Genomic DNA, 60,948 nt, shown 5'->3' with positions numbered 1-60,948 from the left:
ATTTAAGTTGCTTTTTTATCATATATTCAAACAGCAGTGGAAAGGCGGTGAAAAAGAAGACAAGTGAGTGATGGTGATGGTCATTAAAAATTTATCTTAAAGGGTGGTGTTATCTATTTTCCTGGCACATAGTGCCATTTTATAGCATAATCAAATAACTATCAAACTTTTTATGAAAATGTTGTATATATAAAACCTTAAAATAAATTGAATGCCTTGAAATCGGTCTCTCTGTCTTTTCAACACTGAAACTTCATCGCAACAATGCTTCTCCATTATTTTAAGAGCGGGTACATGCATACCAGTAGCTGCTAACATAATCAATCCGTCTGCAGCATCACCAGGAGTAAGGAGGGTACTCCTCTCTCTTTTCATTAGAGGCTATTTATGTAGAAGTCTGAAGTGTTTTAAAATGCTGGCTCATGAACTGTAACCAATAACATACCAGGTAAAAGACACAGAAGTAGTATACTTGAAGTAGTATGAATGAATACCCCAGCAACATGTTTTTATATTTCGTCATTCAACGCCCAAAAACATGAAAATGAATGATGATGAAATGATGTTTTGTTTTAATATTTTTATACAAATTAAAATATGGGAAACCCCCTTTTAGTCCGATATCCCTAAATAAAATGGAAGAAATTGTGGTTACTTAATTAGTAAATAAAGCCCATGTGTGTGTGTGTGTGTGTGCATTTAATCTCTGTATAAATTCATATTACAAAATGTTTGATTATGTAAAATAAGTCTCCCGGGTGACTGATAAGCCATCAGTGCTAATTTCTAATGTCACACAACTGTTAGTGAGTTTTAGCAGAAACAAATCACACTTCAAGTCCAATAGAACTTTTAATTGGGCTTTCTGCTGAATTAACTGCTGCCTCTGTGGAGAAAAGATAAATATTAAAGAACCTGCAGAATAATTAACAGACTCTGTGTTTTCAGTCCATTTTCTCTGATACAGACCTTCCTGCCTGAAAGGTCAAGCCTAACACACACAGTGGTTAATATATTTCTGACACCGTCTCCTCTCCTTGCCGTTTGTCCTCGTCCCCATCCGGTGGTATGTTTTATTTTAATCATCCTCTCTAAAAAGACCATTAGCAGCTGCTCTTTGTTGGAGCTGAAACGAAACTGAATGTGTCAGACTGAGAGGAGCATGAATTAAACATCAGTGAGGGATGGGGAGTCATGAACACCGCCCGGTCTAATAAGGCTGAGCATTAAGAGCACAGTATCTCTGTGCTGACGTGCAGACGTCTATCTCATTCCCTGAGGCAGGTGTGAGAATGAAAACAAGGGGGAAAAAATGATAAAGCTGTCGGACTGATCCCGAGTCTGGTTATTCTTTCTTTCCGATGGAAATTAAAGCTTCAAATGGTCAATGAGACACGCTGGTGGCTGCCCCAGGTGAAATATCCATGTTAAATATCACTTTTCGTCCACTTTTCTCCTTTAAATTATCTTTGATATACAGCCGAGAGAAAAAGAAAGTCTACCCTCATTCAATATTTGTGGGTTTAGCATAACAGGGAAAAATACAATTATCTGCTACCCACCAGGTTCTAAAACGATTTCTTTCTAACCTCAAGTGAACAAACACACACCAAATATCAATGAGGCCAAAATGTTAAAGTTGAAAATAAAAGCATGCTCATACAATCACCAGTTTCTAATCCCATATCTTCAGTGCTTGTATTAATCAGTTCGGGAGCTTCAGCTGTCACAAGGTTAGACTTAGAATAATTTGGAATACAGAGCAGTTGACTGGTTGACTTTAAAGCCCTCAGGTCTTATAATTAGCCATCTAACTTCACAGTTTACAAATGCAAAGAGGTGTTAATATGCCAATATTTTCCAAACTTGGTGTTCAGCGGGTAGACATCTACACATTGGTCTAGGTAGGACTTCCTAATAGAAACCTTGAAGCTTATTCAGATAATTCGAATCTACTTTAGGAACTGGATACCCTGTTAATTTTTTTTTTTTTTTTGAGCCTCTCCATTTTGTTTTATTGTTGTCTGAAGGCATGGTGTCATAACAAATTGTACGCATTTAACACTGTAGCATACACGGTTTCTTCACCACATAAACCAGCCTGCAAACGATTGCCCCAGCTCTCACACATCTTATATACAGCACAAGCACCACTGCTACAAATTCCTCACAGTTTCGACTGAAATGTCACAGCTTTGATCCAATAATAACATTGCTTAATCTCACATTACACTCTGCAGACACTTTACTCACTCGGGGACGTGGGATAGTTCAAACTTAAAGTGACACATGTGCAATCCCCCTGCTGTCAGACTAATTTGGCTGATAATTATCTTGACACTTAGGGGATTTATTAAGCATTGAAATCTTCTTCTTAGATCATCAGTTGATACTTTAAAATAAAGAAAATGAAATAAGCCAAGCAGGTGGTGAGGTCATGACAAAGTATCGAGTCGTGACTCATCTCGAGTGTTTGTAGACGATCCACCTTGGTAGCATCTCAGATAGGATGTAGATCAACTATAAGACATGACTTGATATCGCACAAAATACCTTCATTTTATCCCATGTGAAAAATGTGGTACATTTTTAAAAATGTACAGTGTCCATTTTTAAAAAGGACACTGTACATGGCAAGATAAAAAAACAGTAAAATTGGCATATTTGCTTTACATAGAAGAGGCTTTTTCTTTCAAACATTGCAAATTAGATATTTTCCCGTCATTTTCTAATTGTCCTAAGATCAACCTAAATATTTAACAAGCTACCTGGGACTTGCAGGGTCTAAGATGGGGCTCTATGGCTTTTTTTTTGTAGTTTCTCTGAGCGTAGCAGACTCTGTCCTTGGGGTGAATTTACTGTAACAGCCACTCATCAGAAGATTGGCAGCTATCTCTCATGTTTTCCACTTAGTAATATTTCTCCTACTGTACTATAAATGGTTTGGGAATGGCCTTTTTAACTTGGATGCACATCAGTTGTTGGTTTTCTAAGGTCATGGTTGTTTTCTTTCTAACTTGGTGTTGTGTTATCGTAGACTGACATGCAGCAAAAACTACCAAAACTTCTTTTATAGTGGTGCTCACATTCTGATGATGATCAGGCAGTCATTGCATTTGACTAGCAGTAGCTGACTGCTATTTTTCTGTTTCACTTTACCTTATTTCATTAAATAAATGACAGTGTAGATATTAGGTTAGATGAAAAATATATTTAGAACCTGGTAAACCCCAGATGATATTTTAATATGCTTTAATAAACAAAAATCTGCAACTTTTTTTGACTCATAATAAATAGAACAAAGAAGAAAATGCTTTTGAATGAATACAAAATATGCAAGAAATCTTTTTCAGAGATGGTTTGTCAGAACAGCTTGGTTACTGTTAAGATTTATCCAGCATCATAAGGGTTTCCTGAAGTTGGCAGCCATCTGGGAAATCCTTCAGACATTCATCATCTGCAGCTCATTGCCTAAGCTGAAAACAGACATCATCACTGAGGAGTTTCTGAAATATTCCAAGCTGTGAAAGCTACGAGATGAGCATGTGATCTGAGACTGGATGGTTTTATGATGTGGCTAAAATATGAATAAACTCTCCAATTCTGGCTTGTTTACTTTTGCTCATCATCAAAAACCATAAAAATTGTGTAAATTTACCTGGGATTAGCATTTCATTTCAGTGCTTCGATTAGTGTTCTCCTAATGTTTGCTTTGAGAAAGACAAAGATCTTCTCCATAACAAACTCTGATTCCACATATTAGCAACCGCCTTGTTGACAATGGACTCCGGCTCAAATGTTGACATATCTCAGGTGATGCACTTTGTTTTTTCTGCCATGTTTTTTGTTTGTCTTATACTTTTGTTGCATGTCACATCACTTCCTTCTTCTTCCTTCTTCAAACAGCTGTGACTCTTTTGGGATGAAAAGTAGATAATGCAGTTCAAATGGGAGCCCAATGCACATCCTATGCTGTTTAGTGTTAAATAAATTCAAAATATTCAAACAGATGTGTTTTGTAAGTTTTATATGCTCAAATATCATGCCAGACAAGGCAAATAAATAGCTTGTACTCACTGATCTGCAAGGTAATATGGTAAAACATTATGAGAAAGGGACCTTCGGTGTAGGCATATATATGTTTTTCTATTATTTCAAGGTTTTTCCGTATACTGTTGAAAATCAATGAACGGAGTGAAATCTCATTATTGCATAATTTGCCTCCAATGGCATCCAAGCAACTAAAACTCACAAAACACATTTAATTGGGTACTTTATGCTTTTATTGCACCGTGATACTGTATAAGTTATATTCATTTCTGTTTAAACTGTGTAGGGTCTAGTTACCCTCAAAATGTGACGTGGGAGCTATTCACTGACTAAGCATCCTTTAATCCATCACTTGTCCTCTGTGTTTCCTTGTTCTGATGTCTGGAGTTTCTGTTTTGTTTTACAAGCTGTTTTTACCCAGAATTTAGCTGCTATGTGTTCATTTGCTTTACTTCCTGATCTCAAATCACACCGACTCTTTATTTGCTAAACCACTTCCAGCCAAATGCAAATTTTTACAACCAGGTTTCCTTTGTTTCTTGAGAGATATATATTATTTGAACAGCTTGTTTCCCCTCATGTAAAAAACCTGTTTCCTGCTTTCTCGCTTCAAAGTTTTAGATTTAAAGGATTTCTGCTCTGCACCTTGTTTGCTTGTAGCTTTTTGAGCAAAGCAAAAAAACTATATATTTGCCTCCTGTTTTGTTGGCAACTGCCTGTGACCCTGAACACTTTTAATTACCTTTTATATTCACCTCTAAAAGTAATACAATTAATCTGCTGAAGAAGCTGGAATAGAAATGTAATAAAAGCTATCTGCCACTTTGTCTTGGTCTGTCAGATAAAGTAAAGAAAAATGAATTGCAGTTTGTGCTTTTAAAGTGAGTAACACTGTCGACTTGTACTGTAAATGTCAGATATAAGTGATCACACATGAGGTTCATCTAAATATCCTCCCAACGTTTCTATGATTTGTGTAATCCCGTCATGCATGGATGTGCGTAACAGCATTTAAATTTAACGCATACTTTATTTTGTCCAACAGAAGCAGCAGAAAAAAAATATATATATATATAAAATATATATATATCTATATATATATATATATATATATATCTATATATATATATATATATATATATATATATATATATATATATATATATATATATATATATATATATATATATATATATATATATCACTGTGGAGGAGGACATTCCTCTTCACCTGCTCCAAGATCTTCAGGTTCAGGTGTATTTATACCTGTGGGTTTAAACGATGGACAGGAAGCTTCTCTTACATGTGAGTTTCAGTAACTGTGTCGTCATTACGATCATAACCCCTGTAAATATGCGTCTTCCAACCAAAGTCTCACTCAGACTGCCCAGATGAATTATGGATGCTGTCCCAGCCTCTTCGTCATCCTCCTCCTCTTTTACGCTACCGTTTGTTGAAGAGTCCGGCTGCCTTTCCTCGTACAGATGAATCACGGTGCTTCGCTGCCACCAAGTGGCTGCAGATTGTTTGTTTCTGCACCTTTAAGCAGGTAACTAAGCTTCACATCAGACCTTCAGGTCAGATTTATGCAATATTATTCAGTGGGTGACACTTATATACATAGTGAAAAGGCAAAATAGAAGACGGAAGTTGGTTTTAATGTTATATCTTAAACAATGACACTTTGGGATTTTCAGAAACATTTTCTGCCCCCTCTCATTTTATTGTCAACCATAAATTGGCTGGTCTGCAGAAGCAGTGAAGATTAACATATTCTCACATATTCATAGACATATGTATTTATATGACATAGTAGAGCAGTAGCTTTAATACAGGTTATGGATACAGACTAAATGCATCATGTTTTTTTTCACATTTTTGTACCAGTGAAATAAGATCAACAGGTATGTTTTTCCTGTAACTTAAAGCCATACAATAGGCTTTTCTGTAAAACCAACTTTATTTATAGATCATCACCTATAGAACAACATGTTGTGATGTATTATTTTGTTGTTATTCTATTGTGAAATGTGTTTTAATCATGATATAATCCACCCTCCTCCAAACAGTATCCCATTCCCTCATGCTCTGGTGATATCAGAAAAACAGTATAAGTGATCATCGTTCTTTTGAGTTCATCAGTTTGTGATTGTTTTTTTCTACTTTATACAGATTTAATCAAATGTTCAGATTTGAGACAAAAAAAAAAAAAAACAATTCTCTCTCAAGGTTTGTTGACATGTATTCCATTTATTCAAGGCAGAATTGGTGTTTCAGTTTTGTGTCTCTTGCAATCTCATAGATATAAAGTTGAACTAGAATTTGTTTTGCTTCAGTGTACTTTTGAAAGTCTCTGTATTTAATGGAATTCTGTGCACATTGAATCAAAAATAGCCCCGTACATTCAGCCACTTTCTTTGTTGCAATCTAACTTTAATAAACAACGTAATGTCAGCAGACCAGACGCGCAGCCTTCCAGCTACTAACATCGATGTGTGGGGTTAAGACGATGTGATGCAAGCACGCAGTTTCTACTGTCAGTGTGTTGTTATTACTGCAAAAACGATATGCTAGATCACTGGATAATGTATTTAAAAGTAAAGCAGATACATTAAAATTTGGAACTTACATTTGTATGTGCTACCAGCTTTGTCACCTTTGCTGTTTGTTAAAAGCGATATGGAAATCCTGCCGCTGATCACTTAGGGATGCTGTATAGTTTTGCTTAATTTAACAAGATCTTTACATTACTGGGTTATGAAGCAAAATATTAGCTTGACTTGGACTGCAATGGTTGCAGACCATGTTCCTATAGGATCCCAATAGACTTCCAGGAAATAGATATTCCCTTCAGTGATCTTTGGTTCTGCAATTATACCTACCAGTGTAACATGTGGAAAGTCTTGAAAGGACGGCATCCTGCTGATGGAGCAGCAGCTCTAATATCAGAGCTCTTCACTTTATGTTTTAAGGCAGAGCCCTGCAACCTTACAGCGGAAACACTTTTTAGCTGCTTGCTCTTTGACTCATGATCCATGTCTGATCGCAGTATGTGAGGGTTACAAACAGATGGAACAAAAAATGAAAAGCTCCTCCTTACGGCTAAGCTCCCCGTTGCCCATGACCGGAGCTATGTGAGTGATGGTAGGATGGATGAGGGACCAAGATGGCATAAAGGAGAGCAGTCCAACAAGCCACAGTGGGGCAAAAATAATCAACTCACAGCATTCAGATTTGTTCCGTTTCTGTGAGAATGCAGATTTATTTTACTTATTGCAGAATACTCTTTATGTTTGATTTCAATTAATTCATCCAAAAATAGACTAAAGACATGGAAACATAAGTAGCAAATAGTGAGTAGTAATTATAGCATGACATACTGTGATTATTATGAAACCTTTATAAGTTGTAAGATTTAAATTCGACTCTGTGGATGTTTTGTGATTCTCAATATTCTCAGAGGGAAGCTGAGAACTTATCCTTATATTTTCTTTGGATTTCCTGTAATAACTATGTGCTTATTGCAAATTTAGGAAGCATAGAAAATTCTATTTTTCTTAATATGGATTTAAGACCAGAAGGGGGCAGTGTAGTCCAACCTTGCAGGAACAAACGTGCTTCTCAAAGACATAAGGCCCCGAAACACCGCTGGTGTTTTCTGATGTATTTTTATGATTTTTTGAGGTTCCTATTTCAAAGTCTTCTCCTTAGCTTCCATTTTTCTCTTCGTCATCTGTCTCTGCGCCTCTGCGGCTGCTGACAGGACATTAGAATATGATTTCAGGCTACTTCATTTGTTTTTATATTTATTTTCCTCCTCCTGCGCAGCTGTAAACATAAATCACATCGAGCAAAGCCCAGAACTCATATAAACGTCAGAACAGACAGCGAAGCTCATAAACCTCTAATTTGATCTTTATTCATCTGGGACAAGGCGTGAATAAAAGCTCACCTAGTAAATCATAATTTTCTGCTTTCTGTCAACACTGCAGCTCGTTAGGGCTGCGCCACTCCTGATTGGCTGCTTCACCTCCCAACCTCGTTTAGTGTAAAAACTCAAACATTACAGACGCTCCTGCTGGATAATCATAATTGATGACTCTCTTGGTGCGTTTAAAAAGTCATTTACGATTCGATCTATCAAACTTTTCTTTAAACGGATAAAAAAAAAAGCTACTAAATTATCACTGCAGTGCTCATTTCTTCCCAAACTGTTACAGAAGCAGGTAGTTCAGGTTAAAACAATGGGGGATGGAAAGCTGGAGAATGACAAAAGGTTGCTAAGTTCACTGATGAAAACATAAATAAGTTAGTTGTTTGGACAGTACCCTGTTTTCCTTGACATCCTATGAAGGGATATTCAATAAATATTAATACTGGTTCAGTCATTCCCTGTTCTACTGTGCCACATTGCACCTGAGATCCATTTTTACTGAACAAATAATTCCCAATGTTCAGAGGTGGGTGGTAACTAATTACTCTTACTCAATCACATTTATTAGCCTTTTGAAATAAAAAAGAAAAAAAAACTTTTACTAAAAGTTTTACTACACAGCACATTGCATTCTTACTTGAATAATAACATCATGAAAGTGTTCCTACTTGCTCTGCTTATGGTGTCTGACAAACACATCTGTCAAACCAAAGCCAAAACCATTAATCAAAAACTTTCTTTGTCTCTGGGAAACTAAATCGTTCTGGTCTGCTCACTTATTCTGAAATATGTTTACAATAGTTCCTTCATTTCCATCCACTTTTTTTTTTTTTTTTTTTCAATTTGAGCATTCTAGATTTAGAAATGAAAGTACACCACCTCTATCAATGTCAGCTGCCATTCCTTGAAGTAGCCAGGAGAACTGCATCGTCTGCAAAAAAGTATCGATGAACTCCTGAGGTTCTCAATCTACAGATCGGACTCTTTGTGTTTGAGATCCTTTCCGGGAGTCCCACAAATAGAATCAAAGACTTAAATAAGGCCTGAAGGAGTTCAAACTTTACTGGGAACAAGCACAACTTGGTGTCAAGTGGAGCTTGACATGGATTTGAGATCCTGAATAAAAGTGTTTGAACTGATGTTCCACTGCAGAACCTGGTTTTGCCTTGGAGACAGGGTGAGTAGTTCACCCTATCGCAACGGTTGAAAGAGTTGAGAAGCTCTGAGTAGAGTGACTGCTCCTCTGCATCGTCACTAGAGGCGGTTTAATGCCTTCTGGGGGCATTTCTTTGGACGTTTTAAGAGCACATCAGACTGAAGAGACATGAAGACAGATCCAGAACTTAATGGGGAGACTGTATCTGTATTTCTCACCTAGGAACATCTTGAGAAAACAAAAATCATAATCATTCATCATTTTCCTTTTAGTTCACAGTTATGTACAAGACTTGCGTTTAACAGAAAGTCCATAAAATACATTGAAATTTCAATGTGAAGAATTATAGAAGTATGGATACGTAATTACACTTATTGGCAGCTAGAAAGATGAAAACAACTAACTGGATGAGTTTTATGCCCAGTGGTATGAATACAAAACTCAATATTATGCCTTCCCAAACTCTGTAATCAGCTAGCTGAGTAAGACGGAATCATAACCGAAAATTTTCCAACATTTAAGAGGCTTTTTAACTATTGTGTTTTGTTTCCCTGCTTATACGGTGATTATTTGTTGGAGAATAGGAGCTAATTGTTTGTCTGTTAAATTGAAATCAAGCAGGAGCCTCAGGATCACCTTATGATCACCTTACAACTTCAGTTAGGAAAAATAAGCTATATCTTAGGGAAATTGAAGTCAGAGGTAAACTAAGCTGAATAAAATTGTATCGATTAATCATTTTCTTTCTTCTGAATGAAACGGTACCCCTGCTTTATTAGTTCCTGTCGTTTCATAGTTTTCCTCTCCTTTGGTAAATAATGGATTGCGACAAATTATTTTCCTTTTAGAATTATTAAAGTAGTTATCAATTCAATTTGAAATTCATTAGATTTTGATTGATGGCACCAGATCGCAGTGGTGTTATTGCAAAGATCAATCAGATTTTGACTCTCAGAATATTTCAGAACGGATATGTCGCTGTTCATCTTCCTCTCCTCCGTTTCTCAGAATCCCTGGTGTGACTCCTCTGATTGCATCCATGAAAGTGAAAACATCCAAGCGTTATCTGATCAGAAGCATCTTATAATTACATGACATCATTTCTGGTCGTGTGATCTAGCCATCTCTACGGATCAGCTGCAAATATCTTATTAAAAATACAAAATAATCGCATTTATAATTTCCTTCCTCTGTCTGTGTGGCTATATACTCTCATACTTGAGTGTCCTGATCTGTGATTTATGGAGCTTTACTGACACCTCCTGGTTAACTGGAGGAACTACAAACTGAATGGAGAGCGGAGCGGCAGGACAAAGCACTCGACAAATCTTACAAAAAAAAAACATAACCTGAATTAGAGTAGACAGACTTTAAGAATGTTTTATATCTGCTTTTAAGTGTGACTCTGCAAAACAGTTCAAAGAAAATGTGCATTGATTATTTGTTGTGAGTCATTTCATTGGACTTTAATTAAATATTGGAATGTTTTTTTTTGTTTGTTTGTTTTTTTTTAACATAGAAAATGTATTTGCAAAGAAAATAATGTTGTTCTGTTTTTAAGATTTGTGGGGGAACTATTTATCCCACTTCACTCTTTATCTATGCGAGCTGTCATACTGTCTGCTCATAACAATGACTGACTGTGTCCGTGCCTTGGAGCAGATAAGAAAGTGTTTCTGGTGTTGCCCAATTTCAAATTCATGCAGACATAAATCTGTTTCACCACAGCAAATGTCAACAAATATTCCCTGATGTATCATCACAATACCACAAGGTCCGAGAATCATAAGCTTACATTTTATTTCGCAAAATTTTGAACACAAAAAACAGACTGAAGGCTCAAGAAGCACATTAGATTCCAGTGGAATGTCTATTTTACATTCAGGAAATGTTGATTATGAGGAGCTTGAAATTATTGTCGACTCTTTTTTTATTGTATTCTCTGTTATGAGAAAATATTATAATTTTTCGATATCTTCTATATACGGTCTGATTTCAGATTCATAGATTTAAAGTAGCAAGCAACATTTCAGTTAAACTAAAATGTGTTAGCCTTCTAAAAGCTCAATTAAAAATATGTAAATGTTTATTTACATTTTAATCAAACTGTTACGTTTTTTATACTATACTCATAAATTTGTAGCTGCCTCCTGCTCTGATTGAAGGATTATTTTTGATGCAATTAAATTAATGAAATTCATTTTGTTGAAATAATTACAAAAAATCAGTAACTGAATTACTCTTAAGTTCATACATTCACCCTGTATCAGTTGATTCGTTCATCCATAAACTTTATTTATTTTGTTGACACAAGAGGTCTCAATTTCAAGGCACACCTGGTTTTGTTATTAGCAAAAAGCAGAATGAATTTTGGTGAAATAAGATCTTTAGTCAGCAATTTGTAAATGAAATTAAAATATTACTGATCTCTTATCAATATGTAGACTGAATCTAAAAATTGTGCTTCATGCATAAAATGTTAGGATCATCATACAACCACAGGATGAAATGTCATCGGCATGACCGCAATAAAAATACAATTTAGAGTAGCTGGTGAATGATGGGTTTATTATAAAAATATAAAATACACCCTGATATGTGTATTTCCAGACAAATGTCACACAGTTTCATTACGGAAATTATTAATTAACATAGAGAGCCACAAAACATTACAAGGGTGTTATGATAAAAATGATCAAATATTTGTGGGATTCAATTTATTCATTTTAAAAAACATGTAACAAATATATAAATGATACAAATCAACCATTTCCAAATTTAGAAAAGTAAATAAAAATCATATTTATGTTTTCATTTCTTTTATACCTTATTTCTTTATGTATCTTGATACACTTACATTTCTTTCTTCTTTATCTTTAGATTTCCTTATTTGTTTATTTTCATAACCATCATCGTCCTGGAAAAATTAAGCCTTCACTAAATATTTTTTTTTTCTTTTAATTCTTTAGGATAAGATGTTTCATTTGATCAGTTCATCATTTACATCTTATTCTGTTTTCTGATGAAAACAACAAGATCAACTCTTTAAAAAATAATAATGTCAATCCAATAATAAATACATATTTTTAGATGAAAATATCTAGCAGAAATGTCTGAGGTTATTTCAGTGACTTTCTGTTTTCTTTAAGTGCCCATATTTTAAGTAATGGATTAAACCAGCTATTTATTTTTTCTGGTATATTTTTATATTTAAAGTAACAGCTTTTTTTTTTTTTTTTTTTTAATCAGAATGTGACCTGGAACCGTAAAGAAAAGCTGTTCATCCTTTTGAGTTTAACGAAATTATGTAAAAATGTGCAACTGTTCTGAGTTTTGCCTGGAAGTTTCCTGACGGTTACAGAGACGATGCTGCATTTCTGAATAAAAGGTTGGTGTTCAACAAAGTGGCACAATTTAATTTGAAGTGCAAGGCTGCGATGTGCCCGTTAATGAAAGCTCTCAGCTTTAAGTTCTGTCTACTTTATATTCACAAAGAGAAACGAGCGAGGCAGCCATCGTGGCGACATGCAAATACACTGATCTGTCTAATACGAGCTGCACCCAATCAGACGGACGGAGACTTTGACAAGCAGAACAAATGCCCTGCGAGCATAAACATGTGCAGGTCAGGAGGAAGAAGAATTCAGCTTTCTTTATCCTCTTTGCAACAGACACATTCTGCATGTTCGCTTACTGTTAAATTACTCATCTGAGATTAGAGACGGCTTAAGGAAGAAAAGTTTTCCCTCAAAAGTTGATAAAGCTTTGCAATCTTATGTCGACTGAACATATGCAAAGATACATGTTCAGGAAGTTTGTTAAAGCCCTGCAAACTTTCCAGCTCTGATAAAGTTTCTTTCTAAAAGAGAATGAATTCAAATCCATGTAAACGTTGTGCAAAATAGGGCGAAAACCGGCTGTTGTTTAACAATACAGCAAACTTCCAATTAACATATCATTGCATCGACAGAAGTGTTATGTTACTGAGCAGAAACATTAAAGTACAAATGAACAACGGACAAACCCAACGAATGCTTACTGATAGCAGGCTGTTTAGTATTTTTTTTTTTCCATACAGAGAGTTAAAAAGGGCAGACTAAGAAGATGGTGCAACATAGCAACATCACTTAAGTTAAGAATCAGCTCTGTTGGCAAAGTTTAGATACATAAATTAGAGACTGGAAATGGAAAATACAGTGCATATGTGTATGTACACCCAATATTTATTTAACAAATAAGCTAAATCAAACTCCCAGGCCAAGGCGAGATGAAAAATGGTTTGAATAAACAAATATCGCTCCCCCATCCGAATCCTCCTTGCAGCAAACCTCTCCATCATTAACGATGTCTGCTGTCCCTAGGTAACTTAGCTCCTCTCAGGCTGTATGGTTCTTCCTTGCTTTCCTTCAGAGGATTCCTTACCGTTCACAACCCCATTCACAGAGCCACTCTTCACCACCACTACCACTACAGCGTCCCTGTCAGCAGTACAAGTGAAAAACAAAATCAATCTGTTCAAGGGACAAAAACCTGAAGGTCCAAAGGTATCAGCTGCAGACCACTGAGAAGCTATGCAGATCAACTGTAGGCCATAGTAAAGTATATAGGCAACATGAGCCTTTATCTTTAAGAAGGTACCATGCCATGCCTTACCTTTGCATTGGTCCTGCATTGTAGCAGCACCAACAAGCGCACATATGAAGGACATCAACAACAACAAGCCAGTACAACTGATCTTGTATCTGGTGAACACCTTAGCTCATCCAACCCAAGAAACAGTAAAACCTTGACGGGAAAAAGAGATGGAAGATATTAGAAATTTCTATAAAATTAGATTCAGAAAAATAAATAAATAAAATAAATTGAGAAATGATAAGTACAAGGAGGAAAAGGAGAGAAGAGGCAATTGTTTCTCATCTCAGATTTGGGCAACCCTCTTTATTTTACTTTAGGGGAACATTGCAGTAGTAAGTGTAAATACTGAGGAGTTGATGAGGCAATGGAACATGTGACGCTGTTAAAATTAAGAGGAAAAAAGAAAACAATTGATTCAAAATTGAAATAGAATTAAAGTTAAGCTTTTGTTGATTTATTTAGAAATATCTTGAAAAGTAAAAGTGTATCAGATAATATTTTGTGAACTTAAATTATCAAAGTTATAATATATAACACAGTCTGGCCCACACTCCAAACCAGTCGGTGGCGGTAATTCACCAATTTCGTTGATGCCAACCACTAAAAAAAGTCGAGGACGAAGTAGAAAATGATATGGGATCGGTAGTAACATGGAGTCAGGCTCTCTTCAGTGGTTTATGTTGGAAGCTTTTCTGGTGAATTGTTGTCTCGGTTTGGTTTCTTCTCTGTACTTTCATATGACAGAAGGAGAGAAAAAGTGTTTCATCGAGGAAATCCCAGCAGACACGATTGTTGTCGGTGAGTGAATCACAAAAACGTTCAGCAACGTCAATTAGTAAACTAAAAAAAAAACAAAAAAACATCGCTAACAACTAAAACTTACACACTTAATCAATATGTCAACAGCTATCTTTTGTCTATACACTTGTTCACGGAGTAGGAATGGTAACTACAAAAAAGCATCGATGAATGTGAAGCTTGTAAACGGCTTTTTACGATGAGCGAAATGTCTTTTTTATTTTATTTCAGCGGAACTGAGTCATTTGCTGCTTTCCAAAGTCATATTACAAAGAGGAAGATGTTTCAAACATCTGCAGTAGTTGTGCTGACTAGCAAAAGAGTTACGTTTCAAAAACTTAGTTGATTACAGATTATATAAATGGGCCATAAAGTAATGTTCTTCATCTTAATATTTAAATTATTTTATGAAATGTAAGATTACAGATTTCAGTGAGTCACGATGACTGATAAAGCCAATTACTTAAATTTGCACTACCACTGACAAAAACAAACAAAAAAACCTAAAAAGACTCTTTTTCTGGCTCTGTGGCGTTTTCACGTTCTTCGTGTGTATTGCATAGACCACCTCTTGTGCAATAATCGCAGTAGATGGGTACCGCCTCCCCACCGTGACCCTCAGTAGATAAATAAATGGCTACCGACACTAGGTGGTGGGACTCTGACCTTTGCATAGGTCCTGCATTGGACCACTTGTTAAAACAACAACAACAAACGTTTTACTGTTTTGAAGAACAAAACAGTTATTTAGTCTACCTGATGGAATACGTAAACCAGGGCAACACAGAGACAGACAGGACAAACAATCACGCATGCACACACTCACACCTAAGGAGAATTTAGAGAGACCACATGTTTTATATGTTTCCCCGATTTCAGACGCCTGATTCAGATGCTTGCAATTCAGCAAGAGCCTGTTAATCAGCTGTCTATTGTGCATTCCAGAAATTTTATTTTTAAGTAAGAGGGGTAAAAAAAACAGTATTTTTAGTAACAGAAGCCATAAGAAGTCACACTGCAGTTTGTCATAAGCTAATAAGGGGGCACATCAAACATTATTTCTTATGATCATGTCAGATGGGACTAAAATTGAGCATTTGTGGTCTAAATATAAAATGTGTAGTGACAAACGCACCTTACCCACAGTAACACCTAGAGTGAAACGTGTGAGGAGACTTTTCATCGACAAGATCAGGGAAGCTGGTTAGAATAATGGGAAGATGTACAGAGCTAACTCCAGGACAATCCTGAAATGAATTCTGTTAGAAGATGCCTAATACTACGACAGATGTTCACCTTCCATCACAACAACAACCATAAACGTAGAGCCAAGATATTATGGGATGGTACAGATCAAAGCTTGTTCATGTGTAAAAAATGGCCCAGTCAAAGTGCAGACAGAAACAGGAACTGACTGATGTTGAGCATTTACTAGTGATGGGTAGATGAGGCGTCATGTATCATTTCGACACATAGCAAAACTGTGTCGATTCTTGATACTGTCATTCAATACTGACACCTGCTGGACATTAAAATTAATTCCTACAGGCAACATAGTGATTTGATGACCTCGTCTATGCAATAAGACTTAAGTCTTCGTATTTTATTGAATATTATATATTGTATTATGTCATATCTTCAGTTAAATTTAAAATATATTTGATATACAGTCAATAAAAAATGTGTATCTTAAAGTAAAAATTTAAGTGAATGTGTTTGGAATGAGGATGCTTGTGGACTGTTTTTCCCCCCACGGATTTTTATTTAAAAAAAAAAAAAAAAAAAAGTTTTTACAACATTTAGAAATTTAGCCTTTTACGCTTTTTTAACAAAACTTTTGCTGTAGAAAAAAAATGAAGTAAACACTACATTTACAGCGAACTTTTGTTTTTCTTAGGCTTTGCGTTCCGAAAATAGGCAAAATCCGTTTGGTAGTTACCTATATTTTTTACAGTTATTACACAGCATAAATAAATACTCTACATTGAAACCAAAGAACAAAGGCTGTTTTCAGATCAGCGGATGTGTGTGTTCATCAATCGGGCCTTAATGTGATCCGGAGTCCTGTCGTTAAAGCATCTCCTCCAACCTGCCCCGAGAGATTCACAGCTGTATCTACGGCAGAGCGATGGATCTCGTCAAGCCTCCGGTCGGGTTTTGCGCTGCCTCTGGCCACAGTTTTTTTTCCAGCAGGCATTCAAAGTTTCAGTTTCCATCTCCTGAATGGCCAATCTGTATTAAATACCGTAACTTTATTGGCACTCAGGTAGAGAAGAAGCGTGGAGACTGTTTTTACCATTCATACGGTCAATCAGGACGCAGAACACTGTGAAGAAAACTGCACAAAAAAATCTGCGAAGCAGCGATACCGTGAAAGGTGAACCACGTTATAGCGAGGGTTCACTGTATATGACATAATTTATAAAAAGCAACTGAGTGATTTGTAGAATGGCTGCATATCTGAGTTTATCTAGGACTTCATTCTCATGCCTGGCCTCATAATGCCTCAACATTGAGGATTTATTTAAATAAGACAATTTAGTCAAACATATGCAACACTTAACCTGCAGAACATAGTATGAAAGTAAACTAAGAGTCACTTTCAGCTGAATTTGGATTCAGATAGATCAAGTAGAAACTGACAAGAACCGGATGAAACAACAAAAATGAAAACAAATTTATTTTCCAATATAAGTTCAAAATGATGCCACACTGCGGAAACCTTTCCTTTGAAGCTGCTCCATAGATGATGCTGTAAATGGTTAAGAATTTGTTTGGCAAATGCTTTTGACAGATTCGCTTCCTTATAAACCCAGTTTGGCGCATTAATATCATTTCGAAACAGTTCCTGTATCGGTCACGTGACTTGCTGAAATCAACACGCGCACCGACATGGGCTTTGATCTATGGGCTTGACACATGCGCCGACGCATCGGTGTTGCCGGACTCATCACTAGCATTTACCAAAAGAAGATGTTTATTATTTGTTAACAAAGATGACTAGGTTCAGTAAAACAAGACTCAGCATATCTACTGTTTCTCTTCAGGTGATTATTGGACGCAGCTTTATGATGAGCAGAAGCGCGAGTATCTGCCGGCCACTCGGAATCTCACCCTGTCTGTTGCAGCCAGAACTCCTACTGATAAGGTTTGGGTTTTATATCCTAAAGCAGGGCGTTTATTTTATTACTTTCTAATTTCATGTTTAGTTCACAGAACTCGTCTCTTTTTTTCTTCGCCGCAGTTGATTCTGTCTCACAAGGAAACCAAGGGGAGGTTCAACTTCACATCATTTACCTCAGGAGAACACAAGATCTGCCTTCAGCCAAGTTTATCACAGCCGCTGTCTGAAGGCTTCATAGTGGTGAGAGGAAGAGTCACTTGAGTTTGAATTAACTATTAAGTAACTAGGAAATAGAAAATACTTGCCTGTGCAATATTATAAACACTTCAGCTGCATATTTTTTACACATAGGCACCATATGATGGGACTATATTTAAGGGGATAACGGGAGGAATTTTACTTAATTAATGTAACTTAATTAAATATAAAATTACTTCTGGATTCAGTAATGCATTAAAACGCTAATTTTATGAAACACAAATCCTTGCCTATGCAGTTTTAGGAACGATTTAATGTGTTTATATAAGTTAGCAGAAGAAAGCGAAGGGTTTCTAAATGAGGACATACTAGTGTATGTAGTTATAATCCAGTTTTGGGGTTTATATTATAGTAACTGATGGCAAGAGTAAGATTTAAGAGCTTAAATTTAGCCATATTTGGACGGTGCAAGTTGTAGCTGTTGAGAGAGAACTTTGTTTAGGTAAAGACGCTGAAGTACAACATAATATAATCGGCATAGAAATTCATTCAGGCATTTGATACAGGGAGATGAAGCTTTTTCCGTCTTGAAATGAAGAAAAAAAAGAAGTCTGAGAACCAATCTTGGAGGAAAATAATTGGTTGTAGTTCCAGCTGCACTTTGTTCGGCTGCACTTTGTTGCACTATTTATCAAGCGATTCAGTGGCAAACTATTTCAACATTGGTGTCACGTTGCAGGTGGTTCGCATGGACATCCGATCAGGTGAACGCACCAACAACTACACAGAGATCCAGAAACGAGAACTACTGACGCAGCTGCAGCTGCGAGTCAGACGGCTGTCTGCACAGGTTCACGACATCCACAAGGAGCTGATCTACAGTAGGGTCAGTGATGCAGAGTTATTTTGTATACATGTATTTAAAAAAAAAATTTAAAATTTAAAAAAAAACAACAACAAAAAAAAACACTTATGTTGGTATTCACAGAGCAGAGAAAAAGACTTCCTCGCCATCAACCACAACATCAACATGTGGATCTATTGGTGGCCCATCATCCGCAGCGTGTTTGTGGTGATCTTCATCATACACATCACAAACAGCTGCTGAGATCACAGCTACTGTTCAGAGTAAAAAAATAAAAATCCTAAACATATTTACATTAAATTTCCTCCTTAGACAGTGTTTTCTGTCTGAAGAAAGCTGCTGACACATCCTGTTGTGTTCCAGGCGACATCAGTAAACTCTGGACCTGCAGAGGAAACGCAACATTGACCAAACTGAAAATGAAAAAAAAGATTTACTCCTAAGCCAACTGAGACATCCTACAGTAGGGTGCTGGAGAAACCATTGTTTACCTGGAGAAAGCAGAGATGGAGATAACACAGAGCAGGAACTCGAGGCCATAGAAGCAGAGCAGCACGGCGCTGAGAATGAACTCGAGCCGCAGCACGAATGTCTGCAGCAGCAGGTAGTAAACGGCCAACGCTGTGCAGGGAAACAGGATGAAGAGGGACAAAAGGGAAGACAGAGAGCGCTCGCAGAGGTTCCCCTTCCAACCTGGAGGAAAAACACCGCAGACAGTCAGAGAGAAAGACTGATGTTCCTGTCTGCTGCTGCTGCTGTGAAAAAAGCCATCAGATTAACTAAACATGTTTAAATACTACAGATATAAAGATGTTCCAATATGTATACGACTTTATAATGCCTGCAAATAACAATTCAATAAAATGAGCTTTTTGTAGTTATACAGATTGTCTTTGTCTGATGTTAACATTTGTTTTATCTGAAACATTTAAATGTAAAAAAAAAAAAAAAAAAAATGAAGTCTGTAATGGTGAAAATACTTTTTTTCTTTTCCACCAACACATAACTTTAAAGATGAACTGATCAGGCTTTTCCTGGTTGATACCAATTTCTAGATTTCTGTGAGAGCTGACCTTCTTGTACCAACTTCTCTTTCATTTGAAGCACAAAAGCAAGTGATGGTTTAAAATTCAACTGAAGTGTAGGAATTTTAAGATTAGCTCCATTTACGCACCAAAGCTTATGTCCCTAACCTTTATCTGATTTAGTACGAAATTCAACAAGTGCATGCTGTCGGCTGATGCATTTGTAGAATAAAGACGGGAAATTTTTAGTCTTGATACATTTACTGAATAGCAATATAAAAGAAAGTTTTCAATATTTCAGTATCTGCCCATCACAAATTAGAATCAGTCAAATGAAAATTTGTCAGTTCTGTAAATTGTTGCATTTGGATGTAAAAGATATTTAGTAACAAAAATGCAATCAAATATGGAAATTCAGTGAGTGAACATAACATATATTTTCCATGACAACCAAAACTGATGCGACAGCAAAAGCAACGGAAAAAGGAGCACAAATTTGATCAAATTCGGTCTGACAACATGTCATAGTGAAAAAAATAAATAAGAACAAAACAGTTAGAAATTGCATGAAATGTGAAGTATTTCTAAAGTTCAGATGTTGCAGGGGTCAAAGGAAAAATACTGATTCATTTTCCAGTTGTTGAGTTGTAGTTTAATTTCTGGGTGTAATCAATATTTAAGATGGTTAACCCATTGTGATCTAGATTTCACTGCCTATATCAGAATCTGAACAAATGTGATGCTTCAGTTCCTGAAATGCACTGTGTTAAAGAAGGGAAACTGAACAAAGATTTCCGTTTTGAAAACATATTCATACATTGAAGTGATTTCTATCATTACCGAAATGATCCAAATTTCTAAAATAAAAATTTGGATCATTTATCAGACATGTAATCTAAATTCTTATATAAAACTTTGGGTTGAATCACCCAAAGCATGTGTGCAACATTATTTTCCAGCCAAATACACTTTATCTTGTTAAGAAATCTACAAACTCTCAAATGTAGAGTTTTATGTTTCGTGCATTTGTCTCTCACCATAGAAAATGCGAAGAGTCTCCAGAGCGAGGAAGAGCAGCAGCAGCACCACATCCAGGACCAGATTATCTGCTGGGTATGGCAGTAAAATTCCTGAATAGAGATAAGTCATAAGATAATAACCACAGTCATGCTCAATACTGGTTTGTATTTACAACCACAAGACAAAACTTTTGGTTTACCAGTGATTTCATCTCATCTTATTTGACTTACACCTTTTACAGACAGTTTTGTAAATGCTGAGACTCATTCACTGTGAATTCTTTCCAATCGTAAGTGAGTGCATAAATATTCCATGTCAATATCAGAGAAGAATGGACTGACTGGTGTGAGATGACAATAAGGTAGGAGTGGTTAAAGAAAAAGAGAATCTAATTCATCCAAGCTCAAATTTAGATTAAACTTTGGGGAAATCTTGCTTGGTTATGTTGTGTCTTGATTGCAACTAAAAAAAAATCCAGAGGGTAGTGTCAGAATTTGGTACTGGAGTATAACCATAGCTTTCCAACAGGATCCCACAAAGCTCAAATCATCAATATGGACCAAAATCTCAGAGGAAGGTTTCTAACGCTTTTTGAATCTCAGACATGAAAAAATAATGGGGGCAAAGTGTACTCAACTTAGAATGAGCAAGCAACCTTCTTTTTAAATCAAGAGAAGTTCCATTTTTATGTTTTCTCCTCTTTTTTTTCTCTGCAGGAGTAGCTGCTAATGCATTTGTATTGATCCCTGCTACCCTGAATGTGAAACATTCATCTCACCTTTGTAGATGAACATGAGGATCTCTGCTAAGTAGAAGGCAGAAAAGTACCAGCTGTTCAGGTAGAGAAGAACCTGCAAAGGTGTTGAAGAGAGCTGGGGAAAGGACGGTAAAGGACCAAAAAAGACAATTGTAAACAGTAGATCTGAATTAGTTTTATTGCAAAGGATACGACTGCTTGGCTCCCTGAAGAAAAAGAGGAAAGTTGGAAAATACGACGGTTAGATGCACATTCAAGACGATTATTTTGTAGTTGGTAATACAAAGAAAAAGTGTCTACAGTAACCTCTTTTCGGTGTTGGCTGAAAAAAATAGGCAGATGTGTGCATCAAAAATATTGAACTAATTAATCAAAATCTAAACTACAAAAAAATGGCCCGACGTTTTAATAAACTTGCATGAAAAAGTGACAATCATTATGGCAGTTCATAAGAAATCTGCTTCAGCAAACATGTTTGTTGTCGCTAAATAAAGGAACCGACAATCTTCCTTTGTTTTCACTTCTAGCATCGACCGTTTATTTAAAACTGTATCCCAAATGTCGTAGGTGTTGCTGAAAAACATTCGGTTAATGTAAAACGCCTATAAAGACATGAAATTAACAGCAAAGCTTGAAACTTACCGGGCGCCATGATTGAATCCCCCTGGTTGCTATGGAAATGGCTTGGGAACTGTTCAATCTCTTCTTCTACTTGGAGCACTGCATCCGGAGGTTGCCCTGCTGCCATCTTCTGGAGTGAAAGAGTTACAGTAAGAGTTCTGATCTGCATTTCGTCGCGAGAGGCAAGGCCACATATTACAAATTTGGATTAAATTAAATTATTAATATTCTTGCAAACAAATCGGAATTATGTAGAACCCGCAAGACTGTAATTAAGCTCTTCTCAAATGTTATTTAATATGCTGCTGACAGTGCAATAGAACAAGTCTACAGTTTCATCATCTTTTAGACATTATTTGTTTTTTGCACAGCAAATCATATATTATTAAATCTATCGACATCCTGTTTTGTGACAAAAAATAAACAAGGAAAGAAAGAAAGAAAGAAAGAAAGAAAGAAAGAAAGAAAGAAAGAAAGAAAGAAAGAATATAAAAAGGGGAGTGAAATGATATTGATGTATGCTGTGTCTATTTGATTTAACAGTTGCTCTTTGCAAGACAGAAAAAAAACTATATAATGAAATCAAATCAAATGATTGCATTTCTTATTTCTTAAATAGTTTCAATGATTGGTTGCTTTTTGATGTATATATTGATTTATTTTATCCATTTAATTTTGGCACCTTTAACAATCGTTTTAATAATCGTTTATTCTGTTAATCTTGTATAAAGATCCTTCATACTAAGGTAAAGCAGCTTGAAAGGCGTGATGCGTAAAGAACTACTAAATCAAGCTTAAAAACTACAACATCTAGCATGCTTCTGCGGCGCGCTGATTGGCTAGGGATCTACGAGAGTTTACGTGGCACAATACTGTCGTTACTCAGGCTCAGTTCGATCTGTGGTCTCAGATGTCACATCGGGTCAGGATGCAGCTTTCGATTGTGTTTTCAGTTTTCCTCCTTAATATTTTCTACAACTCTGTCTCTTCGTTGTACTTTCACATCGGAGAAACTGAGAAGAAATGCTTCATAGAAGAAATCCCGGACGAGACCATGATTATCGGTGAGCGGTTGTTGCTAACAGCGAGTTAGCTTAACGGCTAGTTAGCTTCACGGCTAATTGAGCTAAAACCTGTTTGTCATGTCAAAAAAGTTAGCAGACGGCAAACATTTGCACATATAAAAACATGTTTTTATATGTGCTCTATGCTTTTTTATATATGTAATCGTTAATTATCAGAATATACTGGTTGTTATTTGATCGTTAGTTAGAAGTTATAAAAAATCTAATTCGTTTTTCAGGAAGTTTAATGTCAGACTGGAACAGATGGCTGTCTACTTGCTTTAATTTTACGCTATGATTAAGTAAAGAGCATAAACTCCAGAAAAGTAATGCTCATAAATTCAAGAAGAATTTATGTTCTTTTGTTCCTAATAACCTTTTAATACATCATTTCTGCCACACATTTTCTTGTTAAAATATCACATGTTTCTGCTCTTGCATTTATATGAATCTTTTAAAGACATTTTTAAAGTGGTGGTTATAGGCAAACTAATAATTTGGATCAAATCACCCCAGTATTAGCTGCAAGTCAATTCTGTAAACTGTCTAATTGCAAGCTCTGCTTAAGGAAGAATTGTCCCCACTTGAATATCACCAGAACTAAATTTCTAAAGGTATTGCACATAAAGTGGGTGTCTGTGCAATGGAGGAGGGCTGAGAATGTGGCACTGCTGTACATGTGTTGTAATTTAGTAACCAATGAATCAGCTTATTATCTACAAGACAAACTGTCTACAACTAGAACACACTTTCAAAATAATATGAAGTTTAACAATGATGGAGGTTTGCCTTCTTAGCAGAGTGGGTTAATGTTATATTGGATTTTGGTATTTTTTTTATGTCTATTGATTCTACTGTCTTCCCTTCTGTGGCTCATTTGGGTAGGACCCTATAGCTGGTCCCTAATATGCTGTAGAGTATAATAAAATGTAATTCTCATTTTGATTTAGAGAAACAGTGACATGAATGGGGAGGCTCCCAATTTATCCCCAAATGTGAGTCAAGCATCACAGGGTTGTGATGCCTCTACCCCAGAGTGAAGGCACTTGGCCCTATTCTTATGAAATGAGAAATCTGTTGAGCAAAAAGTCTGCAACAAATGTCAACCCTAGTAAAGTCCAACACAGCTGGAAAAAAGTTTGATTATTTCCAACAAGTCCCCGTTATTTTAGTATATCCAAGGGTTTAGTAACATAGTAACATAAAGTGTGCCTGTAACATTCCCTAGGATGTTGTAAAACTTTCAAATATTAAAAATAACATTTACATGCTACCTTCACTTCTGTTTAAATCAGTATTTTTTGTGTGTATTAACAAATTTAAACATTTTAAATCCAAGGTGATTTTTCTGGAGACTTCAACAGGTTTTTGCCGACAGGTTTATGCAGCTTATTCCAAAGGAAATGAGCATCAATATCTTTCACATTAGATGTGGGATATGAATGTTTCCAGCTCCAATTCATCAGGAAGGTTTAATGTTTATGTCTCTGTTCAGGTAACTACCGTACTCAGCTGTACGATAAGCAGAAAGAAGAATATCTGCCGGCAACCCAGGGCCTGGGTATGTTTGTGGAAGTCAAAGACCCTGATGATAAGGTAAACGCAAGAAATAGGAACAAGTTTAAATGACTGGAGCGACTGCGTTGCGTTCTGACAGCGTGTTTGTAGCTTGAGCAGGTCTGACCTCCTCTTTGGTTTCCGGCAGGTGATTCTGTCTAGGCAGTACGGCTCAGAGGGACGCTTCACCTTTACGTCACACACACCCGGGGAGCATCAGATCTGCCTCCACTCCAACTCCTCCAAGTTCTCCCTGTTCGCCGGAGGCATGTTGGTGAGGAGGCAGCCCGCTCTGTGCAAACATTACGTTAAACATTTTGAAATGTGTTTTGACCTGCTTTCCTTGTCTGACAGAAACTCTTTTTCTTGTGTTCTCACTCTTGTTCTAACTGCAAACCTTTTAGGGAAATTACTTTAAAGACATTTAAACTCAACATGCAGGAATTCCGTAAGTGGAAACTCCTGAAGGTTTGGATCAAGATGTCCTGCTCAACTCTGTCTTTTTTTTTTTTTTTTTTTTTTTTGTCTTTTGCAGCGTGTTCATCTGGACATCCAGGTGGGCGAACACGCCAACAACTACGCTGAGATCGCTGCCAAGGACAAACTGACGGAGCTGCAGCTGAGAGTGCGGCAGCTGGTGGAGCAGGTGGACCAGATCCAGAAGGAGCAGAACTACCAGAGGGTCAGTCAAATCCTGCAATCTGTTGTTCCTTAATAACTTGTGTCAGAGAAGAAGTCTTTATTAAAATATTTTTTTTAATTCTTGAGAGCAAACAAGAATGAATAAACCTTTTTTTTAGGAGCGTAAAGCTCATGTAATGTGATCGTTCACCAGTTTTGCTGTTCACTGTGATGAGTGTGGCTTCCAGCTAATGCAGACCAAAATATCTGGTTCTCAGAACAATGGAATGTTGCCAACGATGAGTAAAAAAATATATATTTTTAAAGCAGAAATTTTATGCCATGGCTGTCCAGCAAACTCTCCTCACTCAAACCTCCATGTTGGATCTATGGCGTATTGTCAAGAGGAAGATTCAACAAAACAACAGAGGAGCTGAGACTTTTTAAATGGAATTTCAGCTACTCAGATGTAACTAAGTGAAAGCAGAGGTCATTTATATTAATCAGTCTGAAATGTTAATATATCGCCCCCTGCCGTCTGTGTGTGTGTCATCAGTACCGTGAGGAGCGTTTCCGTCAGACCAGCGAGAGCACCAACCAGCGTGTCCTCTGGTGGTCCATAGTGCAGACCCTCATCCTGGTGGCCATCGGTATCTGGCAAATGAGACACCTCAAGAGCTTCTTCGAGGCGAAAAAACTGGTGTAACTCTTCCAAAGGAGCGTGTGTGTGTTTTTTGGTATCTACTGATGGATGCAGTAAAAAAAAAAAAGAAAAGAAAAGCAGCTGCTGTTGGGCAAAAATCCAGCTGCACCTAGGTTAAACTTGAAAACATTTTTTTTTCTTTTTTTTTTCTTTTTTTTGTGTTTGCTGAGTTGCTCCCATCTACAACAAACATCCAGGACACATCTCCCCCAACTACTGGAAGTTTAATCTTTCAGTCGTGTGCAAGACTGATGTTTGCACCCTTGCAGTAATTTATTTCATCGTGTCTCCTTTTTTTTCTTTTTTCTTTTTTTTTTCCCCCACTTTGTGTTACTGGCCACTCAAGATGCTGATAAACTAAAGTCAGGTTTACACATCATGTTAAGTTATTTTTCTTTGTTTTGCAATTTGAATTCTCCTGATGTCATTGTGTTCCATTTTCTCCCGATTGAAGTATTTGAGATTAAATCATCAGCTTTGGAGATTTCTCAAAACTTTGGCGTGCGTCTCTGGCAGACATATCTGTGCAATTATTTGGCAGCAACTTTACACCTCTAAACTTCATGAATGCCACACAATTGTTAGAAAACTTTTATGAATTTTATTTAAACATTTTCTTTGTCAAAATGCCAAATTTTGGCAAATTTCTGGCACTCATTGAGATTTTTTTTAGTTTTCACCTTTAAATAACGTGCCATCACTTTTGTTTTAAAGGCCAGCGTTGTTTGTCAATTTCAACAGGACGACTGCCATGTTTTGAGGGCGGAGTGAATAACTGCAGTGGTCTGTATCCCTCTTTATTACGGAATTGTACATGTAATATTACAAACAACTGTGCAACCTTTTTTATGCTTTTGATGGTAAGTGTAATTTTTTTTGTGAATGCACTGTTTTCATGAAGCTAAATCACTTTTCAGTTGATAATAGAACCCGAGCTTTCAGTATAATTACTCCAACATGCTTCTTTATCTTGCTGAAATTTGGTGTGAAACAAAATCTGATTTATTTGGTGTTTAGCTACAGAAAAAGGAAAACAAAAAAAAAAACCACAGTAAGTTTCCTTTTTCTTCTCAAAAACTTGCATTGCAATATTACTCAGTTTTGTTGATTCAAACACCCTCCAATGTTTTGGTCCTTTTGCTTAATTTTTACGGTTTTTCTTTCTTTAAAAATGATTGTATTTTGTTGTTAGGTTTCGGTTTTCTGGGGATAGAAATTCAAGCAGTTGGTGGTTTTATTTTTGCTAGATGTGGAGCTATTTTTATCAGTGCATATGAGGTTGCACTAAGAATAAATGGTCGTTGTCTCCTTTGGTTTGAAAGATGTTCTGGCTTACTGACACTTTCTATTTTTCCTTGTAAATGTCACATCAACAGCTCAAGTCACTGTTTAGAGTTTTTATATTCTGTACCTATAATGTATTTTGAGGGAGAGCATTTTTGAAGCAGATAAAGAAATGTGACCACAAAAATAAATAAAACCAATACAACAGAGAGTTGGTTTTTATCACTCCTGGAAGATTATGTGCAAGTGGAAAATGGTAAAAGCATCTCAATCGTCATAGGAGGGGTTTCCCAGAAAAGGATGGAAATAGATGGCTTACTCTTTCCAAACAGAACATTCCAGCAAAATCAATTTTTGCAAAACCGAATTTGAATGAGCAACACAAATATTGGAACAATTTTCTTTAACATAAAATTCAAATATATACTCCAAATTGTGCAGTAACATGTTTAGTGTAAACACTTTGTAGGAACTATCAAGCATTGTGGTTAGGGGCTAATGATTGGGCTTGATTTACAGGCCAATACCTTGGTACTTTGCAATAATCGGGTCGACTGCAAATCCCTTATTGTAACAAAACATTTAAGTCAAATCTGAGGCCATCTGTCCCAAATGTTGAAGGTTGGTTTAAACTGCTCAGTGATCCCAAAATATTTCAGGAAGTGTACCACAAAAAGCTGGAAAAGAAAGAAGTGTCCAAGTCCAGACTTCTACTTGATTCGTCCCTGAGGGGAACAACTACCCTAACTTAAGTCAATGTTATTGATTTTGTTAGTTAATAAAAAATGAAATCTTACTTTCAATGCCACTTTTACTGTTTTTTTTATTTTTAGAGTTATTTTTCTTGTTTATACAAAATAAAAATAGACTTCCATAATACTGAACCTGGGAACCTTTGTCGTTTAGTGCCGTTGTTGCGTTCGGATTTATAACCAGGACGGACCGAATATCAAACGGTGTTCTGTGATTTCAGGCGGATTTTAATTAGCCTAAGCAAGTCACTTCTTAACTAATTTTCAGTAAAATGAGACTCTTTAGATCAATAAAACTGTGTGATATGCTCCATGGGAATACTTTAGCAAATTAACATTCACCGAGGATCCACCGGATCTCTGGTTCGTGTGAACCGCTTCGTGCTACGTGTACAGCGGCTGCGGCAGCCCGTTAGCTCCTCTTGCTAACGGCTCCAGCACGAAGCGGATCTCAGCATGAACTCACCGAGCAGAGATCCCTCACAAAGGTCCAGGATGGACGAGATACACCTGGAGGAATGAAGACTTCCCCTGGAAGAGTTTAAGTGGGAAGCAGACTGTAAACAGAGGCTGAAAACAGGTTAAAACATGATGTATTCATCCAGAAGAAAGCCTGTTCTCTACTTTAAAGAGGAAAGAAGGTGAGAAAAAGAAAAGTAATAACAAAGGTGAATCTTTATGATGCAGTAATTTAGACTGTTACCAGTATTATTGGCATTTAAAAGATCACCATGCTTCTATGTGAACTCCTTAATACAAAGCAGTTCGATAGTTTGAACTTATTTTTCTATCAATTAATTTACAAAGTTTTCATGAATAGGTTCAAATTCATAAAGTTAAACTTTATTTATTTTGAGTAGCATTTCTGAGTAAATGCTACTCAAAAAGTTTGAGGTTTTATATTAATGGGCCCACATTGTCCAAGTCTTATTAGGTCCTACATTTTTGCATTGGTTGAAAGGTTTACTTAAAGACATTGTAATGGAGGATCAGAAAAAAGAAAATGTGCATTTCTCACAACTGATTGTCATTGCAATATTTAACAGTTGCATAGTAATTGCACTATTTCGCAATATTTTGCGGCCCAACTGAACGGTATCTAAAAACTGGAAGCAGCCAAGCCCTAACTGACCGAGTCCTTGCAAAACCCAATGAACTCATTTTGTCGTGGAGAATTGCAGACTTTCATCATACAGCAACAATCCAAACCTGATGTAAGAATCCAGGAATGTTTTCTGTCAATATTTGCCTTTGGTGAGCAAGGAGATGCTGATTCATAGAAGTCATTGCTGATTTGTGGCGTGTTCTATTTACGCTAACATTAACGCAGAAGAGCCTCACTTATTCACATTATCTTTTGGTGTTTAAGAAGTGACCTCTCTAAAGTTCCCCAGCAGGATGAGAGGTGAGTAAACATTTGCTGCGTGTTTTTAAACAATGGTTTTCAAACTGAGGTCCTCAGACTCCCAGAAGTACAAAAAGCAGCTAAAGCAAAACTACTGTCTGGAATAATGAACCACACTTTAGGTGTTTGGTTGAAACTTCCTTTTAAAAGTCCAATATGACTCATCAACTGCTAGATAATAAAGTGAAGACAGAAGTTGGCTTTTAGGCAGAATGCAAAATAAAAATCACAGAATACATTTTGGGCTTAACAAGTCAACATATTCTGGTCTGTTTGGACTCACGGTCCTGAAAGAAGTGAATTTGAACCTTAACCACTGAGATCAACTTGCTTCATTTGTGTCCAATTTCAGAACCTGTCTCCTCCGAATCCTGCAGCTCTACTCTGTCGTTATGCTTGAAGCTGAAGTTCTTGTTTGATGGGTCTTTTTGGAGTTAAACAGAATAAATTGGCTACTTTTTTTATTATTATTATTTTAAGGGGACTATAGAGGAATTATGTTTACTAAAAACCTCGTAGTTCATCTCAAAGCTGCAAGATGCAATGGATATTAATAAAAAAAGATCAAGAAAAGCCATGCATACATGAAATTTACTTGCTGAATAATCATAATCTGCTGTCGTACATTTCTCTTTTGCTCTCACTTTCTCTGGGTAGATCGCTGTAAGTCAGACAACAGGAAGAAATAACTTCATTTTGAAAATTCTAATTATGGTAGATCTTGTTTCACAACATTTATAGCAGCTTCTGCTTGTAAACTACCAAACCAGATGTCCATAGCTATTAAGTTATTCAAAAGCTACAAACGTTTGCAGCTCTTGTAAATTTCTTAAAACCCGTGAGACCCAGTTTGGGAGCCATCGGTTGATGTTCTGTAACATGTTTGTACTTTAACCCACGCCTCTCTGCCTGGAATAATTTCATAACTGAAACCCCACAAGAAGTCTTGTTTTGTAATATGAAATATAGCTGGGAGAGCCACGTTGGGACTGCATGTGTTGGTTAATAAGATTCCCTTAAAGCATCAATCAAACTGCGTTTTGGTTTGCTACGGATTTGTTCTTGGCCGTTCTAATCCAGTTGTTTGGTCCTTGTTTTCAGCTGCATTTGGTGGTCCCTGGGAAAACATCTGAGCGACATGCTCATTCTAACCAAGACTTTTTGGTCACTGTCAAGCCACAAAACAGAACATTTCCTTCTCTATTTTCATTATACGAAGACTCGAGCAGTTTTTGTTGTCTATTGAATAGGTTATTAGATCAAAATGTCCTCTTGAGGTTCCGCTTACCAAGGAACACTAAATGCAGATTTGACTTTGAATTTTGAGTAAATTTGACCTTTTTTAAAATTATTTTGCTTCACGTGTTAAACAAACCCAGATGAAGCTTCTATGGCCTCTCTTGTGCTTTTCCCAGGTTTCTGTCGGGGAAATGCACCATCTACAAGCTGTTTGGCCTCTGTGTGGTGCTGGTGCTCATCTCTCTGCTGTGGCTGCAGCTCAGCTGTTCGGGTGACATGTCCTCAGTAACGCGTCAAAACCAGCACGACCCCCAGCCGCCTCCTCCACCCTGTCCCACTGAGCGACAGGCAGCCGCAGCGGACGACCCCAGCTGGGGTCCTCACAAGCTGGCACTTGTGGTCCCCTTCAGAGAACGCTTCGAAGAGCTGCTGGTGTTTGTCCCATTCATGCACAAATTTCTCAACAAGAAGAAGATCCGCCATAAGATCCTGATTATCAACCAGGTGGATCACTACAGGTGAGAGCTCAGCTGCCAGTCATAGGATAAATGTTAACCTTCTGTCTCTGAGCTTTTCTTTTAGTTTTTATTTTTAGTAAGCTCTTATTTGCTTGTTTTAAAGTCTGAACAGCCTTAAGCTGTATGAATCAGAAGCAGGTTGTTGTAAAATGTATTTAATCTCTGATTCAACATACAAAACGATCTACAACTTCCCTTAAACTCCTCAGGAAGTGTTTTCATGCACTTGTGTGCAGTTTTTGAATTCAGTGGCACCAATAAAAGCACCAATTAACAACTGATGACACCTCAAAGTATGCTAGATTATTATTTAAAACGTCCTTTAAGCAGCATAGTCCGTGTTTGAGTTGTTGGGTAAAAACAAAGTGAGGATGAGTAGGAGAAAAGAAGATAGTGAATCAAAACTGGACCTTAAATATGTGAGTCATAATGTTGTATTTGGTCTCAATTTCACCTGTATATGTTGAATGTTTTTATTTATTCTTTTTTTCTCCTTGTTCCAGATTCAACCGAGCGTCTCTGATCAACGTGGGCTTTAAGGAGAGCGGGAATGACACGGACTACCTGGCCATGCATGACGTGGACCTGCTGCCCCTCAACGAGGCCCTGGACTACGGCTTCCCTAAAGAGGGACCCTTCCATGTCGCCTCGCCGGAGCTGCATCCGCTCTACCATTACAAGACCTACGTGGGAGGAATCCTGCTGCTCACAAAGAGGCACTATCACATGGTGCGGAGCTGCTGCTTGTTGTTAAAGGCGAGCTGAGGTTCAGAGAGGCAAGACGAGCTACATTAGGGGGGAAGGTTTGGCAGGATTTGTTTTACTGTGAGGACGTCTCCCCCACAATGTTCTCCTCAACTTCACAAACTTAAATGCTCATCATGTTGGGTATTTTTAATCTGGTGGGACATAGCATGTCCACCAGATGGTGCTGTTTCACATTGAAGAAGGTTGATTAACAAACCAAAAAGTTGCTGCATCTTTGGCTTAGAGCAAGAAAACATAGCATATCATTTGAACTTTTATTAATGTTGCGGTGCTGCAGAAAGGAACAGTGATAAACTAACCCAACAAAGCTTGTTTATTTCAAGGTGCTCATCATCTTCTGTGTGTGCAGTGTAATGGGATGTCGAACCGGTTCTGGGGTTGGGGCAGAGAGGATGACGAGTTCTACAGAAGGCTCAGAAAAGCAGAGTTACAGGTACAAGTCACCGACTTTAATCAGCAGAGAAAACAAGACGTTTCATTAGAATAATGTCTGAAGATCTTTTCTGGTTGGTTTCATCTCTAATTCTTTGGGCAGCTGTTCCGCCCAAGTGGCATCACAACGGGATATAAAACCTTTCTTCATATCCACGACCCGGCGTGGAGAAAGAGGGACCAGAAAAGGGTGGCCGCTCAGAAACAGGTAAGAAAGAATTACTGAAGTTGAGGGACAACAAAACAAAGTTTAATAAAGGATCTTGAAATCAGAAATGTACTTTTATAAAACTCAGATAAAGATTGGGGACAAATGTTTGGACACATATAGGAAAACAATCTTGTAGTTCCTTACTGTTGATGGATCTCCTTCAAAGTTTTCCTTTTTTTTTTTTAATCTCTTACAGAGTTCATTCAAAGCCAACAGTTGTGATTGGTCTTGAAAAATCTGATTGGGGCATCTCTAATTTGATCTCACCTTTCCAGCTTGGCAGTGAGTCATAACTCCACCTCCTCCTCTTTTCTTCAGGAGCAGTTTAAGGTGGATCCCGACGGTGGGCTGACGAACCTCCAGTACCAGGTGGATTCCCGGCAGGAGCTGACCATCAGCGGCGCTCCCTGCACCATCATCAACACCAAACTGGAGTGCGATCAGAGCCAGACGCCGTGGTGTCTCCTGAGTTAGCGGACTTAGTGGCTCCAGGATCACTGTAGCGAATATCTACAAACTGAAGTGAAAACAAACGAACCAGTAGTATTACCATGTCCAGGTACATGATCCGAGCGCCAGGTGCAAATGGCTCTTCTGTGTCATATTACCTTGAGACTGTCTTTGGGCAGAGACGCATTAGGATCAGGAGATCCTAACCCATGCTGCTGGCAGGTGTTTTTTTTTTTTTCTCTCTCTCCGGTACTTTCAGACTCCAAGTCTGGTTTTAGTTTTTAGTTTGGATCCAGGGCCCTGCATGCTTGAGCATCGTACTGTAGTTCCAAATGAGGAGGGTTTTTTTTTTTAGCATTTTACCTTATTTGAAATAATGATCAAATGTCCGGTGGATCAGAACAAGTTCTTCACTGAATTGCTTCATTTTTCCTGCTGACGCTGTTACAAGGAAGAGAATAAGTTTGGAAATCTGGAGTGAAACTCTTTATTTCTGATTGAAAAGAAAGGATCATGTGTTTTTATGTTATTCTTTGTATGAAAAGCCAGAGTAAGTTAAAAATGTCTTTATAAATCTGACTCTTGTGTCCCATTTTTATGACTTGATTTCCAATTATTTAAAAAAAAATAAACAAAGAGTTTGTTGAGTTTGTGTTCTTTGGTGAATGTAGCTGAATCTCAACTTAACATTTCAACTGGGAAATAAACTTTTTATTTTGCAAGTTTTCTTCCATGAGGGGAGACATGAATTGCTAGACAGAAAAATGTTGAAAACTGCAGGCATGTTAGTTTTCCTTATTTTCATTTTTTACTAGATCTGCTGTTAATTGGTGGTGCGACTACATACAATAGTTAACATACATAATAGTAAAGGCCCTTATGTCATGCTAAAGAAGGAAGAAAATCATTTTTTTATTGAAAACATTAACATTACACTTTTCATAAAAAGAAATATTACAAATGCATATTTTCCTGGAATAATGGCAGCCTTTTGGTTTTATTGTGCTTGTACTTGGACATAGTTGACAGATTAATGTAGCACCATCAGCCGTCTGAAAATACCTAAAGATTAAATGTTTCATGGAGCTCCACAGTTCCTGATATCTCGGCTAATTTATTTGTGATTTCTAGATTTTATTTAAAAATGATCTGAGTGTTTGACTTGCCTTAAAAATACATCCACAAATGTTTCCATTTGAAACATTAAAATCAGGCTTGTTGTGCTTTTTGTTGACTTGACGCTGATTGGTTCCAGTGAAAGACTAGAGTCTTTCTGATCTGTTTTTTTTATGAATGTGTTGCCTGAGAAATTGCTGCTGCTACACTGAGGCCGCTCCGTGTTATGGCACACGCCGCCTCAGATGTTTACTCTGGGTCGTTGTCCTGCTGAGAAGCTTATGCTGGAACTGCTGGAACAGTTTGCTGTAACACGTGTTGATGAGCTCAGCCTAACTCAGCTGCTGGATATTAGCAGCTCGCTGCTGCCTGAAGTTCCTTACCGGGGTCCCCGAGGACGTAAACCCGCTCAGACGATGCAGCTGCGGTTTTCAGTGAAACGAGCCAAAGCTTCAGACGGAGACAAAGAGTTGGACGGGGTGGATCCACACCTTCCCCTTGCTGCGAAGCTTTTCCCCTCTGGGTGCAATTTTCACCTTTTGTTGGAAGTGAGGGAGGAGAAACACCTCCACTCTGCCACAAATAGACCCCAGCAGCACTCTGTGCTGCGGCTTCGTGCTCTTTTTTTTTTTTTTTTTTAATTCCCCGCTCAGTTATTATAAAGCTGCGTCTCCACACTCATATCATATCATGGAAAGCGTTCGGAGACGAGTCTGAGAGCTCACACGTATTTATAGATGCTGAGGGCACACGACGAGCAGATGTGATGGCAGCACTTAATTTTCAGCCGCCGTTAATGAACGTGGGGGACTTTGCTTCGATTATGGAGCAATTAACAAAAAAGAGAAAAAAAAATCAAAGATAAACTGGAGGGATGAGTTCCTGTAATCATGCTCGCTGCATGACTAATAAAACCCGCAGGGGCCATGCTGAGAGAAAGCACCAGGAAACAGATAATCACGGAACACTTTACTTTTTTTTGTTTTAGCCAAACAAAATAACCAGTGGACACCATGTTTCTCTCCACTGTGAACTCTCCTAGTCTCAGCAAGTTTTGTGTTGAGAGGATAATTCCTTCAGATTTTTAGTATTAAGGTGCAGGTTTGTCCCTGTTAGGAAATTGTTTTCCTCACATCATTCAGGTGTTCTTTGGACAAGCATGCGTTTCTGAGAAAATGACAAAAGTTCAGATTTCCTGTACCTGCTGAAGTTCTCCAACTTCTGGATGAAGCATGACGCTCAGCTGGATTCCAACAACCTTTTCCATTAAAACTGCAGAATGAAATTTTAAGAAACAATGTGTTTTGTATATATATATATTTTTTGTGCCATATGCCATGTGATGTTAAGAGAAATAAATTAAACGAATGGTTACTAGACTCAGGACTGAAACTGATTTTCCATTTTAAGATTCTGGCTTCACCTGTGTTTGCAAGTGTGATCTTGTAAAATCTGACTTTAGAGTACAAAGAGAATGAAACCTTTTTACAAACTCGGAGCTGACAAACAGCATCAAGGCTTATTGTTTAATTCATAAAAAAAAAAAAAAAAATCAACACAAAAACAGACTACCTCTTTCTCTATGTAAAAACACGATGTGTTTGTGACCCTGGCTCAGACAAAAATTGCATAAAATACTGCATGTGCATCAAAATATGCTCTGTAAGCTATAAAACATTCATTTAATATTTATGCAACTGGTTTATAAATGTGGCTTATATGAAATTCAGTTCCCTCATCACAGCGGGGGCCCCTAAACAGATGCAGTGTTTGTTTATACCTCAGGCCAAATGAGGCAGAGTAATCACAGAAAGGTTTCATCTTTGTGTGGCAACCTGGGTGCAGTGAACACCACATGACCTTACTCAGAACTTCCTGCTTTGTCGTTGTGTTTTGATTAGTTTTACTCTCGAAAAAAAATAAATGAAACGCAAGAAAACACAGAACTCTATGACATCTTATATTTTTAGACATTTTTTTTTTTTATTTCCTCCAGCCTGTGAGTCATCTTTGGTGTATGCGTGTGTTTTGTGTGGGCATCAGTCCACCTACAGATGGCCGGGCTCTCGTTCGTCTGTCACACTCTGATTGGCTGCTTCGCTGCTGCTGGAAGCTCAAGCTCCAAATCTGACAGACATTTCACGTGACAACACAAACACACGCGGTCGGCGAACACCATCACAGAATCTGTGTACAGCAAAATCAGGGAACTTGGAATGCTTCAAAATGCTTGAATTTCACTGTGTTTCTTCAAGCTATATTTTACAACGTTTTGCCATAGAAATGTAGGGATTTTCAGGTACATATCACTTGCTGAATTAATCAACATTCTAAGTGCTGAAAAATCTTTTGAAAAATCCTCTTGAAAAATTCTTGAATTTGACTTTGTGGAATCTGTTATTTAGTTGAACACAACTGCCGCAATTAAACCAAATATATAATAATAATAATAATAATAATAATAATAATAATAATAATAATAATAATAATGATAATGATAATAATAATATGGTGCACAAGTTTGAAAGGGTTCTGGATTTTCTTTCTAAAATTCTTACAGGCTCAAATATGAACCTAATTTATAGTTAAATTTATTGTTATCATTCTGGCAGAGTTTACTGGTTGGTTCACTGATTACTTAGCATCAAAACAGCCCACAGCATGATGTTACCACCACTATGTTTAACAGTTGGTACAGTGTCCTTAGATTTGAAAAGTTCACCTTGATACCTCCAAACAAGCTTTTAGTCCTTGTGATCAAAAAATTTCATTTTTGTCTTGTCAGACTACAAAGTTTTGCCGTAAGAGATCTTATTATTCATGAACCAGCAGAAGAGGGAACGATGAGAACAAATCCTCTTGCCTGACAACTAAACTTTCCCTTCGTCTCCTCCTGTCCTGTATCATGTTGGAGATACAGGTCAGGTTAATACATAAGTATTTCTAAATAATATATTAACGCTGTGTTTTTTGGTTGCAACGTTGTGTTTGCACAGGCAGAGAAATATAGTGTTGGTCTTTGTGTGACCACTGGAGGGCGCCATGCTGTTTCTTAAGAGCTGTCGTGTCACTGCTGGTGGAGTTAAACAGCTTCACAGCTTCAGTCGCAATGATTCACAAACACAACGAATATTTAGAGTGCAGACAGGTTTACAAGTTGACCCTGTTGAGAAAAAGATAAGACTCCACCACAGAATTAACTTATTCAAATGATACGGTTACAAAGAATAATCACTACTGATAAACACTTTACTAAGTACCTAGGAATTCTCAGAGGATTTTTTTTTACTTGCATTTGGAAGTTTTTGTTAAATTCAAAAGATAATGCAAGCATGTAGCTCATGAGATGGAGTTGTGCTGTATCCAGACCTAACATTCAACTTGGCAAATAAAACATTTTTAATTGGGTCTTTAGGCTCTGTGTATGCAGCAGGCAGTAACAGACACAACTTCTTCCAATTTCTATGGTTGCATCATGAAAAATGGGATTTCAGCAGCAGGGAAAGGAGATTTTATGTCCACACCCTTTGTCTGGTTAGTTTGTGCATTTGGAATATTTGAAGTGATAAATGATTTATCTTTTATCAAAGATAAAAATGATTTTGCTTTTTACTTTACTCACCTATTCAATAAAAGTGTTTTAAAAACACTTTTCTGATATGAGTCAGTATACTCTTACTTTCCACCTTATCAAACTCACCTTGCTAGTAACATGTTGGACTCATCTTTGCCATCAGAACTGTCAAGAGAGCTGTGGTAGAAAATAAGGCTTGGACATGATCAGCAGCAGTACTATTAAAACATCTGCAATTTTCCCTGATTTAATTCAAGCTATATTTTATAGAAATTGGTTAAGAAATAAAGGAGCTACAGGCATTTTTGTAACAGACTTGTGAGTCAATGAGAAGCGTAGACTGCCTGGAGCATGTGGGTGCTCTAAAATCACCCTGGGTGCTCCGACCCCGAAGCAACCATGAAACTGGCCCCTGTGCCTTCAGTATCTTGTTCTTAGCTCATGGGAGTGGCACTTGATGTGGTCTTCTACTGCTGTAGGTTCAGAGATTGTAAACAAGTGATTATTTGAGAAACTGTTGCTATTCTGTCATTTTGTACCAGTCTATTTTCCTCTGACCTCTAACATCTACAAGGCATTTTTATCCACATGACTATCATTCACTGCATATTCCATGCACATGGTTATTTAGATCGAACCCATCTGTAAGGCATACCAGTGGCTCTCGGCTGTCTTTGGGTCTGAAAGAGTATGTTCAACATTCTAATCTTAGTTGTGGACTGATACTGTTTTGACTGACTTTTTGATGCTTTGGCAACAACCTGATAATATGATCATGTCGCTCATCATGGCATCTCTTATGCCGGCTCCTTGCACATCACATCATTAACATCTTCATATCTGTCTGGATCTAGACTCGATTTCATCCAAATTAAACCGTTAATTTATTTTCACATCTAACAATCGCTTTATTTTTGTATTGGAATTTTTAAATCAGAAGACACAACTCTCTGCAATGTAAAAAAAGTGAAATGAGTGATATGCACCCTCTTAAAAGTTTAAAATATTTTCTTAATGACATAAGAAAAGTGATCAGTGAATATTTATATGTACCTTTTTAATGAGTTGCTGTTGGCAGAGTGTACAGTACATCCTCTATTTTGTATTTCCACCTCACTACTACCTGTAAAGCCCACGCCCCCGGCGGTCCGGCTCGGAGTTATGACATTTTTTGCATAGCAGTAGTGCAGGTAAAAACACGTTGCTGTGAAATTCAGCTTAGCTAATGGTGTACCTCCTGCAGCAATTTGTCCTCCACAACAGCACATAAATTACCGTTTAGGAGAAAACTGTTGGCTTGCACTACCTCAAACACTAACTGACAACTTGGGTGAGGATGGCTATGGGTCCCAGTCTGAAGGCTGAAGACCCCCCAGGGGTCCCTTACGGGTGTGTGGGAGTCCCCTGCAAACCTTTCAGCTTTGATTTACAAGAATTTGCTCAATTACAGGCCAATGAGTCTATGTTTCACTCGGAAATCTTTCAGGTGTCTGTCTGATCACGTCTGTTAGCCGCCGATGAGCAGTCCTGGTCGGAAGTTTATGCACTTGTCATGGACATAAAAGTTATGTTGGAATTAGGCTTTCAAAGGATTTCTTCGAACTGTACCTCCATCAAAAGGTTTAGCATTAACTTAACAACTAAACTGTCTGATGTGTGAAGAAGTGGATCAAATGCTAAACTCTGAAAAAGCAGAGAGAAAACAGATGCTGATGCTCCAAGAACAGAGAAAACCCTGAAGGTAAATGTGTCAGAATGTCACATTACAACAGACTGTAAAGCTTTGTAGCAATCCAGAATCAGCTCCTTCAGATTTCAGGTTGTTTATCAGATCAGTATATGTTAAAAAATAAGCTATTATTACTACCCACCAGAACACAATGTTTCGCCTGTTAAACATTGTGGTGAGAGCAGTGTACTCTACATTGTTCAGTTGGAAGAGATAGTCTAAAAGTTAAAAACAGAAATCGATTTAAAAATGTCAAACCATCAATCAACATCTCTGTAAAAATCACTCAAACCAGAATCTAAGTTGGTTGTGAACATATGAAGCTCAGTTTAAAGTTCCAATATGCAATATTTTTAACTTCTATAAGGCAATGCTAGAGCTAAACTTAGTTCTACTTCTGGACACCCAGGGGCAACAATATCATTTGTGATCACCAGCTGATTCTGATTTTGATGGAAAAACAGCCCTGGCCCACCGAGACATAAACTCCACTAGACTGCCACAAGTGTTAGCTATGGACGTTTTAAGTCCTGTAAGCTTTTTCAATCCTACCTAAGGGTAATTCAGAGAAACCATTTAACAACACAGTCATGTTTTTGGACAGTTGGAGGAAGCTGGAGTACAAATCACTCACGCTTGGTGAGATGATGCAAGCTTGATTCAGAAAGACCCCCAACTGGGATTCCAACTCAGGGCCTTGTTGGTACACGCATTGCTACCAACTGCTCTGATTCAGCTGAAAATAGTAAAGGCAAAGTTGATTGGGGAAAAATATTAGTTTAACCATGGCAAAAAAAAAAATTCCCGAACTCTGTGTTTCCACATATCACACATAAACAGTCTGAAACTGTAAATGGTCTCCCTTTCCAATCTAACCTAATGAAGTCATACCAACCAAGTAGAACTTTGCTGGGAGGCAAAAACATCTGCAGCTGCATGTCTGAACTGCTGAAAACGGCTAAATTCTGTTTGTTTTGAGAGCCTGGTGTGTTACCATGAGGTTTCTTATTGGGCAACAACTCACCAACAACACCCAGGAGACATAGAAGATGCAAGGTGTTGACAGAACAGCGAACATTTGTGTGTTGTCATAGTAAAAATATCCTTACATTATCCAGTTTAGATTAATCTGTCCTAACAAGCCTCTGATAGACGTTAATGGCAACGTCAGGAGGTCAGTTAGGATTCAGATTTGGTCTCTGAGGGGCTTTAGGTTTCCAGCAGGTTTTCTAGGGAGCACTGAGCCTCTTGCAGTTTGATAGAGGCTCTAAAGAGAAAGTTTGGTAGTGAGTTTGGACTTTGATCTTCTCTGGGATGCTACCTTTCATTTCCCATAATGTGAATGCTTTCACAATAATCTACCTGGACTCTCTTCTTCACATGTTACGTGGACTTCCTGTTGCTTTGGACGGTTGAATATGTACTTGAACTCATCCACCTTGAACTTCATCTGGCACAATTCTTTGAGATTTGATATGAGAATTGTTCTTAATTGACTTAATATATAATACAAAAAACTGAATTGAATTGCAGACACAATATTTTCAGCTAGGCATGCAGGTAACTGCAGCTGAAAGAAAACATATTTCTGGATCATCAAGAACTTCTTTGTGGTTCATCAGCAACAAATAGATCTACATGTTTAGGTGTTTCCAACAATTTCCAGGCCTGCCTTCTCCTGAGGACAACCCTAAAAGAGTCATGTTACCACCAGTGGAGAACTTGTTCAAATTTGGCATCACTTCTCAAAAAACAGGTGGAAAAACAGAAGACAAAAGAAATTGTGATAAACTCCAATCACTGAAAGGAATAGCATTGGTCATCATTGGCCAGGAAATTGTCCAGATGGTTCTGTTCAGCATGCAGCATTAAGATGGTAAAATAATAAGATCCAACAAAAGGACTTTTTAACATCTAAAACAGTCAGTAATCAAGGTTTTCCAAGGAGTCAATGGACTCCGTCAAACCAATTTAAATCACTCTTTATTTTTTTGTTAAAGATGTAATTTGCCTCAATTTTCAGTGTTGAATAGTTTCTGTGCTGTCATCAGGTATCACCTCATGTTTTACAGCCAAGAATCACAAAGTGTTCATTAGTGTCAGTGAAAGAAACATTCAAGACATTCATCAAATAAGTGACGGGAAGGATGCTGACACTCTCCTCAGATCAAACACACTAACAGTGACAGGAAGTGGCCAAACCTGACGTCTTTATTAGCAACTCTTCAAAGGGAATGTTGTCTTACATTGCCCATCTTCACATGAGAAGAAACTCAGTCCTCCCTTCATTCCAGCATTGATTTATTTTCCTCTTGTTCACTTCCCTTTGCAGTGTGGGAATGCTTGTCTCTTTGCATGCCCAGAAAGTAAAGTTTTGTCCAGACAAACACGTTTCTTCATATCTATCTTGATTATAAAGTAACACCTCATATATTACTGTGAAACAGGCAGCAGGAGGTCCAGCAAGAAGTTGACGAAGACTCTGATGGACAATGTGTCTCAGCATGACCTCAGCTGCCACCTGATCTTGCATGTAAATGACCTCCACATCTTCAAGCCGAATAAGAATAATGCAATATGTCGAAAGGTGGACGTGTCCGCACAGACATTTGAGAGACAAATATGTGTTTTTTTCAAAATTCAACAATGAGAGGATGTTTCAGAGGATGTTTTTACTTTTTGTTCATTTTTGGAAGGTAGCACCTCTCTTTGGGTTCAGTGTGAAATATTACAAATTACCTGCTGACTTTCAAAAGTTTGAATGTGATGCAATGAAGTAAAAACTTCCTTTTTCTTTTTGCCAGTTTCAGGTTTAGCGTTTTGCTGCATTTTATCCAAATAGTTTAGCTCTTATCGCTTCATTTTTAAAGTCAGGGGGAAAACAGATAAGAAGCTCAGTTTTAGTTACATTTGAGAGACCAAACAGGAACTGAAATATGTATTAAATCTCTGAATTTGCAATCTGAACAGCTAAGAACTATTTCCTCCTGTTTTTTCAGTACGAATAATATTCACAACATATCATGTAGTGAAAAGCTCATTGTTGTTTTAGTAAGTTTAAATTTATTATGGATTTTCAATTTATTATGGATTTTCTCTAATTCACACTGTGTCAAACTTATACCTGCAAGCACAAATATACTCATATTCCAAGATTGTTTGTTAAATATCCCTTAGCAATGAATAATGGATTCTAGACAACAAATGTCTAAATAAATTAGGCTTATAATTTGATAGGTTTAAACAACCCGCACTTGCATCTAAAGTGTCACTCTCCAGCTGCCATTGGATAAGAGGTGGGGTACATCCTAGACAGGTTTCCAGCTCTTTTGCAGTTTGGTACCTTCTGTAACAATCATGCATTGATTTATAGATGCATGTGAAGGTTTCATGTCCCCTGTTGCAACCAATGGTTTAATGTAATGCTGTGTTATCTAATATCAGGAAATTATGTTTTATGACTCAGTAAACATAATCTATCAACAGGTTGTAGGGATTTTGGTTTACTCTGTGATTATAATTTCTTATGCTGCCATAAATCAGCAGATCCAAATAGGGACCTGAACCAGAATTAATATAAATATGAACTGGGCTACAATTGTATGTAACATTAAGCACTACATTTATTTATAGGTCAGATTTGTACATTTTTACGATCATCTATTTCTGTAATTAATGAGAAGAATCAGTCTTCAGTTAAGTTGACATTTTGGTCAAAATTTGCAACAGAGGAAATTAACCTGCAGACCAAATAAGCTGGCTTCAGTTTTACACATACTTCTTGTAGTATTTGCCAACATCACTTTTCAACAATTTTTATACACAACGACATTTGACTTCTCATCAGGTGGTGGTTGGTTGCATGTGACTTTCAATTTCATATGTTTTGTTTTGGTTTCTTCTTTGGCAAGCAGCCTGCCACCATTATTGATAATGTTCCAGTTTTTCTGTATGCCGACTGCTGTTTCTCGTCTGACAAACAGCAGTCAGGGTGGAGACACTGACCTCAGCCATTTATGTTGGAACACTTCAAGGATTTGTTATGGCAATATGCTTCTGTGAGAAAACTGACAAAACATTATGCGTGCAGTGAAGCTTTATTGTAGTTTTAAAGGCATGTGTCAATAAACCTCGAGAGAACCTTAATAAACATGAATAACAGGTGACGTCATGTTCATGTCCTGTATGAAACATCAACCTTTAGACTGCGTAGTCCTCATCATATTTCTGTTAATCTAAAATTATTTTAAACTGCAAAATGAGCGACATGACCCTAATTAGTATGCTGAGTTAGAGCTTTATTGCTGCTTTTTTTCATAGCAGGGTTATGATCCTAAGAGAAAGTCTTCTTCCTGACATGACAAATAATGTACAACACCTTGTTTGGTATCACAATGCCTTCTTTTAATAGATTCAGTAATGTGTAGATTGATCCAGTGGTGAGTAATCAGCATTATCTTAATAATTCAGTTGGAATAATTTGGTAATTGTTCACTGAGCTGTCCTGTGAATCTCTTTGATACACTGATCTTACCTGCTGGACAAGCTCACAGGATGTTTATTCTGCTTCTCAGGTGTTAACAGGTTTCATGAGGAGGGGGCTGCTCAGGTGTGTGTGGTGACAGATACTCTCTTTGTCTCCAGGTGTGTCGCTAAGGAGTCTTCAAGCATTTCTCCTTATTTTTTTGCAGCTCAGACCGTGTGTGTGCGTGTTCGGTCTCATGTGTGCGTCCAGGTGAATCCTTGTCTGTAGCCCGGGGCTCTTCCTGTTGCAGCGTATGTTTCCAACCCCCAAGTGTGGGGGTACGATAGAGATTTTAACTGGTACCATCACAGCTCCCAAGTGAAGACAATTAGCTGCTAAACGCCTCCCTGCTCTCTGCTGTTTGTGTACTTGCCCACAGGGCTGCCATGTTGGTTCTTTGTACTCACATGTGTTCACCTCTGTTACACTGAGCCCAGCAGGTCCGTCTGGAGAGACAGCAAATAAAAAGAAGTTTATTTATACATTGAAACAAAGACAATATACTGAACAGACATTACTTTTTCATTTATCTTTTCTAAATAAAAAAAAAACACATTTTGATTCAACATAAAAACATAAAGCACTAAAGCTATCCTACTTTTTACCATAACCTTGTTTTGATAAAAGCTTTGTGTAGCCTTGTTGTTAACATTCTGTGTCGTTTGGAATATATTAGAATAATATCTTGTATGAAATGACACACAAGATCGCTTTGAAGGATAACATGTCTCATGAGGTGGTCTAATTTCAACATCACGTGAATAAATTATTTCCTATTTGGAATTTTTAAACTTTTGGTACATCCAGGTAATTTTCAATTTTCAACCTAAACCAGTTTGCTATCTGCCTTCCACCCTTGGTAAATTTCTCTACCCATTAAATAAAATAAGTCCCTACTTGTCATCCTAACTTCCTGCCTGCAGCTGTCTAAGTCCTGCCCACCTCTAACACTAAACCTGAAGGGGGATTTACTGCTACTTAGGTGGTAATATATTGACCTGGATGCACAGGTGTCTTTCCAAAGTGGTCTAGATCAGATAAGGACGGACCCCTACTTCCCCTTTCTCACCTCCCACACTTCAGTTTTCCTTCTGTCAACCAGCCCACTTTACTTAGACTCCAAGAAGACAAGGAGCCCCAGACAAAGATTTATAGCCAGCACTGAGAAGCAACTCAAGGAAATTACATGTTTGCTGGAATTTCTTTCAGACAGTGATTTAGTTGTAGACGACGATACAGCGGCAGTAAACGCATTACACTGAATGGTAGGATGAATGGATTTTTTTTTTTTTCAAAGGACCGTACCTCTCAATTAAGTTAATTTTGTCCCCTTCACTTGAAGATGAGCACTGTCACTTAACTACCCAGGAATTTAGCCTCATTTCTTAAAATTGGTTGTGACTTATGTGTTTTTCAACTCCACATTCATAATTCTTGAGTTGTTTTTTTTTTACCTATGTGAAAATACTGTTTCCAAATCCCCCGAATTACCATTTGAACTTGTGAATGCTAGATTTAACTTTGTATTTATATTGAAGTCACTAAAAATATAAAGCACAACCATGAAAGACAGAAATGGAAAAATAATGATATACCAAAGCAGGTTTAGTTGTAAATTCTTAGATGACACACCTTAAGTTAGTACAGCATGGTGGCATGTTTCTTTCTTCTTTTTAATAGGTGGACATGTGGAAATTATCTGACATGTGGGAGCAGAGAAAAACTAGGCAGTAGGTCTTCATACCTGTCAGGGATAATAACAGGTATTCTAGCTGCAATATGAGTCTATGATTGTGGCAGAAGGCATTTTGTTCTTCATCGGAACAGTCGGGGAGCTTCAGGTCTAGTTTTCATAAACTGGTTGTGACAAGTAGTCATGAATTACTCTTTAAACACCTATTAAAACTCATCTGACACAAATCGCCTCTTTTATCAACATGCCTGAGTGACAGTGATAGTATGAATCATTGCCGTGATGAAGGTGGCTCTCTTTGTGCACAACACATCTGGGGAAACATTTGAGTCATTGATTCAGGAAGCCTAAGTGACAAAAAGATTACAAAACCAATGAACACGCCTGTACTGTAAAGCTGCCAGTGTGGATTGCGGTGTGAAACTATTTAGAACTGATTGAGTAAAGATATTTAGCTCCATAAGCCAAGACTTGAAAAGAAACGTTAGTTCATCTTTCTCTGAGTGATTCACAAATATAAACCATATTTATATATGGACATGAATACAGATGACACTCTTACTTGTTAGTGAAAACTTTTGCTTTATGTGAATTTATAGTGAAAAGGCTTCACAGAGTCAGATACTTTTTTTGTTGTTTTAGAAAAGATGAATGAGCAATTGCAGTTCTGGTGCAAGTGGCTTTAATTTTTGCCTTTTCAGCCACATTTCCCAAAAAATATTTGCTGTGTCTAACGCTGACTGTACTCAAACGTCTTTTAAAACATATTAGGCTGAAGTGAAATAAAACTGTTTGAAATGAAAGTCAGACTCCCAGCACCTAAGAGTGAGATAAAGTCAGATCAAATCAAATCTCTATTGCCATTTTGCATTTTTACAAAGGAATTAAAGAGGTGCAGTCAACTTGAGTATGAGGCATACATCTAAAAAAAATGGGGATTAGATTAGACATAATTGTACTTATGTAAGTAATAGCATTGGTTAGATGCATAAATTGCATCTGCATGTTTCCTGTTGCTTTGTTTTTTTTTTAAACAGTTGTAATTATGACTTGCATGTTCCAGTTTCTTCTTCAGGCTGCTGTAATGAGGCAAACAAGTTGAGTAGGCATATCTATGAACTCACCCCTCAGGTCAAACAGTGACATGATCATGGTAACTGCAAACAAAACTCAAGAGGTGATTCTCAACAGACTGAACATGCCTGGTTTGCCCGGCAGGTTTGAAGGTGCAAGTCTGCCTTCAGCGTAGGTTTGCAAATGTGGCGGGAGAAGTGTGATAAGAATTGGGAACTTAAGTTTAAAAGCACTATTTTAATAAAATTGGTTGCAACAACTCCACTAAAAAGTTACCTTTGAGGCACACAGACCCGCTACAGATGAGGCCAGAGACAATCTCACAATTTAATTTATTCCTTTAATCAAAAATACTAGTCTAAAATCACTCACACATTAAAAGTCAGTGCTAGCTCAACTCAGGGATGGGAGTGCAATTCGGGGTAGTGTCCTAAAAGAAAAGAAACACAGCAAACGAAACAAGGCAAAAACAAAAGAAAATCGTGCACCAAACCAGAAGGAGTACCACCACCCGTTAAGTCCACCACCAACACTACGAGCTGGCCGTTCCTGTCAAAATAAAGGAGAGAGACATTCAAATTACAGATAATACAATTATACAGTTCAGTCCACGACCAATCAAGCAGCGATAGTCCAAATTAAGAGTCCGTCCGGGGAGAAACCGATCCGCTGTAGCAGACGCCACTCAGAGCGGCAGTAGAAAGATAGTGCGAGCTGATCACCAATCAGCCCAAATCAGCCACACTGGACGAGTGGTAGGAGCCAGCTTTACGCCGACCAGGACGGCGGGCATGAAGCCAGCAAACAGGACGACAGGTAGGCAGTCGACAGATTATCCAGCTGATAGGCGGACCGCCAGTCGGGGACAACCAGAACAGCAGGCAAACAGCCGGATAAGGACAAACAGCAGCGGCACTGTGCTCTTTATGTAGTGCCTCTAACAGGAAGGAGGAAACGTGGAGCTTGTACAGGCGGCCAGAAGGACGATTGATCGGCGGCGATCAGAGCGTCGTTAAGCGAATTGTTTGAGCGCACGCATTAATTTGCAGCTAGCGTGCAGCACCAACAAACGCCGAGGTCTGAACCGGAAGGAAAACAACGTCATGTCAACCAGGTGAGGGAGGGCCCTTTATATACAGGCAGCCAGCGTCACAACCAATTAAATTCAGGCACTTGGGTGGTGCGTTCAAAGGCTACAGGGCATACTGCCACACAAAGGTCCATCTATGAACTACAGAATCTCCAGGTCAATGTTTTTTTATGCAGATGGGAGCATAAAAAACTGTGTTTGGCCATAATGTACAACTCAATGTTTGGAGAAAATGAAACGCACTCCCTTATGGTGCAAGGGACAGTGGTGCAGAACTGAAATAGAAATAGTATGGCTGGGGTGCTGTGGTGGTGCAGGGGCAAAGCGCAACCCACACATGGAGGCCTTAGTCCTCAGGCCGGTGGTCGCAGGCTTGATTCCCAGCCTGGCAACATTTGCCACATGTCTTCCCCCTCTCTTATTGCCCTGTTTTCCTGTTGAACTACTTTCAAATAAAGGCTAAAAAAAAAAGAAATAGTGTGGCTAAAAGTTATTCCAGAGCAGTAGAATTGCATGGTGGAGATATTTTTTCACATTTAAGTCAACTTTTTTTGGCGAAACAGTGACATTAAAAGGGAGAGTCAGTGTTTTTGTGCACTTGAGTTTTAATCTGAATAATTTTTGAGCTAGAGGAAAAAGTGGATTGTATTTTTTTATTTTATGTTGACACTTATGGATGATTTACTTCATTTTTATACTGAATATAGATGCTTCTGGCAAATTAAAGGGTAGTGTGGCTTTTTAAAAAATGTTTCAAAAAATGAGACAGCAAAATGTGTTCAGAACAGCAGTCACCTTCTAGTTTTATCACTAAACCAATAGCTTATTAGCATTAAATTGACTACATCATGCTACTAAGAATACCCACACTGCAGGGTTGTAAAGACATGGTAGATGTTAGATCGTGGGACCGTGAATTTATTAAGAGCCTAAAACATGTTTAAGTGTGCAGTCAGTGTGTAATGTTACAGCTGCAGCATGTGTCATCATCTCCAGAGGAAACTGCCTGCCAACTGCCAATCATGGACCTGTGTGGTATGTAAACACTGACAGCACACACCTTGTTTGTTCTGGACTCGACCCAGCAGGATAAACGTGAAACCAGATCACAGTGAAGCAGGGTGTGACTTTCCTTGACAGACCTGTCAATCACATAACTGTGGAATTTTAATAGCAGGCTAAGTTGTATTTCTGTCCCAGTTGGGGTAGCATGTTAGCATGTTATACTTCTAAATTTGATCTCCACTGGTCAACTGGCTTTAAATCACTCTCAATAAGTCTAATGATCACAAATAGGTTATAAATTCAGTGGCTTATATACAAAAGTTTTAATTTCCAATTCCAACATTTGGTGGAAGCCAAGACCAATTTCAATGTTCATATTCAATCATTTGTGATAGCGGTGGATTTGTTGAAAGTAAGTAATAGATTGATGAGATAATGAAAGATAATGAAAGAATACAGTAAATCTTAATTAAAATGTTTAGCTTCACCATTTTTTCTGTAATATTGGTTCCAATAGTGGAGGTTTAAAAGGCAAATGGAACGTACTTGAATATCTCTTAATCAGGTCCATAGGCTCTCAAAGCGCTTCACACCACATTCAGTCAGTTGTCCCCACTATCCACTCAGCTACTGTGTATTAGCCACAGCAAACTGACAGAGGAGAGGCTGCCATGCACCCTTGTCAGCACCAACAGGACCGGGTAGTTTAACATCTCCTTCATTTCGGATTAAGACCACAATTTTTTAGGGTTTTTCAGATGTTGAAAGACATGTGTCTTTGGTGTTGGGGCTCCTTTGCTCATTATGATAGTATTTCAGAGTTCCCCAACTCTTGAGCATGAAAAAACTTCCACTGGGAGTCGATTAAATAAATTCTACTGGACAGCTTGGATATACAGTAATGACATCCAGGAGGCGCAGTGCGGAGGATTTCTGTGGCACATCTAAAAACTGCAGGATGGTGGCCCTTGAGGACTGGAGTTTGACAGTATTTTAAGTAAACTATGCAACACTTTACAGTTGCAAAATGCATCACCTCTACAACTGCTGTTTTGACTTCAACAAAAAAGTACATCACAAAGCAACTGTAAAGACAACCCACAATCTTCACTGTGAAATATCATTCCAAAGCCTTGGTGATAGAATTGAGCCCCCTGCTGGACTAGGCCAAGATAAGGAGGAGTGCACACTCTTGAAAATTGAATTCAGCTTTGCTGGTTGCCGGAAGATCGAGGAAAGTTGTTTTTCAGCTTGGGGATTTACTAAAAAAAAAAAAAAATACCTGTCAGGTTGTCAAAGAAAAACCCTCACAATTATTACTAGTACTGAAAGGAAAGAGGAGGAGGAGGAAAAAGTCATGACATAGTGAAACAGATAAACTAATTTTTTGATTTCCTCTAACCTCCAAACACCACTGCCCTTGCATAACTGCTGGTTAATTTTTTTGTGCAACATATCCTGCTTAGAGTGCGTTCCACAAAACAGCATTTACATCTCGGACTGTCAGGCAGAAAAAAATAAAATAAAAAATACTGACAATATCTCCTTCTTCTTGGAGGCAGGCTCAGGGGTGTTGATTTTAAGGAAAGTCTTCATATTGTGAAAATGTAAATCAAACAGAAGAGACATGGTAACTGTAGTGTTAGCATTGTCCAAAGACACTTTGCAGGATTACTAAAAAGTTTATCTTCACTTATGTTCACAAAACAAATACATTCTATCTGCAGCAATCCAGCAAGATTTATTTATTTACTTTGGAGGGCTAGGGTGAAATAGATATTGACAAAGCTAATGGAGTATAACAACAAATGATTTGGCACAAGCATGATGTGCAACCGTTAAATAACTGCCAGTAGTTGGAAAGTTTATTTACTGTGTTGCTCTTGGTTTAGCGTACATTCAACACTTGCTGCCACAGGCTACCTGCAACCTAAAACCTTTTCAAGGTTTCAAGGTTTTAACCACATGCCTTTGTGGTTAAATACACAAAGGCGCATTTTGTAGCTCCAGTGTGTGATCATTGTTCTCATTCTTCCGTTTATTTGGTGTGGTGATCTTATTAATATCTTCTACTTGTTTCCTAGTTAAATGTAAGACTCTAATATACTCACATTATCATTTCCAATTGGATGTGAATATATTTATATGATAATTGACTTGAAAAGAATAGAAACACCATTACTGTTAAGATAAACATATAAATTAAATTTAGTGTGGGTGTAAAAACAATGATCATAAGAAAATATACAGTTTATTTTCCCAAACCTCTTGCACAAAGCAAATGTTATAAAACATTCAGTACCTGAAGGAAAACTGCCTCCATTTCTTCCTCCTTTTTGCTTCCTCTTCTTCAGTTTCTGAGATAGTTGTGCACTTAGATGGACACTTAGCTGAATGAACAGACTCTTTAGTTAGGTTAAGTCAACATGGTTGTGACTGAAAACTGGCCAATCAAGCAGGCTATAGTGTTACAGTGCTGTCAGCTTGATGGGCGTGTTACATCACACATACTCTTGCACTCGCAGTTTCACACACCTGAGTGATTCAGGAAACATTTAGAGGATTAAGAGCTCTGAAGTGAGGAAAGAAGGGGGGGAAAAAACGTGGTCATTCCTCACTGCTTTTCACCGACTTACTACAAATTAGTGTCATGTATACAATAGGTTGAGTTTCTTTCCAGATGTGGTGCAAACTTCAACCAAACGCATAAGGAGAAGAGAAAAATTCACACACACTAACATTATTCATAGATTTTATGACTGGATTTTTTTTTAAATAAACAGCAGATGGCACAATAAGACAGTTACATTTAAAGAGCTTCTATTAAGGAATTTTCTGAAAAGACGTTTTTTTAGGATTTCTTTTCCCCCTTCTCTCATTTGTCCCATTTGTCTTCCAAACCCATCCCAAAAAGCTGAGAAGTAAAAACAGCAACTTCAACCAGGCCTCTGGAATATGTGAAACATTTGTTTCATCATCTCCTTGATTAAAAATGTTTTGACACCCATGAAAAAATCTGGTCTTGTAGGCAACATAAAGTAAGTCTAAGACTAACATATTACTGTTGTTATACAAAGACATGTCCACAATGTTATTTTTCAGAAAATAATTAACCTTTCTACTTCCAAGTTCAAATTCATGCTGCTTGGTCATAGTTACGTTTAGTTTTAGATCTTTTTTTTTTTGCTGAAAAATGTGTCAGGGAAAATGACAGAGAGATTATAGGGAGAAAAATCCCTTTTAGTTTTTTCATGAATGGTGTTTTTCTTATATACACCGTAAGATCTTATTCAGTTCTACAAATCTCTCACACATGATCTACAATACATGTTAAAAACAAAACAAAAAAAGTAATTAATATGTTCAGTTGTACAGCACCCAGATTATTATTTTAAAACCAGAGGTTACCTCCATAATTTTCCTCCTCTTCAGCTCTTCATGTGGAAACTTTATCTTTAACTAATAAGTGATGTAGCCAATGTGTCACCCACACAACATTTCATAATCCCTTGGGTTTTTGTTACACATGAACCAAGAACCAAGATTAATTAAGGGGTTACCTGAATACTCATGTTGTTATGTTGTTGTACTGTATATGTGAGTTTGTGTGACTTTGCTGGCAGGAAACCAGCAAACTATTTCATATTTTCATGCATAAAGTCTTAGCCAAGGGCTATGCAGTGACACATATGTTGTCTTGAATGGTTTTAGTATATATTTTCTGTTTCTATGGTTTAATGAAAAAGAAACCCAATTAAAACATTTCAGAAGGTTGAAAAGATTTTATTTGCAGATTTGTCTAATTTCCATCCCAGATGATTATTTCCCAGTGTTGCTTTTCCTTCATAGCTTCTGTGTCTCTGACAGGCTGGAAATCAATATCTGGTTGATATTGATATCAACCAGAAATTCCATGATATTGATCATCATGGAATTTTTTGTGGATTCCTTGTTGTCAGAAGACAGAAACTTGCATACACATTCTGCAGAAAAAAAAAAAATATTTTTTTGTCCAAATGTCTTCTTCTTGTCGCTCTTGCATCTGCGAATGTTAAACAACTTCTGCTTTAAAGTTCCCCACATGTACTAGTAGCTATGAATTTATTGCTGAGATGAGAATCTGTGAGTCGTTGGACTTTTTTCAGTGTCCTTAAGCCTTTGCTGTGCCTCAACCTTTCACCTCGGAAGTTCTTGTTTCAACCAGAAACATGTTGTTCTAGCTGCAGTATTCTTAGCAGCACACAAAATGGTGATAACTGCATGCTTTTCTAAGAAGGTAGTCGCTGCTAACACAAGGTTAGCCTGTCTAGCGATAATGGTGATTGGGTGCTCTCAGCTGGACTCTTTCATAGATTCACATGAATATTACTTTATTTAAATTAAGAGTTTAGAATGGATTAAAATAACCTAGTTTGAAATGCTGAAATCCCAGATATATATATATGTATATATATATATTTGTTTGCTATGTTGGTTGAGTGCATCTTACAGTTTCAAACAGGTTTAATCCCAGATGGACGGGCAATATGATACCATTCTTAGCTGGAAGAGAACAAAAAGGACGGCAGAGCAGGAGAGGAAGTGAGAAGGTGTGTATGTGTAAGATGTTAACAGAAAGGTTTAACCCATTCACTTTTCGTACAAATGCTGCAGGAGGTGTGTAGGTGTGTGTGTGTGTGTGTGTGTGTGTGTGTGTGTGTGTGTGTGTGTGTGTGTGTGTGTGTGTGTGTGTGTGTGTGTGTGTGTGTGTGTGTGTGTGAATCCTGAGCACCGTCCCCAGCCATTGGAGGTGAGAAGCTCTAATCCTGAATTAAATGATCTGGCACTTTACAAAATACACGACAATTACACAGATAATTATACCAAGCCTTCACACCAAGCTCACGGGTCACAATTAACACACACACACCTACCAGCTGTAGCTCAGACCGGAGCTAACAACTGTTAGGCTCAATGATGCACAACCGAACAAAAACAGGAAGACAGAAAGTTTACTGAATCTCTCCAATTTACATAATTTGTGTAAAAACCATTCACGCTTACCAATTCTCTTTTTGCAGATCATCTTATTAGGTTTAATAAAGTAAGCACCACAGTCTCATTTGCTCCGTTTTATGCATTCTTTGTTTAAACACAATGGGCAGAGACACGTTTTAAAACAGTCATTTTGAAAAGTTTGCCATGTCAAAGATGTATACTAGTTGAGTTTGGTTCTGAGTTTGTGGCATTTGCATATTAATTCTTCATGAGCATATCTATTTTCTTTACTGAGCAAAAAAGTAAAACACAGTTGATGTCCACAATTAAACAATTTATGAGCGCATCTGCAAAATCAGAGAATCAAAAGCTGTTTTTTTTTTTGTTCAAAAGTGAATTTTGTGTGCACAATCAAAAAATGATTCAACTTTGCTTTTAATGTTCAGGCATTTTAAGAATAAATGCACACATTTGTTTGGAAATAGAAAAAAAGATTTTTCAGTAAAATGTATACATATATTGTTTACTGCACTGAATGTAGTGTATTTTATTTCACAATAGTTGCTGTGAAAGAAAGAAAATGGTTTTTATTTGTAATCAGAGTGTCAGACAGAATTGAAACACGTTGTAGAAACAATAATTATGAATTTGAATCTATTTACTTTCATTCTTACCCTTGCTTATCTATCTACTTATCTGTTCATATCTGTCTAACCACTCCTTGATTTATCTTCCATTTAATAGGAACCACATGATAGTTATAATCCTACAGAATGAAACTGAAACACTTCATGTTTTTTGTTCAACTCCCAAACAGCCTAAGGTGAAATCAAAGTTCAGCAATTACATGTTTTATACTGATGTTCCAAGTTTCCCTCATGATCCTGTCTGATTGGTTGAAGATGTAAATTTAAAATTTGATTATCATCTGACAGGGACCTGAAGTTGTCATCTTTAGCTCCCTGTTAGATGTGTAGTTCCAGTTTAAGATGGTCCAAACAGATCAATGAAATGCAAAAGCCACTGCACAACAATAAAAGCAACAACAAAAGTTGTGCTAAAATGGTAGTTTATGACAACATGAGAAGATGGCACGTTCAACAGAATGGTTTTGCAACATGAACAGAAGACAAAGTGAAGAATTCATGAGCATATTTTTGGCACGTTTGGAACCCCAAAGACAGCACCATAACAGCAAGAAAACGGAAAGAAAACTAGCAAAATTATGTTTTTTAAGTGTTAAGATTTTATACCTGCACAGCACAAAATTGTAAAAATGTCCTTATGGTGGCCCTAGTGGAAGCAGCTTTGTCACCAGACAGAGCAGGAGAGTCTACAGCAGGGTTGTCAAACTCAATTTCACAGAGGGCCACTTCAGCATATTGGCCACCCTCAACGGGCCACATTGACGGTACAGATCAGGAGTGCATACCTGCTAAAACACACCCCAGACAAAAGGTTGACTTCCCTCATTCAGTTCTGTAGAGGCTTATAATGAGTCAATGGTCAAGGTGTGTTAGAGAAGGAATGCATCTAAAGCTGCAGATGGTAGCTCTGGAAAACTAGACTTGGGCAGCCCTAGCATAAATGTATAAAAATACAATGTTAAAAATAAATTAAGCACCACCTCATATTGTTAAATAACTGATTTTATGTATTGAAGTTTTAAATATTGCATTTGAGTTTCCATGGCCTATAAAATACTGGGGGTCCACATGTGGCCCCCGGGCCTTGAGTTTGACACATTTGCATTATGCCATTGAACTGCCAATTGGTAATTGAAGTAAAGTAGCTTCGATTTCAAAGAAGCCTACATTGAAGTCGATTGGCAAATGAACCATCACGAAAGAGGAAGGCTCTTGTTGTCTCACTGCACCCCAAGAGATGCATAACCTACAAAAACCATTTCTGTCTGGTTTTGAACCAGAGACCTTTTGCGTGTAAAGCAAACGTGATAACCACTACACTACAGGAACTGAACTTCTCTGCTTTGTTTCAGTTTGAGGTTCCAAAGTTGATGATGTGAGATGCAACATGAAAATTTCAACTGAGGCGTGCACTCAGATGCCTGGATTCAGAGTACAGACCATGACACCACAGAACCCTTGTTGACCTTTAGTAAACATCTGTGATGAATAGAACATGCAAAAGCTGTTGCTGTTTGGTTTTGAACCAGAGACCTTTTGCGTGTGAAGCAAATGTGATAACCACTACACTACAGAAACTCATGCTCTTTGCAGTGTTCCTGGTAGATGATCCACATTTTGTTAGAGACTAATGTCAACAATGGGCATGGAACAATGTCAAATACTTATACCACAGATCCTCTCAGAGAGCACAGTAACTCGGTGAACAAACTGTCAGACTTATAATTGTGCCCAATTTTACATTACAGTCCATAAACTAAGACTGGGATCAAACAATTGTATTGAAGATGTCATTAGCAGAGACAAATGGTTCTGCAGAGACTTGGCTAAATGGCTATAAAATAAAATCAACACTTACAAATAAAAAATGTTTCAAAAAATAAAATTAACACATTAAAATTAAAAATATCTGTGAAATACAATCAACATTTCAAAAATAAATAATGGTTCAAAAATACAATCAACACTTAAAAATACAAAATCTCTGGAAAATAAAATATCATGTATGTTGTTTTGAAAAACATTGGAATATAAGCACTTTTATCAAATCTTCATTGTGGTAAGATCATGTAAGTTCTTCTTAAATCCATGGAAACTCAACAGTTTGTAAGGTAGGTGAGTTAGCTCAGCAGGTTGGGCACCGTGCTGGTAATCCTGAGGTCATCGGTTCAATCCCCATATGGGGCAACTCATGTCTAAGGTCTTTCAGACAATCAACACTTCAAAATAAATAAGGGTTCAAAAATACAATCAACACTTTACAATAAATAAGGTATTAAAATCAACACTTCAAAATAAAAAAAATGGTTCAAAAATAAAATCAACACTTCAAAATAAAAAATGGTTCAAAAATAAAATCAACACTTCAAAATAAAAAAATGGTTCAAAAATGAAATCAACACTTCAAAATGGTTCTACAGTCATGGCTAAAAAATCAATTTTTTATTTTTTTAAGCGCATTACAAACCTCTGGTTTAAAATGGCGTGTTAAATTCAAGTCTCCATTACAGACCAGAGAAAACTAAAGAGAATGCAACGTTGTGTTAATCCATTTGAGGAGCCGGCAGTTTATCTTGAGGAAATAAATGATGATGCAAAAGTTAATTAGAGTGTAACATGCGCAGTGCGCTGCTCAACCACTGCGGACGCGGCTCCGCCGCTGCGAAGACTTAGAAACCGCTGGAAGTAACTCATCCAGCGGGAAAAAAAGTAATAATCCTGGTAAAAACTCACTCCGGACCGCAGGGTGAAACACTCACAGAGTTCAGTTGATCCGTTTGGATCAGACAGATCCAACTGACTGATGAATTAGCGCAGATTTTTCTGCAGATGGGAACCAGGAAGAAGTGCGTTCAGACCCCAGGGGGGTGAAGTGATGCTAATTTAAGTGAAGTCGCTTAATTTAATTTATTAAAAGTTATTGGGGCCACAGTCAGTGGTTTTTGTCACTACGAGAAAATGTTGATACATTTATCTGCTTAATTTGTGATGGGATCTGGATTCACGGTGAATATTAACTAAACCGCATAAAATGCGACTAAATAGCCGATGTTAATATGATTGTAATTTCACGGATAAAAATAGTACATGACCGATTTTTTTTTTATGTTGTCGGTCAAGATAACAGATAACAAAAAAAGTCTAGCGCCTCCTGCCGCCCTGACACCAACTCACACACATCTTCAGTCGTTTTTTCTTTTCTTGGATGTTTTGATGTTAGCTTGTCTATGTCTCAGTTTTATTAGCTGGGAAAATCAATAAGCAGCTTGAGGTGACTCTGCTGCTCTCTAGTGGTGAGAAGCAGTAATGTTTGGCTGGTAACAATCGGAATGCATTGTGGGAGATGTAGTTTGTAGTCAATTCGTGCTCAAAACCTATTTTAAGTCAATCATCGGCCTATAAAATGCTGGGGTGGGCCACATAAAATGACATGGCGGGCCACATGTGGCCCGCGGGCCTTGAGTTTGACACATGTGGTTTACAGCCTTTAAACCCTTTTAAAGAAAATAAATAAATAAATAAATAAATAAATAAATAAATAAATAAATAAATAAATATTTGTGTAGTTAGTGTTGAGCCAGAGATTTACAGCAGCTTTGTAGAATTTCAAAAACGAAGTGAACGTGTCCCACAGGGACACAAGTCCCACTGGCATTCATCTCATTTGTCATTTGTAAATAACATTCACTATACATTCACTTGTACAAATTCAGTCAGCTACCATATCAAGTTCCAATGTGTTAACTTTGAGAGACTTGGTTTTTCTGAACCTGCAGATATCGCAGGGTAAAATCTGCATGTTTCCATCAGTTTTCATTCTAACAACAGTCACAGATATGTTGCTTTGTTTACTCTGTTTTCTGGGAGTAAATGGGGAGTTTAGTCTCACTAATGATGACCCTCAGGCTGCAGGTTAACTAGCTCCCCACAGACCCTAAACACAGTTAATACACACCTTTGGGGACATAGTGATGTGAGTGACGCACAGGAAGCTTACATGTGTGGACATGAATTTCCGAGTTAAACTCTTCTAAGTGTATTTGTGCAAAAGGTGTCAATTGTGTTGTAGCATAAATCTTGTGCAGCAACAGTGTGGGGATTAAAAAAAAATAAACATGTAAACTGTGTTGACCCTCTGAGAGTCTAAAGATTTAAAGTCATTATGATATGAAAACTTACATTTTGCTTTTGCCAAGGTAATGTCAGGGTGAGCAGTCTAGAAATACGAAGTTAAACAATTTTACCAACTATTTAAAGGCAGGAAGTTTTAACTGCAAGCGGCAACAGTTAACTACACAAATGACATTTGGATATTTAGACCTCAGACTGGTTGTTCTAAGAACATTTCTGCTCTGTAGCCAAAAAACATTAACTCCTTGAAAGAGGCCACACACAAATACCACACACATGAAGGAGTTGTGAGTAACGATGTGAAATGCAGGTTAGCTTTATCCAAAACCTCCCACTCCTCCCATCGCATCACAGTCCTCCCATAATGCATGCTGGTGCCCGATATTTCCCAGTTAGAAAGACGCATGGATTGAATGTCCAGATGATGTAGAAACAAACACAATCCACCAGACAAGACTTTCTCCCCCCATTGCTTTTATACAGTAGTTTTGATTACAGGAGCTTTGGATGCTGGCATGGATACTCTGATAATCTCTACAGCTACATTCAGCTGTAGAGATGACCTGCTGCATATGTTTTGATTCCTACTTGAAATTTATGCAGTATTTCGGCAAATCTTGTTCAGGTCTGCTTAGGATTTCAGTTGTTAACCTTGTGTGGCATTTCATTAATTATTCATTATCACCCATAACTGTTAAAAAGGGAGATAAAATCCGTTTCATTTCATGTTGTAGATTTTCATCATGTTAGTTGGTAGATCGACAGTATTGGGTTTACTCTCAAGTAAGTAGCCAGAGTGTGTTTGAGGTGTACTTTCAGCATGCTGGCAACTGTCTCCTGTCCACCATCTGTACCTGCAGCTTGGCTTGCATCATTAACCAAACCACAAAGAAGACAGCAGGGAAAAAAACGGCAGCAGCTGCTTTACTAAACACAAATACACACAATTGGATTACAATTGGGTAATACGAGAAGCTGTTCAGTTCATACCTGAATGAGTCTTGAGAGATTTTAGTTAAATTTGGACTTCTGCTATCTGTTATAGGAGATTTGAGTGGACACTGGGATGCCAAGAAACCAAAACTTTTCAGCACTAAAACCAAAAACTTATGTCAAAATCTTCTGTGGTGTTGGGGTGCAGCAATCATTTTTGTAAACTGTCCAAATGATGGCCTTTAACTGGAATGTAAGACAATCGCTCAAGTCTGTGACCTTGGTAAACAATCCAGACTCTCAAACACATGAAGCATATGCCATGTTCCATGTTGTAAAGTTAAGACGGAGGCGTGTGAAGAACTGCCGTTCTGCATGATGTCCCCGACTACGTCGTGGCTGTTGTCGAAGCAAAACGCTGCGTAGAGAACAATGGCTGCTTTGTTGGTGTGTGCTTGGTGCGACAGCGCTGTGAAATATGTCACAGCAACATGTTTGGGCCTTGCTAGAGAAGAAGCGAAGTCGACGCCTCCACTTCTGTCAGAGTGACAAAACTGCAAGCGAGTCAGAAGTGATACACACAGAGATAAAAACGGTCCACAACTGAGCAGCAGAGGAAGCAGAACGAATCCAAATTCATAAGTTTGGCTCAAGTAGAATACATTTTTCTGAACATTTATGAGTGCTCTGTGAGGCGGAAGGCCAGTTAGAGGGAGCTTTGGGTAAATAGACGATGTTTCGTGTGAGCAAGTATTTAGGCATCCCCGAATCACTGCCACCAGAAAAAATTTAGCAAGATATTTTATTTTGTGTAGGTTAGGTTATTTTAGTGCACCTTGTTTCAAAAGGGATATACATAAACTGTCATTTACAATTTATTGCACTGCAGTTTGCAATGTATATCATATTTCTTTGTAGTAAGTGTCTACTTTCTTGTGTAAAGCTAAACTGTCTAATGTATGAATTGTTACCCATTCAACGACCTCCCCTACCAAAAAGGGAAAATAAGTAAATATTTTACTTTAACAAATATGCTAAAACTATTTTTAACATATTTTGAATGTTATCTCAGATGACCATATTCAAAATAGCATTTTAGTCCTCAGCAAGACATTAAAATTGGGAGTCAAACTGTACAACAAACATTATTATCTATGTAAGGAAAAAGTCCATACATGTACTGAACTGGAATAAAAGCAGCAGCTGTATGATGCGTTTACTGATTACAAGAAAAGCTGATCTTACAGAGCTTTACTTTCTACATGTT

General features: G+C 37.6%; 4 protein-coding genes across 4 annotated transcripts; 3 read left to right on the top strand and 1 right to left on the bottom strand.

The window, feature by feature from the left end:
• The first annotated feature begins 14,368 nt into the window (after positions 1-14,368).
• Positions 14,369-19,641, top strand: LOC106923360 (transmembrane emp24 domain-containing protein 9-like). The gene is made up of 6 exons (XM_014996345.2): positions 14,369-14,573; positions 17,621-17,721; positions 17,818-17,937; positions 18,635-18,781; positions 18,884-19,023; positions 19,124-19,641. The coding sequence occupies exons 1-5, from the start codon at positions 14,426-14,428 to the stop codon at positions 19,001-19,003; spliced, it is 636 nt and encodes a 211-aa protein (XP_014851831.1). The 5' UTR covers positions 14,369-14,425; the 3' UTR covers positions 19,004-19,023; positions 19,124-19,641.
• Positions 18,790-22,310, bottom strand: tmem216 (transmembrane protein 216). Its single transcript, XM_088009714.1, has 6 exons — positions 22,205-22,310; positions 21,863-21,884; positions 21,584-21,768; positions 20,823-20,915; positions 19,252-19,453; positions 18,790-19,173 (listed from the first exon to the last, which is right to left on the bottom strand). Exons 1-6 carry the CDS (start codon positions 22,308-22,310, stop codon positions 19,056-19,058), a joined length of 726 nt encoding a protein of 241 aa, XP_087865840.1. The 3' UTR covers positions 18,790-19,055.
• Positions 22,311-23,038: 728 nt separating this feature from the next.
• LOC106923359 (transmembrane emp24 domain-containing protein 9) lies at positions 23,039-27,623 on the top strand. The gene is made up of 5 exons (XM_014996344.2): positions 23,039-23,247; positions 24,743-24,843; positions 24,953-25,078; positions 25,340-25,486; positions 25,982-27,623. Exons 1-5 carry the CDS (start codon positions 23,094-23,096, stop codon positions 26,129-26,131), a joined length of 678 nt encoding a protein of 225 aa, XP_014851830.1. The 5' UTR covers positions 23,039-23,093; the 3' UTR covers positions 26,132-27,623.
• Positions 27,624-28,314: 691 nt separating this feature from the next.
• b4galt7 (beta-1,4-galactosyltransferase 7) lies at positions 28,315-33,834 on the top strand. The gene is made up of 6 exons (XM_014996343.2): positions 28,315-28,805; positions 30,985-31,326; positions 31,830-32,055; positions 32,444-32,527; positions 32,630-32,734; positions 33,056-33,834. The coding sequence occupies exons 1-6, from the start codon at positions 28,753-28,755 to the stop codon at positions 33,209-33,211; spliced, it is 966 nt and encodes a 321-aa protein (XP_014851829.2). The 5' UTR covers positions 28,315-28,752; the 3' UTR covers positions 33,212-33,834.
• Positions 33,835-60,948: the final 27,114 nt, after the last annotated feature.

This window comes from Poecilia mexicana, unplaced genomic scaffold (genome assembly GCF_051168715.1).
Source record: "Poecilia mexicana isolate PSO_F unplaced genomic scaffold, ASM5116871v1 scaffold_10, whole genome shotgun sequence".
Taxonomy (NCBI): Eukaryota; Metazoa; Chordata; class Actinopteri; order Cyprinodontiformes; family Poeciliidae; genus Poecilia; species Poecilia mexicana.
This window is presented reverse-complemented; position numbering and strand designations above follow the sequence as displayed.

Excerpts from the sequence above, each read along its gene's own strand:
- tmem216 (XM_088009714.1), bottom strand. The coding sequence starts at position 22,310 with ATGGCAGCAGGGCAACCTCCGGATGCAGTGCTCCAAGTAGAAGAAGAG. Across the intron at positions 21,885-22,204 it reads GGATTCAATCATGGCGCCCG|CCAACACCGAAAAGAGGTTA; the intron begins GTAAGTTTCAAG and ends TATTTTTTTCAG. Across the intron at positions 21,769-21,862 it reads AACACCGAAAAGAGGTTACT|GGAGCCAAGCAGTCGTATCC; the intron begins GTAGACACTTTT and ends CTTTTTCTTCAG.
- b4galt7 (XM_014996343.2), top strand. The coding sequence starts at position 28,753 with ATGATGTATTCATCCAGAAGAAAGCCTGTTCTCTACTTTAAAGAGGAA. Across the intron at positions 28,806-30,984 it reads TACTTTAAAGAGGAAAGAAG|GTTTCTGTCGGGGAAATGCA; the intron begins GTGAGAAAAAGA and ends TGCTTTTCCCAG. Across the intron at positions 31,327-31,829 it reads AACCAGGTGGATCACTACAG|ATTCAACCGAGCGTCTCTGA; the intron begins GTGAGAGCTCAG and ends TCCTTGTTCCAG.
- LOC106923360 (XM_014996345.2), top strand. The coding sequence starts at position 14,426 with ATGGAGTCAGGCTCTCTTCAGTGGTTTATGTTGGAAGCTTTTCTGGTG. Across the intron at positions 14,574-17,620 it reads AGCAGACACGATTGTTGTCG|GTGATTATTGGACGCAGCTT; the intron begins GTGAGTGAATCA and ends GTTTCTCTTCAG. Across the intron at positions 18,782-18,883 it reads AGGAGCTGATCTACAGTAGG|AGCAGAGAAAAAGACTTCCT; the intron begins GTCAGTGATGCA and ends TGGTATTCACAG.
- LOC106923359 (XM_014996344.2), top strand. The coding sequence starts at position 23,094 with ATGTCACATCGGGTCAGGATGCAGCTTTCGATTGTGTTTTCAGTTTTC. Across the intron at positions 23,248-24,742 it reads GGACGAGACCATGATTATCG|GTAACTACCGTACTCAGCTG; the intron begins GTGAGCGGTTGT and ends GTCTCTGTTCAG. Across the intron at positions 25,487-25,981 it reads AGGAGCAGAACTACCAGAGG|TACCGTGAGGAGCGTTTCCG; the intron begins GTCAGTCAAATC and ends GTGTGTCATCAG.